We start from the raw sequence: 72,089 nt of genomic DNA, 5'->3' as shown, positions 1-72,089 counted from the left end.
TAATACATATATATTACTTTAAAAACATTAAACAAGGTCATTCCTTGTCTTAAATGTACGTTTTATGGTAAATTATGATAAAAAGTGAGAAACAATGCACTACCTATGTAGCTCGCGGCGAATGACCTCTCGTGGGCAGTCTTTAGGTCTAGCCTAGATAGGCTGAGTTTTGTAGGCCTAGCCGGTAAACATCGGTAACGTACGAATATCGTATGCTAGTTATATACCTAGCCTGACGTTGTATAGTTGCTGCATTAATTGTCTTTTTATATTTTCCAGACTCCGTTGATACAAAATGGGGAAAACCTGGTATTTTCGGTGAAAATTTATGAGTCTTCCATTTGTTTTGGCCTCACGATCAATCAAAAAGTGGGTGAATCAATCCGCACGCAATGCATTTTGGGATTTATAGCGGGCCGCTAAAATTACTAGAATCAACTTATTTTTCACATTTTTAACCATTTAAAGACAAAAAAGTTACCATATAATATTTATTTTTACATTAATTGTAGTTTGTGACCTTAAATTAGATCTAAAAAACGTAGGGAAGGGGGTCTTTTTAACTTTACTGTAGTGTTAAGATTAAATGAAAAGTATTGTAGGTACAGAAAGTGTACTTGGTTGATGAGAATAATGCAATTAGCAAGTAAAGATACACAATGATTTACAATAACGTAACTTGGATAAATGCAAGCGGTCCGTAGATATATAGGATAAATACTATTAGTACTTACCCTAAATTAGGTATAATTATGTATGTAAACCCTGTTCTCGTCTCTGACTGCTACCTTCTTTGTACCTATAAGCATTCAGCTTCATGTGTAAACAGTATGAGTATGCGTTTCCTGCAATAGAACTCAAACAATGGCAGTTGTTGGTTTGTCGAAGTAAGGACTAGGTTTGTCCAAGTAAGGACCAGATTATGTCATGCTTTTACATACCTTGCAATCTTGTGCTTCCAGCAATAGCTGGGTAATTATGTATACCATGAAATTGAAAAAATTGAGCACCATTACATGAAATTTTCCCACACGAATCCAGCATTTCCGTTCTCTGGACGAGGTGCACGCTGTTTTGCACTTTGACCTGCATTCTCCGGTTGATTCTGAAATATTTACATGAAAATGTTAATGGAAAAATGTAATATTTTAATCAGAATTTATAAATTACGTAACTGATTACACAATGGAATGGCATTATCAGTACACGTTAAGAAAAAGGAGGTAGAAGAGTAAGAAAGTCCTTTGACAAATTTCCTTTCGAGTGAAAGTCAAGTATGCATATACTGTATAATATCTATACATTGATTTTATTTGACAGAATGCAAAATAGAGTTCCCCAAAATGAAAATATAATAAAAATTGAAATACAGAAAAAAAAAAAAAAACATCTTTTAAAATGAATAATAAAAATGTTCATATTAATTATTGAAACTGTTTATATCTTTTCTTTTTTTTTTTTTTTGGTTTCATTCATTATGATTTTTACATATATACAGTATTCGGTTTGTAACATGCTATTTAATGTTAAATCTTACTGAACCTACCTGTAACTCAACGCAATCAAAGATCAGGCTTGTACCAATTATAAACGTCCATTCTCACACATACTTATCAACAGCTTCATGACTAAGAGAAGATGGTTCAATGACAAATGGCATCACCCCGATGTTGTTGTCAGCAAGAACAAGATCAGTCATTTACAGCGGAACTCGAAATTTGGAAAAAGACTCCATAATCCCAATTCTTCCAGATGAAGAAATTGGCAATCTGTGTGCAGTCTCTCTGACCATCCCTCGTCATGAACACCGTGCAAAGAAGTATGGCCTTCGTTGTTGCTCCATTGACTTTCAACGTCACAATCTCCCCACTGACATGGTACAGCACCATCTCAGAGCCTACCACAGTGTTGTCTTGTAGGATGACATCTCTGGAGCTCTCAATTTCAATACCTGCTGGCCACGATATATCCTCAGCATTGTAGCGGTCTTGATATGTACCAGGAAAGACAGAACAGCAGATTAATCTAAAATGTAAGTTACTATATAAGGGAAAGAGAAGTATTTTGGCATTGCTTACCTGCTCCAACTGTGTGGTGAATTACATTATCCTGAATTGTTAGTCCTGAAGTACCAAACATCCCGATAGCAGGACTGAAGCCATTATGAAATGTATACAACCGCTGGACCTTCTACAGTAACTCCTCCAATATCCAAGAAAGCAACCTAAGGGAACATTATACTTACCCGTTGATTAAGTTAATTAACAATTGGGATGAAATATTTTACAGTACTTTGTACTTAATTTATTATTAACATTAAAACATATTTTAGTGTAAATTAAAAATAATTTTATTTTATAGTTGTTTATTTATAATTTAATTTAGCATTTACTTAAACTATAGGCTTAATATAATTAAGTTAAGTTATCTTGCCCAGTGGGCTAGTCACAACAAAACCAAAAATCAAGCCCTGCTGAAATGGAAGCCTTATAATTCTTTTTTGCACTTTTTTTTATAAAAAGAAGAATTATCTGCAATTGCGCCATTGGCTGCAACAGTATTTTTAATTAATGATTTATGGTTTTTTTCAAATAACTACTGCATATATCACAATATATCACTTTTTAACAATTAGCCAGTAAATCATGGTCTGGTGTTAACATTCTGAATTTTCCACTGATGCAGTGATGCCTGAATTTCACTACACTGCATAAAATATTAGTAAGCCTATTATAAGATTACCTTTTCCTTCAAATAGAATACAGTAAATGTCCATCTGGGTCTTGTCTTCTAATATGTGATGCTTCAAAACACATATCCAGTCGTCTTCTGTTGGTCATTTTGAGATTTTTTTCTTCTGAAGAAACAATAACAATTCTACTAATTTTTTAATTAATTATTAATTATTAGGTCGTACAGACAGTGACCCAACAACTTTATGTCTTGTCTGAAGAATCACTCAAGAACACAGACAAGTCAGCACAGATCTCGAATTATAAAATATTGCTTATTGAATCGATCAAAAGATGTGTACGGCGTAACAGTTAGCGTTATTTAAATATTCCTTGTTTTTAACTATATAAATATTGACTTTTTGGAACTGAAGTTGATTTATAAAAAGCATATAGGCCTATTTACATCGTATTTGTTACATATAACCCTGAATAGTCTTTGGTTTGGTGTTTAATATAGGACATGCGGATAGATTGTACTGTATTTATTAGGTATTGGTATATAGGCTAGGCCAATACTAGGATGATAGGTCCCAGCATGTAGGCTAGCCTGCTGGGCCTAAACAAAATAAACCTTAAACCAAAATTACATTTCCTAGTTTTTAGAATGAAAGCTGTCAACAGAAAAACCAATTGATATCTAAGCTAGGCCTAATTGAATATAGGGTCTTCGGCCTAGGCTAGCTTGATACTAGACTAACGATATAGCCTTTATAGTAATAATACTAGCCTAGCTAGGCCTTATAGGCCTAACCCATTCCCATAAAAGAAAGAAGAAGAAAACAGATCTGTCATATAGGCCTAGCTAGCCTAACTAGGCCTAGAGCTATAATAGACTATAGGCCTAGCTAGTAGGCCTAGGGTACGGGTGCTGGTCAACCCGTACCCAAACCAACCCGTACCCATGCCAACTCGTACCCAACTTGGCTAACCCGTACCCAAATAATTGGTCAACTCGTACCCACTTTGGCTAACCCGTACCCAAACCAACCCGTACCCATGCCAACTCGTACCTAAATATTTGGCTTACTCGTACCCAAGTTTTTGGCTTACTCGTACCCATTATTTGGCTTGCCCGTACCCATTTTTGGCTTACTCGTACCCATTATTTGGCGTACCCAATTTGAATAATTACTTGTAATGGTTTGATCGGCGCAAAACTAGTGGTATGCTTTTGCCGTATGAATATTTTTATATTTAAATTGTTTTTTTATTTTACAGGTCTCGGTGAAATGTGTGCTAATAAAAATGACCATTGATTTGATTGTAGACTTCGTTTAATTAGGCATATATTTGTTAACATTTATTTAAATGTAGTATTATAGTTTTATAAACGTATGTTTGATGTGTCTTTTTTATTTACGTAAGAGAACATTAATTAATAAAAAAATATTTTAACTGTTGTATAGTTAGTATTACAATTCAATTAAGCCCAGGTAAAGTACCAACAACGTATAATACTTATCAATTTTTATTCTTTTATTTTATTCTCATTATCTTCCCTGATTACCTTCGATCAAGTAATTATTATTTCTATTGTATTGGTATATTTAAAATTGGTTGAATTAACAACGCCCTGTTTTAAGCAAAAAGCCTGCTGGGCTATGGGTTCGAATTACTCGTAGATTTCGTGCTACGTGTTTTTGCTGACCGGGATTAACCTTTTATTATAAAAAAAACACGCATTTATAGGGCGGCCCGGCGTCAAAGAGACGACTCAGTAATGACGTATGATCGTTTTCCATATATTTTATTTATTAATAATTCAGTGAAATGATCATATACACGTATTGTCGTAATGTAAGGCAATTAAACATTTTGGCAGATTTTCTTCTATAACAGCTACGTGTTTTTGCTGAATGGGGATTCCTCTTTAATATAAAAAAAACCGCATTTGTACGGGTCCATTTGTAGTGTGTCCAAAAATAGACAACGCAATGTGGCGTATGATCGTTTTCTATTTATTTTTTTTTTCTTAAATAATTCAGTAAAATTATCTGTTTGTTTACGGTGATTAAACATTTTTGGTAGATGTTTGCTCATTAACTTACAGCTACGTGTTTTTGCTGACGAGGGATTCCCTTTTTAAAAAAAAATACGCATTCTATAATGTGTCAAATAAGACAAATGAATGAACTACGATCGCTTTTCCATGGCAACGGATGTCGTCTTATTTACTAAAATAATATAAACGTTCTGAAGGCCTACCTACACGTGTCTGAGTACTTACGTATCTTTCAGTGATAAGATGATTTTTTTAAGGTTTAGTAGTATTTATTTCGGTTTTTAGTCATAATAATACAGTAATAATCATTATAAAATGAAAACGTAATAACAGCAAATGTCGTCGTTTGTAATTAAATGTTAAATTATTGGAGGTTACCTTTTATTAACTCTCACATCCGTCATTGTATACTAGATAAACGGCAATAATCATAATATACTACTAAATGCTCATAGCAGCAATGAGGCTGGTATCCACTTAAATAGTTTCGTGATTTTAAAATACGAGTGACTACTTAAAAATGTATTAAATATTTTCGAAATGTTAAAACAGTTTAATATTTTCCAAAACTTGCAAAACAAAACAACAAAAACCATTCGTTTTAAAACGATTTTCAAAAAGCACATTACTTCATTATCTGTAAAATAAAATGAAAATACAAATTATGTATAAAAGATATTCATGTTTACTTTTAATAATTCAAGTTTTCATCATCACAGGCTAGTGGGTATTTCAATTTCCGTGTACTACTATTCGTAGAGAATAATAGATTAATAAACTCATCAATGAAAAAAAAAAATAGAATGCAGCACAGCCGACCACTGACATCTGACAGAGCCATATAAAACAGCGCCCTCAAGTATTAACTTGACCAAATACGACGTACGCAAATACGATGAAAGCTGTGCTTTTTTCGTACGAGTCTGTACATATTATTATACTTTTTAGGTCAATAGTTTTTGCCATTTATTAATATCGAACATATGATTGGTATCTAAAAATGTAATAAAACTGGGTTTAAATGTAATATAAATATACTTTAAATAGCATTAAACTTGGGTACGGGCCAGCCAATGATGGGTACGGGTCAGCCAAAATTTTGGGTACGAGTAAGCCAAAATTTGGGTACGAGTTGGCATGGGTACGGGTTGACCTGTATTCCTAGAGCTAATACTAGGCCTAGGCCTATTATTATGATTATGCCTAGGCCTATTCTATTGTTGCATCCACTTTTACCTTAAAAAAACCAATTTGTATCCAAAGCTAATTTGATACGAAGACATCCTTCCACATTCCAATAAAAAAACTACTAGCTAGGGGCCTAGGCCTAGCTAAGTATAAAAAGTGTATTGCTATACAATACAATACAACGGATAGGCCAGCTAGGCCTAGGCTAGGCCCACAATTTTTGAGACTCGTCAACTTATTGTTTCGGAATGCAGATATTTTTTGCCCCGTCGATATAAAATATTTTCCCGTAGAAGTAATTATTAGTTTATTACTAATTTTTCTGTTAAGGTAGTATAAGTATAGGATTTGGTAAATCATTTAATACAAATAAATATAAGTAGAACCACCAGAACTATTTCCGCTATACAGCCCTATTTAAAAATGGCCTGGTCTAAATTAACATTCTACCTACTAGGGAACGTAGGTTGGCCGAGGCACTCTGCTTGACTTTCTAGGCCCCCCACACTACAAGTCCTAGGCCTACCCGTTAGGCCAATTTCTCTCGCGTTGTGGTAATAAGGATACGCAGCTAAAGTGAATTTCCTCCGCTACACTGAACCACGAGCTAAGCCTACATATTTAGGCTACCGATACTCGTCAATTTATTTTTTATGGCATCAATGCTACACATTTTGCCCATTGATAATACATTTTCTCGTACTAAAAGTACTTATTAATTTAATTCATTATGTCTATACTTTATTTATTTAGATATTTAGTTTCCGTTTCTTATTGAATAAACTGCAAATAAATAAAGCTATTGTATTTCTAAAGGTTCCTTTAGCAAAATGGAATCATCTTTCCTATAGTATATAAGAACACAAAAATATTTAGGATCTCGCTATTTATCTGGGCGATGTAGTCTGTGGGGTTAAAGAATACTCGAGCGGAAGAATACAACACATAATAACCATATCTATTACCAGTAAAACAGCGTCCTCTCTTATTATTTCGCGTAGGTTTCAAATAACGGGGAAAAAAAGTTAAGTAATATCTAATTAATGACTAATAATTACATTACATTTTAATATTTAATAGCATAAGTGTGTTCCACTCATAAAAGAGTATTAATAATTCCAAAATTGTAATACAGTATATCGAAAAGTTAGATTTTTATTAGTGATAGAAATTTAGTATTATTTGGATAAAATAAAACTGTAAAAACATCATTCAAAAACCATAGTGGAAAAATACTTAACCAACTTCAATTTTGTTCAAATTTGGTACAATAATTTTTAGATGATTTGGACATTTTTTATTTTTCAAAATTTGATGCCTATGGTTCTACTATACATTTACAACATTTTTTTTACTAAAAGTGCGCCTAAGTTATTTTTTTTTTAAAAACTTGATACTAGTATTTTTCTTTTACATTATAACATTTGGGTAGTAAATTTTTCTTCTCATAAGCTATTATAGTGTAGGCCTACATTTATATTATAGTAGAACCCCTCGTTTAATTGGGGACAGCTCTTTTTACTATTTCGCCTTAACGTCTGTTTTTTTAACATTCGCCATTTACATTGCAAATTATAAATGGTATTATTATTTTTTAGTGGATTTAGAATAGCTAGAACATGTGTGATAGTAGTTTTGACTACACTATATCAGGGAAGAGTGAGATTAAAGCAGTCGTGAATTAAAATTTCAATAAAATTTGTCAACAAATATAATTTTACTATTTCGCCTTAACGTCTGTTTTTTTAACATTCGCCATTTAGGCCTATAGGCCTACATCGCATTATAAATGGTATTATAATTTATACTGGATTTGGAATAGCTAGAACAGTGTGTAGTTTAAACTATACTATATCACGGGAATGAACGTGAATTAAAATGTCCATAACATTTGTCAACAAATATAATTTTGCGATTTCGCCTTAACGTCTGTGTTTTTTTTTACATTCGCCATTTGCATTATAAATGGTATTATTTTTATAATGGATTTGGAATAGCTAGAACATGTGTGTAGATCTTTTCCAGATGGATTTCTTTTCGAGATTTCTTTCAAACTAAATGAGGGGATCTGCTAGGTTCCCGCCCGGAGTGGCGTGTTGACCGCAATGAATAACAATACCATCTTCCCCACTACACCTGCACCAACTCATTTGCATAATAACGCACGGCATACCAACTGATCAATATTTGTATAGGAGTAGCAATCAATGGGTTGGTTGGATGGCTGCTGTTGTTCATCATTTAATTCATTGTATCAGTTGTTTTGATTTCTCATGATCAATTATTCACTTAATTCATTTCATTTATTCATGATCAAACACAGTAAAATGTAGTACATGGTTTGGAATAATGTTCGTTTGTTCAAAGTTAATAATTCACACAGAAATTGTGAAATTATTTATTACAATAATGCATATGTATTTAAATAAATAGAGAGAATACACTAGCCAGGCTAGGCATCGGCATCTTTACACATTTCTATTTATTTGTTCCTAATTTTCTGACATAACTTAGGTGTTCTTAAAATTGAGGGCGCCAAACATAAAATTTACGAGATCGGAAAGAGGCGGGAAGCCAAAAAAAAAAATGATGGTGTGCTCCCTTGCCTCTAGCACGGTAAGGCTCTCTCACAGCCTTGGGGGTACCACACATCAGATGCTTTGATGTTATTGCCTCATAATGTGTGGTGGAAAGGGGGACGTTTAAATCTGTGAACCCCAAACACAGAAGCTCGCATAGCTTTAACTCTTTTCCACCGACCGGCATGGGGTTTGAACCCACGATAATCGTGTTCCACGACGCTCTACCAACTGAGCTATCGGGCCCTCTGGTTAATAGCAAGGTTAAAACTAGATTCGTTTCCTCAAAATTACGTCATGAATATGCAAATTTATGACGTAACGATTAGAATGACGTAATATGAAGCGCGTATAAGACTATACTATTGTCACCTTTTATTACTCGTGTACATTGTGGCATAACGGGTAGTGCTCTAGTAACTATCGTTTGGAATGAATTCTCTCAGCTCTACTGGCTGGGGTTCGAATCTCTACGGATTTCGTTTTTTTTAAATAAATATAAAATGCTTTTCTTTTATTTTGAAAGAGAGATATTTAGAGAGTCAGGTTAATTTAGGATAATATAATGTAAAAGATTAACAACATCAAAATTCAACAGTGTGGCGCGTTGACCGCCGCGAGTGACTAACAATTGAATGTCAGAAAAAAAGGAATTATAGTTCTCTTCGTTACGTGTTTAGAAAAGAATTTATATCTCATCGTTTGTACAGGTGTAGTGGGAAAGATGGTATTCCAACCGTTTTAAACCAAAATATCGGCTAAATATATTCTTTTTTGCGTTTCAACATATATGTTAATGATTCCAATTACGATACAAACTTTTTTTTTATTTTGTAGGTAAAATGGCAGATATAACCCTTTTTGTCTTTCCCCTTAACGTTTTCATACCACAATCGCTGTGCTAAGGGGAGTTTATTATTACCCTTAAGGCCATTTTACACTAATAAGTCCTAGACTCGGGTACCCCGAGTAAAAAGAGGGAAGTAAAATCAACCGATTGACCTGGCCCTATCTAAGTTTATTTTCTGTCAATCCTTAAGGCTACAATTTATATAAAACAAAATAATTAAACGGTTAAATTCTGTTTCACCAAATTTATAAATAATCTAGGTCCTAGAGGCATGTCTTTTAATTTGTTGTCGGTGTCTTCTATTCTAGGCCTAGAAGGCCTAGCCTAGGTCTAAGTGATGCGGCCTTTGCCGCCTGGCTGGGCGTGAGGTGAGTTGGTACCAATTTTAAAAACTAGTTGCATAGGCCTAGTCAGCTAAGCTAAAAGGTTAGGCCTAGCCTATTATAGTCGCCGCATAGTACTGTATATCGCTATTAATTAGGGCCAAAATTAAATAACTAGCCTAGGGGCCTAGCTAGGCCTATTTAGCTTTCTTAGGCTAGGCCCTAGCCTAAGCCTAGCTAGGTAGGCCTAGGCTAGGCCCTAGCCTAAGCCTAGCTAGGTAGGCCTAGAATAGGCCTAGTAGATATTCGCCCAGGATTCGCGTATGGGTGTTAAACGGATGATCGGGCCCACTTTTGTATGCGCACCAAACAAAAGGAGGCCTCCAAATAGCCATAAATAAACACAGAACTAAATGGCCATTAAACTAGTTTAGTATCTAGTCAAGTATCAGCCGCGCAATGTTTTTATGAATATAGTAAATATTAATTAATTATTAAACAGCCGATAAATACTAATCAATGTGTCTTAATACAAAACAAATTTTACTAATCTAACATCTAGTTTTAATGATTAATTATAATAATTAATCGTCACAGCTGTTTCAACTAGTGTTAAGATATTAGAAAAAGTCAAGCGCCCTCAGTGTTAGCAGACGAGGCTCCCCGAGTCGCGCAAACATATAATTTTTGTTTACAAACCATTATTTCGCGAACGCCAAATTAAATTTCGCTATCGTGAGTTTTTATGTAGTAAAAACATTTTTTACAAAACCAAACGATTAAAAAAAGTGTATGTTCAATTAAAAAATAAATATTTTATTGTTTCTTTACTATAAATTAATAAATAAACGACGATACTGTCCATTTTAATGAAATAATCTCCCGCACATAAACCAGGAAGTCGAGATAAACTGTGTAATGAAATAGTAAACAATCGTAAGTAGAAAATATCATTGTATTCTTTACTTATTTTTTGGATATAATTCATTTTTTAAGAAAAAGAACGAACTAGAATATAGTCCATCATTATTATATAAACAAAATAATACAAGTTTTGTTAATATAGCCTGGTTCAGTTTTTAGTAAAACTCGCATATTTTGCAACCCCTTTATACATTGTTATTGTTATCGGCGAGAAAACGGTTTGGCGATAGGCTTAGAACGTGCGTTGACGCCCGCGATGAGCGTGACAGTAATGTGGGCCTAGAATGAAGCTAGGCCCAAACATAGAAAATTCGTAATAGTTAAACCTTTTATTACCCTAATCCTAAATTTAATCATTATAACTGTTACCAAATAATTAATGGCATGTGTTTATAATAATAATTATTGCTTTCCTGGTGCATTTTTAGGCTAGCTGGTGTGACTGAGTGACAGTCCTACAGCCTAGGCTAGGCCTTAATATTAATACATTTGTATAATAATGGTTTAATATTTTGGCTATTATTAGCTCTCTTGTTTGGATTTGTTTGGACACAAAACTGAAGTACTGTAGATTTAAAAATTGATTTATTTTTAAAGGAAAGTACAGTTGCATCTATTGTTTTTTAGACCATGGCAGTGAAAAAAAAAGAAGCAAAACAATATCGCACAGTTAGTTTGTTAGGCCATACCTGGTAGACATTGAATAAAACAGGGTAGGTAAATAATCATAACCACCTCTTTAGAAAGTTTAATACACACTCCAAACAATGAAATGTGTGTTTGTACTTCCATATTAAAGAACAATGTTAGTATAAAATAAATGTCAAAACAAACAATTGTTACAGTAATTTATAAATATACCTCTTTTCTTTATTAAATATTTCCTCAATCAACTATTTTTCCAGGTGTCAATATGTTATAATATTCAAAATGCGACAGGATGCTGACATCTTGACTGGTAAATTCAAATGTTGTTTCAACTTTACATTGACATTACATATTAACTCAATTGGTCAAGTTGCTCTTTAAATACACATTGTCCCTTTGAGCATATAATTTCATAATTGTTTATCCTATTTATATGCATAATAAAGCAAACCTTTGGCTGGAACTTATTTTCCTATGGATTATCCATATATTATCATTATCTCCTACAAGAAATAGTTAACATTTTTTAAATATAATAATTTTGATGCTCATTTTTGATGCAGATTGAAATTTATTTGGTTGACCAATATTGTTTAATCTCAGGTGATCATCTAGCAGACTTTGAGAAAATCAGAAGCTGCAGCACATCGACATGCTACAATGATTAAAATCCAGTCTTTAGAAGAGAATCTTGAGCATTTAAGAAATTAACTCTAAGTGTCACTTGTAACAAAACAGCATAGTAAGATTGCAGAGACTGGCCACAGAATAAATCTAAAAGAACAAGAGGTCAAAGACTTGGTCAGTCCTACATTATACACCTTTAAAATTATGTCTAAAACATGCAATACTATAAAAATTAATGCCATATTTCTTTTATATATTTTATATAGCGAACTACTATGAACCAAGAGATTTGAAACTCTATGTACAAAAATGGACGAGGTATTTAGAAAAAATAAATTCCTCCGACAGCAGTACCACGGAAAGAGTTTTGTGGGAAATCATGAAGTCACATTTGACGTTTATTTCACCTGAGATCCAGCATGAAGTAACTAGGCCGGTAACTAAGTGCAGAAAAGTTTGAGGAAATAGGAATAGTTTGCTATTTCTCAGTTAATTGTTACAGTATTGCATATATTATGTACAGTATACTGTATGAATAGTAGTGTTTTTTTGTTGTTATTGCTAGAACAATGATTTTGTAAATATTTAACAAATGGTATATGAATTGAATTTTTTGGAAGTTATTTTATTTTAATTTGGTTTATATATTATTGATTGATAACGGAAATTGATGTTATTTACTGATTTAGATTGTGATTGCATATCAAAATAATAAATAATAATTAATATACAATACAAATATGAAAGAAATATGCATTTATAATTAAATATCTAATGTCACAGTACTCTATAGCTTCTTTCTATTAATATATTACAGATCTTTGACTAAGACATGCTAGGTAGGCTGCTAGGCATTTAACCTGCTGATGATGTAGCCTATAGCCTATATATAGTATAGGCCTAGCTAGGCCTGTAGCCTGGACTACTCTGTACTCCCCTCCCAGTATGAATGATTATTAAAATAGCTTAGGCCTATGCTAGGCCTAATTTTTAATTAGGACCAGGAACAAGTAATTAATCAGCTTTACAGGTCTACTGTCACTCAGGCCCCCGAATAGACATGTTTACGTGTTAAAAATAAACAGCCATTAGTCTTACACAGCTGGTTTTAACCACGCAAAGGGGCCTGGGCATAGCCTATTATAAGCTAGCATAGGAAAAAATCCAACCAGGCTATATGAATACGAACCTTCTTAAAACATTCAAGGATAACTAAAGTATCCAACTAAATCAAAGAATTCAACAGAAAAAATTATTTTTAAACTGGTATGGAAAACAACATTTATACCTACTTTTTAAATGTATCACTTGAGAAAAAACTGGCGTTGGGTGTACAATTTTGGTTAACTTTCAATTACATTACCTCTTAAAATCCACGTGATAAAACGACGACAACATGTTTTTCACCTTCACCCAGGGTTGTTCTAATGAATATTCATTATTTTTCTGACTTTCGCGGTCTTTATTTGTTTTTATTGGCTATTAAAATACAGTCCTTTTATGCTTGATTGCTTCCGGGTTCCTCGTGTGGTTTGTATACAATATGTTTTCGGAATCACTACTCCATAAAACGCTATGAAACGTTGGGGGCGCTACACTTAATTCATATTTCTGGAACAGCTGTGTCGTATATTTCTTTTGTTTACGTCTTTTCTTATTTCTGCATATCATTATTATACATGATACCCCAAACAACAAAGGCTCATCTCATAAACACAATATTTCCCGTTTTTTTAATTGTACTTCTTCATTTCTTATGCACTTGGAGTTTATAACTTGATACAGAAACCATAATCCTGTTATCGATAAAATGAATATTAATTATTAATATTGGTAATGGTAACTAATAATAAATAAACTAATTTCCAACATTCAAAAAACCACAATTTGCAGAATAAAACCAAAACGGAAACAAAACAACTTTATTTATAAAAATCACACATACTTATTGGCACATGTAAAATAAATAAAAAAAAAAAATGTACTGGCATAACTGACGGCCGCAATAACTGGTGGCTGAAATGATCCCAAAAGAGTTATGTTGTCTGGTACTCGTTGTGTTAACATTAATAATGTCTTTTTCCTTTTCATATAGGCCTAGTGTCTGATGTGTTGATGGAGTAAATGTTCTTGGGCAGCTGGTTGCAGTTTTTCTCATTTTCTATGGCTATATTGTTCTTAGTTGATGTCATATTCTAAATATGTAATTTGTATTGTCATGACGTTGAAAATATTTAAATAACAATTGTCCATGTGGTTTTTAACATCTTTAGATTCATCAGAGATTCATCTGATGTCCAAATCCAGTAAAAGTATTGGATTATTTTATTGATGATTTGTTCTACTGTACAATCATGTAAGAATTAGAAATCTGGCTACTCGCTCAAAGCTGCTACAGTAATGTACTGTGTTAGGAATACTATTAATTGAATCTAACATACACTGGATAGTTCCTAATTTCAGTCTGTTACAGTATTAATTTTAAGAATTTTATTAAGGAACATACTACACTAATTGTGCTTCATATTTTCATATTCATACCGGTAATTTTTTTTAAAACATTTGACGTTTTTAACATGTATGAAATCTATCTCCAGCAGGATCAATTACAGGACAATTGTTCTTGTCTTATATGTGATGATTTTTATGTATAAATAAATGATCATAATGTAAAGAAAAATAAATTAGAAACATCGACATTCTAGCTGAAATACTTTGAAATATTTAATCATAACATAAAATCATAACTTAATAAATTACACTTTAATATTGTGAACATTTCCAAATTGATCAGCTTGTATTATACCATGTACCGTCAATTCTAATAGTAACCCACACTCTAATAGTAACCCCCCTTCTAGTAGTAACCCAACTTATAAGTCAATCTATAATAATAACCCACTACTACTACTACTAACCCATGGGGGAGGTTATTATTAGAGTCACAAAAACTATTGAAAAAATGACATTAAGACTGGTCGTTTATTATGCAGCAATATTTTGAAAATAAGGAGATAATGCATGTTGATCTCGGGAGGACTGAGTGTTTTTGAGTTTATAAAATAAAGTTCAAACAAATTTATTTATTCGTACTGTTTTATTATTTTTCTATGATTTGCTGACCGGAAAAGTTGGGGTGGGTTACTATTTTCAGGTGCCTAATTTAAGATTAGTAATAATAACCCACTACTCCAATAGTAATCCCCTTTCCCTCCCCCCCCCCACTTCTAATAGTAACCCACCCTAAAAAACAATCAAAAAATAATAACCCAGGGTTACAATTAGAAGATTTACGGAATCAATTAGTTTAAACTAATTAATACATGCTATAGACTATTGTAGCCCAAATATCAAATTACACTTTTAATATTGCAAACATTTCCAAATTGATCAACTTGTAGTATATAACCATGTATTAATTAGTTTAAACTAATTAATCCATGCTATAATCTATAGACTATTGTAGCCCAAATATCAAATTACACTATTATTTATAATAATAACAGCAACCGGGAATCCACAAAATGTTAGGATTCAGCCAAGTAGCCTTTTTTGCAATTAAAATCTCATTACACGGAATCGCTTCGATGTTATAGAACACACTTCTCGTAGGCGTGTTGAATATGCGTGTAATAGCGTGTTGTATAAACGCGCCCATAGTTGCAACAGCCTGACAAATTGATATGGTAACACTATTAAAAACAAGTATATCAATCAGAACGTTAACATACGTTATGTTATATCTATTTTCAAATCTTTTAAAATCAAAAACTCATCAGCATCATTTTTTCATTCTTAACTTTCATCCTTATAATTATCCAATTTTGAATTGAGAATCCAGGATTTGATGTCAACAATTTCGCTACCTCTTTCTTGCCTGCAAAATGAGAAAAACAAAAATGCAATTATTCTATCATCTCTTACAGATGTATTTGTCCTAAATTTGTCCTATTTTGATGTCACATAACAGCTATCCACTTGGAATCGAGAAATTGAATATTTGCGACCAACAACCGGCCCATATTTTATAACTACTGTAGTACTGTACTTGTTAAAAAATAACACTATATTGATCTCTTTCCCTTTAATGTTCAACAATATTCCAATTAAAATGCTTAAATACAGAAGTATAGGCCTACAGGTACATATGACAACCTCAGACATCCATTCTGGTACAAAACCTGGTATTTTCGGTGAAAATTTATGAGTCTTCCATTTGTTTTGGCCTCACGATCAATCAAAAAGTGGGTGAATCAATCCGCACGCAATGCATTTTGGGATTTATAGCGGGCCGCTAAAATTACTAGAATCAACTTATTTTTCACATTTTTAACCATTTAAAGACAAAAAAGTTACCATATAATATTTATTTTTACATTAATTGTAGTTTGTGACCTTAAATTAGATCTAAAAAACGTAGGGAAGGGGGTCTTTTTAACTTTACTGTAGTGTTAAGATTAAATGAAAAGTATTGTAGGTACAGAAAGTGTACTTGGTTGATGAGAATAATGCAATTAGCAAGTAAAGATACACAATGATTTACAATAACGTAACTTGGATAAATGCAAGCGGTCCGTAGATATATAGGATAAATACTATTAGTACTTACCCTAAATTAGGTATAATTATGTATGTAAACCCTGTTCTCGTCTCTGACTGCTACCTTCTTTGTACCTATAAGCATTCAGCTTCATGTGTAAACAGTATGAGTATGCGTTTCCTGCAATAGAACTCAAACAATGGCAGTTGTTGGTTTGTCGAAGTAAGGACTAGGTTTGTCCAAGTAAGGACCAGATTATGTCATGCTTTTACATACCTTGCAATCTTGTGCTTCCAGCAATAGCTGGGTAATTATGTATACCATGAAATTGAAAAAATTGAGCACCATTACATGAAATTTTCCCACACGAATCCAGCATTTCCGTTCTCTGGACGAGGTGCACGCTGTTTTGCACTTTGACCTGCATTCTCCGGTTGATTCTGAAATATTTACATGAAAATGTTAATGGAAAAATGTAATATTTTAATCAGAATTTATAAATTACGTAACTGATTACACAATGGAATGGCATTATCAGTACACGTTAAGAAAAAGGAGGTAGAAGAGTAAGAAAGTCCTTTGACAAATTTCCTTTCGAGTGAAAGTCAAGTATGCATATACTGTATAATATCTATACATTGATTTTATTTGACAGAATGCAAAATAGAGTTCCCCAAAATGAAAATATAATAAAAATTGAAATACAGAAAAAAAAAAAAAAACATCTTTTAAAATGAATAATAAAAATGTTCATATTAATTATTGAAACTGTTTATATCTTTTCTTTTCTTTTTTTTTTGGTTTCATTCATTATGATTTTTACATATATACAGTATTCGGTTTGTAACATGCTATTTAATGTTAAATCTTACTGAACCTACCTGTAACTCAACGCAATCAAAGATCAGGCTTGTACCAATTATAAACGTCCATTCTCACACATACTTATCAACAGCTTCATGACTAAGAGAAGATGGTTCAATGACAAATGGCATCACCCCGATGTTGTTGTCAGCAAGAACAAGATCAGTCATTTACAGCGGAACTCGAAATTTGGAAAAAGACTCCATAATCCCAATTCTTCCAGATGAAGAAATTGGCAATCTGTGTGCAGTCTCTCTGACCATCCCTCGTCATGAACACCGTGCAAAGAAGTATGGCCTTCGTTGTTGCTCCATTGACTTTCAACGTCACAATCTCCCCACTGACATGGTACAGCACCATCTCAGAGCCTACCACAGTGTTGTCTTGTAGGATGACATCTCTGGAGCTCTCAATTTCAATACCTGCTGGCCACGATATATCCTCAGCATTGTAGCGGTCTTGATATGTACCAGGAAAGACAGAACAGCAGATTAATCTAAAATGTAAGTTACTATATAAGGGAAAGAGAAGTATTTTGGCATTGCTTACCTGCTCCAACTGTGTGGTGAATTACATTATCCTGAATTGTTAGTCCTGAAGTACCAAACATCCCGATAGCAGGACTGAAGCCATTATGAAATGTATACAACCGCTGGACCTTCTACAGTAACTCCTCCAATATCCAAGAAAGCAACCTAAGGGAACATTATACTTACCCGTTGATTAAGTTAATTAACAATTGGGATGAAATATTTTACAGTACTTTGTACTTAATTTATTATTAACATTAAAACATATTTTAGTGTAAATTAAAAATAATTTTATTTTATAGTTGTTTATTTATAATTTAATTTAGCATTTACTTAAACTATAGGCTTAATATAATTAAGTTAAGTTATCTTGCCCAGTGGGCTAGTCACAACAAAACCAAAAATCAAGCCCTGCTGAAATGGAAGCCTTATAATTCTTTTTTGCACTTTTTTTTATAAAAAGAAGAATTATCTGCAATTGCGCCATTGGCTGCAACAGTATTTTTAATTAATGATTTATGGTTTTTTTCAAATAACTACTGCATATATCACAATATATCACTTTTTAACAATTAGCCAGTAAATCATGGTCTGGTGTTAACATTCTGAATTTTCCACTGATGCAGTGATGCCTGAATTTCACTACACTGCATAAAATATTAGTAAGCCTATTATAAGATTACCTTTTCCTTCAAATAGAATACAGTAAATGTCCATCTGGGTCTTGTCTTCTAATATGTGATGCTTCAAAACACATATCCAGTCGTCTTCTGTTGGTCATTTTGAGATTTTTTTCTTCTGAAGAAACAATAACAATTCTACTAATTTTTTAATTAATTATTAATTATTAGGTCGTACAGACAGTGACCCAACAACTTTATGTCTTGTCTGAAGAATCACTCAAGAACACAGACAAGTCAGCACAGATCTCGAATTATAAAATATTGCTTATTGAATCGATCAAAAGATGTGTACGGCGTAACAGTTAGCGTTATTTAAATATTCCTTGTTTTTAACTATATAAATATTGACTTTTTGGAACTGAAGTTGATTTATAAAAAGCATATAGGCCTATTTACATCGTATTTGTTACATATAACCCTGAATAGTCTTTGGTTTGGTGTTTAATATAGGACATGCGGATAGATTGTACTGTATTTATTAGGTATTGGTATATAGGCTAGGCCAATACTAGGATGATAGGTCCCAGCATGTAGGCTAGCCTGCTGGGCCTAAACAAAATAAACCTTAAACCAAAATTACATTTCCTAGTTTTTAGAATGAAAGCTGTCAACAGAAAAACCAATTGATATCTAAGCTAGGCCTAATTGAATATAGGGTCTTCGGCCTAGGCTAGCTTGATACTAGACTAACGATATAGCCTTTATAGTAATAATACTAGCCTAGCTAGGCCTTATAGGCCTAACCCATTCCCATAAAAGAAAGAAGAAGAAAACAGATCTGTCATATAGGCCTAGCTAGCCTAACTAGGCCTAGAGCTATAATAGACTATAGGCCTAGCTAGTAGGCCTAGGGTACGGGTGCTGGTCAACCCGTACCCAAACCAACCCGTACCCATGCCAACTCGTACCCAACTTGGCTAACCCGTACCCAAATAATTGGTCAACTCGTACCCACTTTGGCTAACCCGTACCCAAACCAACCCGTACCCATGCCAACTCGTACCTAAATATTTGGCTTACTCGTACCCAAGTTTTTGGCTTACTCGTACCCATTATTTGGCTTGCCCGTACCCATTTTTGGCTTACTCGTACCCATTATTTGGCGTACCCAATTTGAATAATTACTTGTAATGGTTTGATCGGCGCAAAACTAGTGGTATGCTTTTGCCGTATGAATATTTTTATATTTAAATTGTTTTTTTATTTTACAGGTCTCGGTGAAATGTGTGCTAATAAAAATGACCATTGATTTGATTGTAGACTTCGTTTAATTAGGCATATATTTGTTAACATTTATTTAAATGTAGTATTATAGTTTTATAAACGTATGTTTGATGTGTCTTTTTTATTTACGTAAGAGAACATTAATTAATAAAAAAATATTTTAACTGTTGTATAGTTAGTATTACAATTCAATTAAGCCCAGGTAAAGTACCAACAACGTATAATACTTATCAATTTTTATTCTTTTATTTTATTCTCATTATCTTCCCTGATTACCTTCGATCAAGTAATTATTATTTCTATTGTATTGGTATATTTAAAATTGGTTGAATTAACAACGCCCTGTTTTAAGCAAAAAGCCTGCTGGGCTATGGGTTCGAATTACTCGTAGATTTCGTGCTACGTGTTTTTGCTGACCGGGATTAACCTTTTATTATAAAAAAAACACGCATTTATAGGGCGGCCCGGCGTCAAAGAGACGACTCAGTAATGACGTATGATCGTTTTCCATATATTTTATTTATTAATAATTCAGTGAAATGATCATATACACGTATTGTCGTAATGTAAGGCAATTAAACATTTTGGCAGATTTTCTTCTATAACAGCTACGTGTTTTTGCTGAATGGGGATTCCTCTTTAATATAAAAAAAACCGCATTTGTACGGGTCCATTTGTAGTGTGTCCAAAAATAGACAACGCAATGTGGCGTATGATCGTTTTCTATTTATTTTTTTTTTCTTAAATAATTCAGTAAAATTATCTGTTTGTTTACGGTGATTAAACATTTTTGGTAGATGTTTGCTCATTAACTTACAGCTACGTGTTTTTGCTGACGAGGGATTCCCTTTTTAAAAAAAAATACGCATTCTATAATGTGTCAAATAAGACAAATGAATGAACTACGATCGCTTTTCCATGGCAACGGATGTCGTCTTATTTACTAAAATAATATAAACGTTCTGAAGGCCTACCTACACGTGTCTGAGTACTTACGTATCTTTCAGTGATAAGATGATTTTTTTAAGGTTTAGTAGTATTTATTTCGGTTTTTAGTCATAATAATACAGTAATAATCATTATAAAATGAAAACGTAATAACAGCAAATGTCGTCGTTTGTAATTAAATGTTAAATTATTGGAGGTTACCTTTTATTAACTCTCACATCCGTCATTGTATACTAGATAAACGGCAATAATCATAATATACTACTAAATGCTCATAGCAGCAATGAGGCTGGTATCCACTTAAATAGTTTCGTGATTTTAAAATACGAGTGACTACTTAAAAATGTATTAAATATTTTCGAAATGTTAAAACAGTTTAATATTTTCCAAAACTTGCAAAACAAAACAACAAAAACCATTCGTTTTAAAACGATTTTCAAAAAGCACATTACTTCATTATCTGTAAAATAAAATGAAAATACAAATTATGTATAAAAGATATTCATGTTTACTTTTAATAATTCAAGTTTTCATCATCACAGGCTAGTGGGTATTTCAATTTCCGTGTACTACTATTCGTAGAGAATAATAGATTAATAAACTCATAAATGAAAAAAAAAAATAGAATGCAGCACAGCCGACCACTGACATCTGACAGAGCCATATAAAACAGCGCCCTCAAGTATTAACTTGACCAAATACGACGTACGCAAATACGATGAAAGCTGTGCTTTTTTCGTACGAGTCTGTACATATTATTATACTTTTTAGGTCAATAGTTTTCTGGGGCGGATCCAGACATTTTTGAGAGGGGGGGTCCGCCGATAAAAAGGGCACATCAGATATTGAGTATTTGAGCCACAGCCCCCCCATGGTGGGGGTTGTGGCGAAGCGAATTTTGTTACAGGACACACTTAGATGGCCGGAAATGGCACTCTCGCACGCAAAATCCATGATAAATGGCACCTTTCTAGTTCGCCGGAAATGACACTTATTAGCAGGGTATAACGATGCAAAATTAAAAGTTGTTATTTTTCAACCAATTTAAACATTATCTGTTGGTATTTTGTTTCAATATTCCAATAAAGAAAGAATTACGAAAATCTGACTTGTAGTTTTCGAAATATAGGGTCTAAAACATTGCCGAAAATGATCGTTTTTAGCCACGAACGTTGTAAACAAATTGCGCCATTTTTCGCTAAAATAATTACATATAATTACGTTTTATAGTAATTTCTTTTATATATCAACATTGGAAATATCAATAAAATATGTTATTAAATGTTTATAAAATATATAGAGTTGTTTATTTAACGGAATTCGTACAAATTCATTGCTCTAAATTTGTGTAGTACCGTTCAGTACAGAGAGATCACGTGACTTCTTGGTACACGCGAGAGAAAACATTCCGCTGTGGGTGATTCGCGTCCACCAATCAAATAGCCAGAATCCAAAATCATTCAACCGTGAGCTCTGCCGATCGCGGGAAAGCTCAGCTTTGATTGGCTTACGATGACATCATATCACAAAATGGTGGTTTTGTAGTTAAGCCTCACGTAATTTTCACAAATATTGTTTCAAAAATGAAATAAATGAACCTTCTTTATGGTATGTGTGATTTTTCTTTAAAAGATTTGAATAATAAAGGCTTCATATCGAGAAAAAAACAATTTTTTTGGCACTTATAATAAATATTTCTCAGAGAAAAAAGCACATGGCTTCAACTTGTAGAACTATATTATCTTGGCATAGGAAGACAAACAAATCCCAGGTCATGAGAGGCTCAACTACAAAAACAAGGTTGAATAGTGTAATTTCGATGATTTTTGAGTAAACAATCTACCGCGTATGGTCGTACGCGCTAGATAGTACGATATTTTAACTACATTTTTTACATGTTTGGTTGGATGTAATGGAAATAAAAAATAGTTGATCTGATGGAATGATATGTAAATAAACAAATACTCAAAAGAATTATGTTTACAGTTCAATTATTTTCAGAATAATAATACATAAAAATGTGTTTACCAATGGACAAATAATCGAGTCAATGACATAGCGCGCATGGTAACGTACGCGGAGTTGAATCGTAAAAGGTTTACATGCGCCCTCTGTAGTATGTGAAACGATCTATTTTTAGAAGTTTAAGTAGAGATCATCACGCGTCACCACCTCTCACGATGCTCTTTGATCGGCCGCCGTAACTTAACATCGCGCTCATTGTGATAAATTTCTGTTTTTATTTTTGGGGTTAGTGTAGCCTACTCTGTGCATACTAATATACACACAAATATGTCACACAAATAAAATATTGAACCTCTAAAAAGAGGGCACCCTTAAAATTTAGGGGGGGTCCGGACCCCGTGGACCCCCCCCTCTGGATCCGCCCCAGGTTTTTGCCATTTATTAATATCGAACATATGATTGGTATCTAAAAATGTAATAAAACTGGGTTTAAATGTAATATAAATATACTTTAAATAGCATTAAACTTGGGTACGGGCCAGCCAATGATGGGTACGGGTCAGCCAAAATTTTGGGTACGAGTAAGCCAAAATTTGGGTACGAGTTGGTGGGTACGAGTTGGCATGGGTACGGGTTGACCTGTATTCCTAGAGCTAATACTAGGCCTAGGCCTATTATTATGATTATGCCTAGGCCTATTCTATTGTTGCATCCACTTTTACCTTAAAAAAACCAATTTGTATCCAAAGCTAATTTGATACGAAGACATCCTTCCACATTCCAATAAAAAAACTACTAGCTAGGGGCCTAGGCCTAGCTAAGTATAAAAAGTGTATTGCTATACAATACAATACAACGGATAGGCCAGCTAGGCCTAGGCTAGGCCCACAATTTTTGAGACTCGTCAACTTATTGTTTCGGAATGCAGATATTTTTTGCCCCGTCGATATAAAATATTTTCCCGTAGAAGTAATTATTAGTTTATTACTAATTTTTCTGTTAAGGTAGTATAAGTATAGGATTTGGTAAATCATTTAATACAAATAAATATAAGTAGAACCACCAGAACTATTTCCGCTATACAGCCCTATTTAAAAATGGCCTGGTCTAAATTAACATTCTACCTACTAGGGAACGTAGGTTGGCCGAGGCACTCTGCTTGACTTTCTAGGCCCCCCACACTACAAGTCCTAGGCCTACCCGTTAGGCCAATTTCTCTCGCGTTGTGGTAATAAGGATACGCAGCTAAAGTGAATTTCCTCCGCTACACTGAACCACGAGCTAAGCCTACATATTTAGGCTACCGATACTCGTCAATTTATTTTTTATGGCATCAATGCTACACATTTTGCCCATTGATAATACATTTTCTCGTACTAAAAGTACTTATTAATTTAATTCATTATGTCTATACTTTATTTATTTAGATATTTAGTTTCCGTTTCTTGTTGAATAAACTGCAAATAAATAAAGCTATTGTATTTCTAAAGGTTCCTTTAGCAAAATGGAATCATCTTTCCTATAGTATATAAGAACACAAAAATATTTAGGATCTCGCTATTTATCTGGGCGATGTAGTCTGTGGGGTTAAAGAATACTCGAGCGGAAGAATACAACACATAATAACCATATCTATTACCAGTAAAACAGCGTCCTCTCTTATTATTTCGCGTAGGTTTCAAATAACGGGGAAAAAAAGTTAAGTAATATCTAATTAATGACTAATAATTACATTACATTTTAATATTTAATAGCATAAGTGTGTTCCACTCATAAAAGAGTATTAATAATTCCAAAATTGTAATACAGTATATCGAAAAGTTAGATTTTTATTAGTGATAGAAATTTAGTATTATTTGGATAAAATAAAACTGTAAAAACATCATTCAAAAACCATAGTGGAAAAATACTTAACCAACTTCAATTTTGTTCAAATTTGGTACAATAATTTTTAGATGATTTGGACATTTTTTATTTTTCAAAATATGATGCCTATGGTTCTACTATACATTTACAACATTTTTTTTACTAAAAGTGCGCCTAAGTTATTTTTTTTTTAAAAACTTGATACTAGTATTTTTCTTTTACATTATAACATTTGGGTAGTAAATTTTTCTTCTCATAAGCTATTATAGTGTAGGCCTACATTTATATTATAGTAGAACCCCTCGTTTAATTGGGGACAGCTCTTTTTACTATTTCGCCTTAACGTCTGTTTTTTTAACATTCGCCATTTACATTGCAAATTATAAATGGTATTATTATTTTTTAGTGGATTTAGAATAGCTAGAACATGTGTGATAGTAGTTTTGACTACACTATATCAGGGAAGAGTGAGATTAAAGCAGTCGTGAATTAAAATTTCAATAAAATTTGTCAACAAATATAATTTTACTATTTCGCCTTAACGTCTGTTTTTTTAACATTCGCCATTTAGGCCTATAGGCCTACATCGCATTATAAATGGTATTATAATTTATACTGGATTTGGAATAGCTAGAACAGTGTGTAGTTTAAACTATACTATATCACGGGAATGAACGTGAATTAAAATGTCCATAACATTTGTCAACAAATATAATTTTGCGATTTCGCCTTAACGTCTGTGTTTTTTTTTACATTCGCCATTTGCATTATAAATGGTATTATTTTTATAATGGATTTGGAATAGCTAGAACATGTGTGTAGATCTTTTCCAGATGGATTTCTTTTCGAGATTTCTTTCAAACTAAATGAGGGGATCTGCTAGGTTCCCGCCCGGAGTGGCGTGTTGACCGCAATGAATAACAATACCATCTTCCCCACTACACCTGCACCAACTCATTTGCATAATAACGCACGGCATACCAACTGATCAATATTTGTATAGGAGTAGCAATCAATGGGTTGGTTGGATGGCTGCTGTTGTTCATCATTTAATTCATTGTATCAGTTGTTTTGATTTCTCATGATCAATTATTCACTTAATTCATTTCATTTATTCATGATCAAACACAGTAAAATGTAGTACATGGTTTGGAATAATGTTCGTTTGTTCAAAGTTAATAATTCACACAGAAATTGTGAAATTATTTATTACAATAATGCATATGTATTTAAATAAATAGAGAGAATACACTAGCCAGGCTAGGCATCGGCATCTTTACACATTTCTATTTATTTGTTCCTAATTTTCTGACATAACTTAGGTGTTCTTAAAATTGAGGGCGCCAAACATAAAATTTACGAGATCGGAAAGAGGCGGGAAGCCAAAAAAAAAAATGATGGTGTGCTCCCTTGCCTCTAGCACGGTAAGGCTCTCTCACAGCCTTGGGGGTACCACACATCAGATGCTTTGATGTTATTGCCTCATAATGTGTGGTGGAAAGGGGGACGTTTAAATCTGTGAACCCCAAACACAGAAGCTCGCATAGCTTTAACTCTTTTCCACCGACCGGCATGGGGTTTGAACCCACGATAATCGTGTTCCACGACGCTCTACCAACTGAGCTATCGGGCCCTCTGGTTAATAGCAAGGTTAAAACTAGATTCGTTTCCTCAAAATTACGTCATGAATATGCAAATTTATGACGTAACGATTAGAATGACGTAATATGAAGCGCGTATAAGACTATACTATTGTCACCTTTTATTACTCGTGTACATTGTGGCATAACGGGTAGTGCTCTAGTAACTATCGTTTGGAATGAATTCTCTCAGCTCTACTGGCTGGGGTTCGAATCTCTACGGATTTCGTTTTTTTTAAATAAATATAAAATGCTTTTCTTTTATTTTGAAAGAGAGATATTTAGAGAGTCAGGTTAATTTAGGATAATATAATGTAAAAGATTAACAACATCAAAATTCAACAGTGTGGCGCGTTGACCGCCGCGAGTGACTAACAATTGAATGTCAGAAAAAAAGGAATTATAGTTCTCTTCGTTACGTGTTTAGAAAAGAATTTATATCTCATCGTTGGTGGTATGTCGGCGTTGTTATGCAAATGGGTTTGTACAGGTGTAGTGGGAAAGATGGTATTCCAACCGTTTTAAACCAAAATATCGGCTAAATATATTCTTTTTTGCGTTTCAACATATATGTTAATGATTCCAATTACGATACAAACTTTTTTTTAATTTTGTAGGTAAAATGGCAGATATAACCCTTTTTGTCTTTCCCCTTAACGTTTTCATACCACAATCGCTGTGCTAAGGGGAGTTTATTATTACCCTTAAGGCCATTTTACACTAATAAGTCCTAGACTCGGGTACCCCGAGTAAAAAGAGGGAAGTAAAATCAACCGATTGACCCGGCCCTATCTAAGTTTATTTTCTGTCAATCCTTAAGGCTACAATTTATATAAAACAAAATAATTAAACGGTTAAATTCTGTTTCACCAAATTTATAAATAATCTAGGTCCTAGAGGCATGTCTTTTAATTTGTTGTCGGTGTCTTCTATTCTAGGCCTAGAAGGCCTAGCCTAGGTCTAAGTGATGCGGCCTTTGCCGCCTGGCTGGGCGTGAGGTGAGTTGGTACCAATTTTAAAAACTAGTTGCATAGGCCTAGTCAGCTAAGCTAAAAGGTTAGGCCTAGCCTATTATAGTCGCCGCATAGTACTGTATATCGCTATTAATTAGGGCCAAAATTAAATAACTAGCCTAGGGGCCTAGCTAGGCCTATTTAGCTTTCTTAGGCTAGGCCCTAGCCTAAGCCTAGCTAGGTAGGCCTAGGCTAGGCCCTAGCCTAAGCCTAGCTAGGTAGGCCTAGAATAGGCCTAGTAGATATTCGCCCAGGATTCGCGTATGGGTGTTAAACGGATGATCGGGCCCACTTTTGTATGCGCACCAAACAAAAGGAGGCCTCCAAATAGCCATAAATAAACACAGAACTAAATGGCCATTAAACTAGTTTAGTATCTAGTCAAGTATCAGCCGCGCAATGTTTTTATGAATATAGTAAATATTAATTAATTATTAAACAGCCGATAAATACTAATCAATGTGTCTTAATACAAAACAAATTTTACTAATCTAACATCTAGTTTTAATGATTAATTATAATAATTAATCGTATATTTCTTTTGTTTACGTCTTTTCTTATTTCTGCATATCATTATTATACATGATACCCCAAACAACAAAGGCTCATCTCATAAACACAATATTTCCCGTTTTTTTAATTGTACTTCTTCATTTCTTATGCACTTGGAGTTTATAACTTGATACAGAAACCATAATCCTGTTATCGATAAAATGAATATTAATTATTAATATTGGTAATGGTAACTAATAATAAATAAACTAATTTCCAACATTCAAAAAACCACAATTTGCAGAATAAAACCAAAACGGAAACAAAACAACTTTATTTATAAAAATCACACATACTTATTGGCACATGTAAAATAAAAAAAAAAAAAAAATGTACTGGCATAACTGACGGCCGCAATAACTGGTGGCTGAAATGATCCCAAAAGAGTTATGTTGTCTGGTACTCGTTGTGTTAACATTAATAATGTCTTTTTCCTTTTCATATAGGCCTAGTGTCTGATGTGTTGATGGAGTAAATGTTCTTGGGCAGCTGGTTGCAGTTTTTCTCATTTTCTATGGCTATATTGTTCTTAGTTGATGTCATATTCTAAATATGTAATTTGTATTGTCATGACGTTGAAAATATTTAAATAACAATTGTCCATGTGGTTTTTAACATCTTTAGATTCATCAGAGATTCATCTGATGTCCAAATCCAGTAAAAGTATTGGATTATTTTATTGATGATTTGTTCTACTGTACAATCATGTAAGAATTAGAAATCTGGCTACTCGCTCAAAGCTGCTACAGTAATGTACTGTGTTAGGAATACTATTAATTGAATCTAACATACACTGGATAGTTCCTAATTTCAGTCTGTTACAGTATTAATTTTAAGAATTTTATTAAGGAACATACTACACTAATTGTGCTTCATATTTTCATATTCATACCGGTAATTTTTTTTAAAACATTTGACGTTTTTAACATGTATGAAATCTATCTCCAGCAGGATCAATTACAGGACAATTGTTCTTGTCTTATATGTGATGATTTTTATGTATAAATAAATGATCATAATGTAAAGAAAAATAAATTAGAAACATCGACATTCTAGCTGAAATACTTTGAAATATTTAATCATAACATAAAATCATAACTTAATAAATTACACTTTAATATTGTGAACATTTCCAAATTGATCAGCTTGTATTATACCATGTACCGTCAATTCTAATAGTAACCCACACTCTAATAGTAACCCCCCTTCTAGTAGTAACCCAACTTATAAGTCAATCTATAATAATAACCCACTACTACTACTACTAACCCATGGGGGAGGTTATTATTAGAGTCACAAAAACTATTGAAAAAATGACATTAAGACTGGTCGTTTATTATGCAGCAATATTTTGAAAATAAGGAGATAATGCATGTTGATCTCGGGAGGACTGAGTGTTTTTGAGTTTATAAAATAAAGTTCAAACAAATTTATTTATTCGTACTGTTTTATTATTTTTCTATGATTTGCTGACCGGAAAAGTTGGGGTGGGTTACTATTTTCAGGTGCCTAATTTAAGATTAGTAATAATAACCCACTACTCCAATAGTAATCCCCTTTCCCTCCCCCCCCCCCACTTCTAATAGTAACCCACCCTAAAAAACAATCAAAAAATAATAACCCAGGGTTACAATTAGAAGATTTACGGAATCAATTAGTTTAAACTAATTAATACATGCTATAGACTATTGTAGCCCAAATATCAAATTACACTTTTAATATTGCAAACATTTCCAAATTGATCAACTTGTAGTATATAACCATGTATTAATTAGTTTAAACTAATTAATCCATGCTATAATCTATAGACTATTGTAGCCCAAATATCAAATTACACTATTATTTATAATAATAACAGCAACCGGGAATCCACAAAATGTTAGGATTCAGCCAAGTAGCCTTTTTTGCAATTAAAATCTCATTACACGGAATCGCTTCGATGTTATAGAACACACTTCTCGTAGGCGTGTTGAATATGCGTGTAATAGCGTGTTGTATAAACGCGCCCATAGTTGCAACAGCCTGACAAATTGATATGGTAACACTATTAAAAACAAGTATATCAATCAGAACGTTAACATACGTTATGTTATATCTATTTTCAAATCTTTTAAAATCAAAAACTCATCAGCATCATTTTTTCATTCTTAACTTTCATCCTTATAATTATCCAATTTTGAATTGAGAATCCAGGATTTGATGTCAACAATTTCGCTACCTCTTTCTTGCCTGCAAAATGAGAAAAACAAAAATGCAATTATTCTATCATCTCTTACAGATGTATTTGTCCTAAATTTGTCCTATTTTGATGTCACATAACAGCTATCCACTTGGAATCGAGAAATTGAATATTTGCGACCAACAACCGGCCCATATTTTATAACTACTGTAGTACTGTACTTGTTAAAAAATAACACTATATTGATCTCTTTCCCTTTAATGTTCAACAATATTCCAATTAAAATGCTTAAATACAGAAGTATAGGCCTACAGGTACATATGACAACCTCAGACATCCATTCTATATTAGACTGGGTTCCAGCCCGTAAATTTTGGCACATATGGCGTTTTATACGTATAATATAATACTCAGATTTACGCACTGGGGAAATATGTGAAGAAATCGATTTGCATGCCCGCAAACATCCGATAAGAATGACGTAGGTTATCATACCATATGTGCCAAATTATTTATCTTTACTATTTACGGGCTGGAACCCAGTCTAATCATATATATGCACTGCTCTTTAACCAATTGAATGCTCTTTGGCATGTGAAGAACGAACCTTTTTAAATATAAACTTACCTGTGAGATCGTCATGGTTGTATAGGTCATCTCCTATAGTAGTAAACAAAAACAATTTATAACATTAATATTTTATACATTTTCGTTCTTGATACATTGTACATTTGTGTTTTCAAATGTTTTGCTGCTAATATTGTAGTAGACTTACCTGATGTTGTGGCAATTTCTAGTTGTCCATAACTATCAGCATCATCTGCTGATAAACAACAATAAAATGTTAAGAATGTAATGTTTACGAAAATCTAATTTGTGTCTGATAAGTGCCATTTCCGGCATCTACAGTTGCACAACTCTTAAACATTTCTTATGACACAGGGACAGATTGGAATGGAAAATGGGACATGGATTAATTAATTTTAACACTAAAAAAGAACTTCATAGAAAGAGTCAATCTTAATTTCACCTCACCTCAGCACCAGCTGGTATAGATTTTTATTAGTAATGTTTTATAAGCTTACCTGTGATGTTTTCTTCTTCTTTAAAAGTTTCATCTGCTGATCAATAATAAATGAAAAGTTAACAATTTAATATATTCCTAATATCTATCTGTACATTAAGTACTTTGATTGCACTGATTGCATTGAAGAACTTAAGATCTACCATAAAATTTTTTCCCATGTTTAGAACCAACAAATATATGGTCTTGATTTTATGGCACTCTGGAATTGTCTCTTCTATTAGCAAAAGAAGTATTCTTATTTTACATACTTTGTTTATAAACTATATTAAAGCTTACCTGTAAAAGTATTCATTTCTACTTCTAGGCTTCTGGGTTATCTCCTATAGAAAAACACAATAAAATAATTAATTAAAAAAAATTAAGTTTTCTTATTCTTCTTACCTGTACAAGTGTTGCCACTTGTTAATTTGACAAAATTTGCTGATTTTTCAATTACCTACTGGCAGAACAGGTAAGTAAAAGATATGTACTGTGTGGGTAATAAGCTGTACGGACTATATAAAAGGCAGGAAATATTTTGAGATAATCTAGGTTTTGGCGAGATTCTGGTTTTTAAGGTGTTTATGCTTTGTGAGAGTGAAGTTTGCATTGTACCAGCAACAATGCCTATTTTTTTTTTAAAAGATGTGCCGTGTTTAAAACGTTTTCACCCGCAACTACAGCAATTACATTATAATTCTTCAAGGTTGATATGTCCTTGGCTATTGCCTGTTCTTGTGGCCTCGAAGTCTCTGCTGCCTGCTTTTTATTTTGGGCATATACCGCATCACATGCTTGTGCATATCTAGCACTTTCCTGATCTCCTGTGATTTGTGATCATTATCTGTTATTAAAAACAATCCACTTAATATGTTCCCTTATAGAAGTATTTTAACACAACTTGTTATTAAGTTGCAAAATACTGAAATTAAAGACTGCCTGAACCCAAAACAAGTAAGTGCCAGACAAAAAGCCTAAGGAAAAGCCTAGAATATTTTATTTATCCTTGTTTGACCAATGTTTGACCAATATTTATCCAATTGTTCTGGAGGTTGTCTTTAATTTGAGGTGATTTATACAGCCGATGAAATCAAATTTGAAAGTAGTCTGTAATTGGATTTTTATGGGAGTGTCGACTTGTAGGTACTTTTGGCTAGTCTTCAACATAAGTTGCTCTTAGAGTGGATACGATAGTCTACAATTGAAGATGCTTTTAAAATTGGGGTAGGGGGAAGTATTAATAGAAGGTAGTGGGTTAAATAGAGGGAGACCTGCATTGAATATTTGAAATGGACTGTAGTCTTCAAAAAGAAGTTGCTCTTAGATTGGATACGTCACTAGTCTACAATTGATGGTGATTTTTGAATTATAATGCAGTATTAAATAGAAGATGGATGGTTAATTAGAGAGAGAACTGCATTGACAATTTGAAAATGACTTATAATTAATTAAAAAATCACCAACCTTGGAATCCAGATGTTCTGCAATATCCGTTGTAAAATCTTCAATTAGATTAAACTGAACATTAAATTTTGTATCAAACCTATGGTGTATTACCAAAGCTTGATAGCCTACAGTATATTGGAGTTTAGAAAGAATTGTGTTAAAACCTACACTGGTATCCAATATAGAGATGCAAGGCTGAACCTCAAATGGATGGTTCTCCATAGCATCAGCCGTAAACGTATACTCATTGTGCTTTGGGTCACTAGATGCCTCTTCTTCAGCTTGCTTCTCAGAATACCAATTAGTTATGTTGGTTTGTAATGATATAGGAATTATGGTTATGTTTGTTGCACGCCACACATGAGAATACAATTTAAGACTTTGGACAAGACGATACAAGCCAGTTCTATACTACAGTAACTCTACAGAAAACTCTACTTCAACTCATTACTTCTTAAATTGTGACTTACGTTGCATTGCCTGTACTTGGACCTCCTGTTGTATTTGTTGCTCTCACACCCCTTGTTGGGTCTTCAGTTGGGGGAGAAGGATCGGTCATTGCTAATAACCTCAACTTCAAGACTCTCGTACAAAGTACCGGTTTGTGCTGCATTAACAATTTCTGCTTGAAGGTTAACTAACTTATCATGTTCAAGGGTTGAATTGCCTGTAAGGAAAAAATATTAATTATTGTTTAGATATTAAAAGAATAGGTAATTAAATAAAATTCAACTCATTTCTAAACATATGAAACTGAAAAAAGAAGAAATCTGGATAGATTATGTGATACTTTAATATGGTTAAAGAAAGCTATTTACTTATTATATATACCAAACTGGCAAGATTGTTAACAAGATCTTCTTCATAGAAAACATCAACAGGAGCCACACCAAAGTCAACCATTATAACCGGTGTAGTGATGATGTCAATTGGGTCACTACCACGTATAAGTATCCAAAGAGTCTGCCAATCGCGATCAAAATAGTTCTCGCCATAAATGCTGGAGTCAGGAGTTGGCATGAACTGAACGTTTGGATCTTCTGGAACCCATATTTCTCTTTCTATTAATGGCAATGATGTCGAAAAAGTTGACAATTTTAAATATCTTCATGGAAACAGCATGTTGAACAAGTAGCTTCTAGAGTATCACAACGTATCGGTATTATTCGTAGATTAAGATATTATATTCCAAATTTTGCTTTAAGACTACTTGCTAATGCAATAGTATTACCTTGTTTTGATTACTGTAGTAATGTTTGGTCAAATTGTAACTTAGAACTTGTTAATCATCTTCAAGTACTTCAAAATAGAGTAGCTAGAATCATTCTTTATGCTGATATGTACACCCCTATAACAGAATTGATGTCCTCACTAAAATGGAAGAGTGTCCATGACAGATGGGAAAATGATTTATTAATTATGCTATTTAAATGCCTACAGGGTTTAGCACCATCTTATTTAACAAATCTATTCAAATTTATGGACACTTTTCACACAAAAAATACAAGAAGTCAATCAACAAAAACTCTAAATGTTCCAGCATGGAACAATATTTATGGAAAGAGAATGTTTAATTATAGAGCATCAACCTTATGGAATAATCTTCCTGTACATATCCGTAAAAATTATGAGACACTTAGTCAAGTTGAATTTAAAAATCTTGTATAACTTCTATTGTACATAGTTTTAATATAGCTTTTACTTTTATTTTTCTTGTATTTTTTTTCCAAATCTGGACCTCTTGGGAGACCAGTACTTGTGTATTGAAAGAGCTATTCCAGAATAAAGAAAGATTTGTATTGTATTGTATTGTATTGTATATGAACATATCTCCATCCAGCTGCCCGTTATTTGACATGACATAGTGACCTTGATGGTACACATCTAAGCGTTGAGGATTGGCATACCAGATGCCGACAACTATTTTCTGATCTGGAGCTGTGTTCAGGAAATGAAGTCATAACGTTTGAGGATTCGTTGAACTCTCATATACATCTCATAAGTCTCTCCAATTGCAACGATAGACATAAATGTGCTGATGCGCTCTTGACATGTGTACCCATGACACCAGCCGTGATCTTTAGTCCATTGATCAAATCAACATAACCGTTAGACCCAATGACGATTGGTGAAGACGTCGTAATTCTGTGTCAGGATCAAGACTTTCAATAATCAACATAGCGTAATCATAGTCATAGCATTCAAAAGCCTGCCAAGATTCATGCCATATGCAGTCTTCTGTACCAATGATACCTTAATGAAAAGAGCAGATTATATAAAAGATCACAGCTACAACACAGTGATTTTCCTACTCCTCAAAAAAGGGATGCCACAATAAAATTGCGCGCCCAGTCTCGGTGAATGGACTGGTCTTGTTTCAAGAGTGCAACTTTAATAGGAGGAAAGATTTAGGGAAGAATCACAGTTTACAAAAGCTAAAATTCAACATTAAAGCAGACAACCAACCTTTATGTGGACATTTTTCATCATAAGGAATTTTAAGTCCACGTCTCGGATCTCTATCCCACTCGTATGGAGAATCAGGAATAACATAACCAGGCCGTGATCCTCCTAGAATTCCACCATCTTCATCTCTGATCATTGCTTTCTTAAATGCATCACAATCCATCTCCACGCAATCAGAAAGATTAACTTTACTGTTAAGATTAAATGAAAAGTGTAATGTATTGAACTTGATTAATATTACTTGCTACCAATTATTTAAACTTCCTTCACCTGTTACCATATATATTATGTTAACCCACTTCTATATAACCCTGGCTACTTAATGGTCACTAATGGCTAAAGTAGACCCTCTGCTTAGACCACTAAACATTCCACCTTGACAGATTAATTACCCATTACCGATATTGTTATTATAATATATAGTAAATGTAGAATAAAGAATAAACACTTCAGTGCTAGCTTTCAACTATAACAGAACTTGTCTCTCTCTCACTTATTTGTATTGTAAATCGGTACATTACACTACAGTGGCGACGAGAATGGCCCTTATTGGCAAAATTGAAGAATTTATTGAAGGAAGGGAAGATTGGTCACAGTTTGTTGAGCGTTTAGACTTTAGACTAGAGTCTGAGGAAGAAGAAGAACAACAGGAAACTGATTGGCGGTACGTTGTCAATAACCAGAGGCTCTACGCAATAACCAACACGATATTCTACCAACAACAGCAATCTAACTGGATTTCACACTGTATTCGGAGACAGAACTATGATCCCTGCGAAGTTCTTACATTTTATGACCAAAAAAGTAAATTGATAGGAAGACCGAGCCCAAGTATACTTCAGAGAAATATAAACGCTAGTCAACTAGACCGAGAAGACTATATAAGGAAGTGCTTCCAGCATCTTTTATAGAAGACAATAACTACTATGTCCAGTAGTCATTAAGTTGATTAAGTTATGTCTTGATGTTTAATTTTAATTTTAAATGTAAATAGGTTGGGTAATCATCAGGAATAGTCCTGAACAGGGAGATGAGCGCCCCTGCCCACCGATGAGTTTCGGGATCCCTTTGACCCGGAGGGAGAGTACCCGTCAGGGTTACAGTTCCCAGGTTTTTAGTTGTTTTTAAAATTAATTAGTGTTCCATGACCTTCTCATCAAAATTAACGTCTCTCATAAAATTAAGAAAAGTTGTGCTATGTCAACATAATGTCAATGACGGCGAAATGTCCCCAATATTGGGGATAGCTATGAAAACAAATAAGTAAGTAAGTAACTTGTATTTCAAGGCAAAAGAAATTACTACAGAGGAGAAGAAACAAGCAACACTGTTAACAGTTATTGGCCCATCATCTTATAAGCTTTTACGAAATTTGGTTACACCAGAAAAACCCAAGGATAAAACATTCGATGAGCTGGTAACAGCTATGAATGGGCATCACAGTCCAGTGCCTAGTGAAATTGTACAGCGATACAAATTCAACTCACGCTTTCGACGTGATAATGAAACAGTGCCTGAATTTATGGCATCGCTTCGATCGATGGCAGAATTCTGTAACTTTGGAGCCTCGCTCAATACAATGTTACGAGATCGTCTAGTTTTTGGCGTCCGTAATCACGGAATTTGGTCTTTTGGCAGAAAAAGCACTGACACTGGAAAAAGCTGTTGAAATTGCAACTAGCATCGAAACTGCAACAAGAAATGTAAGAGATCTGGCGCAGCCAACCTCTGCAGCTGCAGTTGAAAATGTAAACAAAATTGCTTACAAAAAGAAGTCAAAATTTACGGAATTGTTCAAAAAATGTCCAAAATTTCCACTTTTTAAACTTCAAGAATTATGCTATAATATTGCCATTTATGCACATATATTATGGTAACATCATCTTATAAAGCCATAGTAACTAGTTGTGTAAAAAAATAAAAAGGTCTAAATTTTGACATTTTTCGAAAAAATCACTGCGGGGGACCAAAGGAATTTTTTAGAAAAATTGCCAAATTTTCTTCTTTTTAAAATTCAATAAGTATGCTATAATATTGCAATTTATGCACATATATTGTGTTAACATCATCTTATGGAGACATAAAAACTAGTTAAGTCAAAAAATAGAAGGGTAAGTATTTGGCCATTTTTCGAAAATTTCACTGCTGGGGACCGAAGGAATTTTTCGAAAATTTGCAAAATGTTCACTTTTTAATATCCAATAATTATGCTATTATATGTATATATATTGTGTTAACATCATCTTATAGAGCCATAGTAACTAGTTATGTAAACAAATAAAAGGGTCGAAATTTTGCCATTTTTCGAAAATTTCAATGCGGGGGAAAAAAGGAATTATTTCGAAAAATGGCAAAAATGTCCACTTTTTAAAATTCGATAATTATGCTATAATATTGCAATTTATGCACATATATTGTGTTAACATAATCTTATGAAGCCATAAAAACTAGTTATGTCAAATACAAATAAGAAGTCGAAACCATGTTTTCGCTGTGGAAAGAATAACCATTTGCCAGACAAATGTTATTTTAAGCAAACAACTTGCCATTATTGTAACAAGGTAGGACACATTCAATCTGTTTGTCTTAGCAAAAAGAAGGGGAAGCCCCAAACAGTTAAAAATGTTGTGGCAGATGAGCCAAGCGATGAACCAAGCAACATAGCTACAGAAATGTATGAAGAATTATTTGGAATAAAGACCACGTCTAGTCCTCCACCTATGAAAGTTAAGATACTGTTAGATGGTTTGGATACTGAAATGGAAATTGACACAGGAGCCTCGGTATCAATAATGTCGCAGACGAAATTTAGGCAATTATGGCCTGAAAGAAAACTTGAACCATCGTCAGTTAAGCTACGTACGTACACTGGACAAATAATGGATGTTTTGGGTAAAATTAATGCTGAAGTTACATACCAGAGTACTACTACAATATTACCGTTAACGATTGTGCGAACAGATGGACCTACCCTAATTGGTCGAGACTGGCTTCAGTTTATAAAGTTGGACTGGCAACAAATCAAGGTAATAAACCAATTAGATTTAAGTTCACTGCTTGGTAAATACCAAGAAATATTTAAAGATGAACTAGGTACCCTTAAGGGTACTGAAGCAAAAATGTATGTTGATAAAGAGACAATGCCAAAATTTTGCAAAGCCAGAAATGTTCCGTATGCTTTGCGACAGAAAGTAGATGACTAACTTGATCGCTTACAACGAGAAGGCATTATTGAACCTATACAGTTTTCAGACTGGGCTGCACCAATAGTTCCGGTACTTAAGGCAGATAAATCTACCATTAGGATCTGTGGTGACTACAAAATTACTGTAAATAAAGCAGCCAAAGTTGATCAGTATCCTTTGCCCCGAAGAAAAATTTACTAAATTGGACATATGTCAAAAGCGTACCAACAATTACTCTTGGATAAAGATTCTCGAAAATATGTTGTAATCAACACTCAAAAGGGACTTTACAATATACACGGTTGCCGTTTGAAGTCTCTTCAGCACCAGCGATTTTCCAGCTTGTCATGGAAGGACTATTACAAGGAATTAAAGGTGTTACAGTATACCTGGACGATATATTAATTACGACAGGAAAGAAAGATTTTGAGCATTTCGAAACTCTTGAAACCGTCCTAAAGCGACTGGCAGATGCTGGACTTCGTCTAAAAAAGAGTAAGTGTGTTTTTATGGTTAAATCTGTTGGTTATTTGGGACACCTGATCGACAAAGAGGGATTGCATCCCACAAACGCCAAAGTGAGAGCAATTAAAGATGCTCCAGCGTCTCAAAACTTGACAGAACTGAGAGCTTATTTGGGATTATTATCTTATTATGAAGTTTTTACCAAACTTATCCAACACACTTAATTGCTCTGTTATATGCCTTACTTAGTAAGGATAAAGCTTGGAACTGGACAAATTTAGAACAATCTACTTTTGATAAATCAAAGGAATTGCTACTTTCCTGCAGAGTACTTGCACATTATGATCCAAAAAAGGAAATAATATTATCGTGTGATGCATCTCAATATGGAATTGGGGCGGTACAGAAAGACCAATCGCATTTGCATCTAGAACACTTGCAGAAGCGGAAAAAAAGTATTCGCAAATTGAGAAAGAAGGTTTGGCATGCGTTTTCGGAGTAACGCGATTTCAGTCTTACATTTATGGTAGACATTTCACATTGGTAACAGACCATAAGCCATTGCTGGGTCTTATTAATGAGGACAGACTTGTGCCTAGCCAAGCATCAGCTAGAATCCAACGTTGGGCACTGAAATTAGGTACATACAAATATACATTAAAATTCAAACTGACAAAGTCCCATGCCAATGCGGATGCCTTAAGCAGATTACCATTGCCAGGAAAACCAGAATCAATTCCACAACCTGCCGAAACTGTTCTATTGATGGAGCCAATGAACCAATCTCCAGTTTCCACAGCAGATATTAAAGGTTGGACGGTTAAAGATCCAACACTTTCTCGAGTTCTTTACTACATTAAAAAGGGTTGGCCCAATACTAATCCAAAAATTGAAAACTTGCAACCATATTGGATGGATCTGACAAAGAGAACTCTCTACACAAGATGGATGTATTTTGTGGGGAAATAGAATTGTTGTTCCACAGCCTGGTAGAAAACAGTTGCTACAAGCACTACATGACGGTCATACTGGAATTGTCAGAATGAAAAGTTTTGCTCAGGATTCGTTATGGTGGCTTATATGGACAAAGACATATCAAAGCAGTGCGATACATGCCAATCCAATCAAACTTTACCACCTAAAGCACCATTGCACCCATGGAATTGGCCAAATAGACCATGGTCACGATTACATATCGACTATGCTGGACCATTTATTGGAAAAATGTTTTTAATACGATGCATACTCAAAATGGCTTGAGGTAATTCCGGTAAATTCCTCAACGACAAATACCACAGTGGATAAGCTCAGGCTTATATTTGCATCGCATGGATTGCCAGATAAAATAGTATCCGACAATGGAACATGTTTCACCAGTGATGAATTTCATACATTCGTAAAGCGAAATGGAATAAGACATTCTTTAACAGCCCCATATCACCCATCATCGAATGGTCTTGCGGAACGTGCTGTACGCACATTTAAAGAAACAATGAAACGTATGAAAGATGGATATATCGAAACAAAAGTAGCAAGATTCTTATGTTGTAATTTGTATGTTCTTGTTATCAGTTTCTTCTTTTTAGGACCCAAGTGGAAATAAGTTTTTAACTTTTCTTGGCATTCCTTGTAATCAAGGCCTGTTTTTTCCGTGCAATTGTTTTTCTATTTTCTATGTATTATATTTTATTGTTTTTTAACCTTGATTACCAAATAAAGTTAAAAAAAAAAACAATTCAAGATTCCTATTTAAATATAGAAATACACCTCATAGCACAACTGGCAAAACACCAGCAGAATTACTGAATGGCCGAAAATTGAAAACGCATTTTGATCTTTTACACCCTTATCAAGCAGATCGTGTTATCACTCAACTTGAAAAACAGAAATTAGCCCATGATCGTCATGCAAAGAACGCACTTTTGTAGAAGGAGAGTAGGTGTATATAAAGAACTTTAAAGGACAAAATCTGAAATGGTTACCCGGAACAATAATATTAAAATCCGGTCGCATCTCATTCAAGATAAAACTAGAAGATGGACGAGTTTGTCGTCGTCATGCCGACCATATCAGGAAGCGTTATAGGCCTGTTCAAACTCATTAATCCAAATCTGAACAGTGGAAACATCACAATCGACTGTCGAAGCACAGTCTATTACTGCTCAGCGAAGAGTATACCTTACTCGCGATAGAAAACCGCCGGAAAGATATGGACATTTTTAATAACTGAAATATAGAAACTTTTATGGACATTATTACTGGACAATTTAAAATGTTGATCTTATATTTTACTTTATACAGTGCATTATACCATATACATTTAAAGTGTTATTAAACCATAACTTAGTACAGTGCTGCTTTGATTCAATTATAAATAAATAGCTTAGAATTGTTTATAATAGAAGGGAGGGAATGTAATGTATTGAACTTGATTAATATTACTTGCTACCAATTATTTATACTTCCTTCACCTGTTACCATATATATTATGTTAACCCACTTCTATATAACCCTGGCTACTTAATGGTCACTAATGGCTAAAGTAGACCCCTCTGCTGAGACCACTAAACATTCCACCTTGACAGATTAATTACCCATTACCGATATTGTTATTATATATAGTAGATGTAGAATAAAGAATAAACACTTCAGTGCTAGCTTTCAACTATAACAGAACTTGTCTCTCTCTCACTTATTTGTATTGTAAATCGGTACATTACAAAAAGTATTGTAGGTAAGTGTACTAGGTTGATGAAAATAATGCAACTAGCAAGTAAGGATACACAATGATTACATTTACGTAACTTGGATAAATGCAAGTGGTCCGTAGATATATAGGATAAATACTATTAGTACTTACCCTAAATTAGGTATATGTATGTAAACCCTGTTCTTGTCTCTGACTGTTACCTTCTTTGTACAGTACCTACAGCGGACATTGGGTGGATACCATCATCATTTGATGGATTGGTCATAGTAGCGTAATGATCTTTCTTACACGCAGTATCAAAATGAGCGAATGTGACATCTATTGATAAGAAAGAGCAAAATACCTTTATTTGTAAATGAATAAGTATGTTGAAACATATTCATTTGGTAAGTTTCACCAAAAATGTATTCCGATATTAAAGACATATTTTATGATAAAACAGTACTAAGGGACAACCTCAACATTACAGTGGTGATAACTTGGATACAATGGCAATTTTATGTTATCCAAATAAGCATTCAGCTTCATGTGTAAACAGTATGAGTATACGTTTCCTGCAATAGAACTCAACTGGTTTGTCCAAGTAAGGACTAGGTTTGTCCAAGTAAGGACCAGATTATGTCATGCTTTTACATACCTTGCAATCTTGTGCTTCCAGCAATAGCTGGGTAATTATGTATACCATGAAATGGAAAAAATGGAGCACCATTATCACCAGACATGAAATTTGCCCTTACGTATCCAGCATTTCCATTGTCTGGACCACAAGGTGCACACTGTTTTGCACTTTGACCTGCATTCTCCGGTTGATTCTGAAATATTTACATGAAAATGGGAAAATGTAATATTTTAATCAGAATTTATAAATTACGTGTCTGATTACACAATGGAATGGCATTATCAGTACACGTTAAGAAAAAGAAGGTAGAAGAGTAAGAAAGTCCTTTGACAAATTTCCTTATGAAAGTCAAGTATGCATATATAATATCTATACATTGATTTTATTTGACAGAATGCAAAATATAGTTCCCCAAACTGACAAAATAATAACATTTGAAAAACAGAATTAAAATCTTTTAAAATGAATAATAAAAATGTTCATATTTATTGAAAATGTTTATATCTTTTTTTTGTGTCTTTTTTGGGTTTCCCACTTTTATTTCATCGTCATTAACATTGTTCCATTCATTATGATTTTTACATTTATACATTATCTAATCTAATTCATCATAATTGCTTAATTACAGTATTCGGTTTGTAACATGCTACAAATGTTTATATTCTTACTGAACCTACCTGTAACTCATCGCAATCAAAGAACAGGCTTGTACCAATTATAAACGATGACTACATTCTCACACATACTTATCAACAGCTTCATGACTAAGAGAAGATGGCCCAATGACAAATGGCATCACCCCGATGTTGTTGTCTAAAATCTAAAATGTAAGTTACTATATAAGGAAAAGAGAAGTATTTTGGTATTGCTTACCTGCTCCAACTGTGTGGTGAATTACATTATCCTGAATTGCATCCCGATAGCAGGACTGAAGCCATTATGAAATGTATATTCACGTACAAACGATGGACTTTCTACAGTAACTTCTCCAATATCCAAGAAAGCAACTGAATAATGTGGCTCATAAAAATCTGAAACAAATAAATAAGTGTCACTATCGAATGAATAAGTGCCAGACAAAAACCTCAGGGAAAAAAAAGTTACAATTACAGAACTAACACTTTCCAATGTAAGAATGTTCCTTTATAGAAGTATTTTAACACAACCTGTGTTATTATAATGTATTATTCTGGTCCTCAAGCTTTACTGGAAACTGAGGAAATTCGGATTAGGCCCTCCACGGACCCTCGACAGCCAGCAGTGCAGCGCCTACCAGATCAGCACACCGGGAGACAATCCCCTACTTTTTTCAAACAGTGTACCACGTTCTTTAATGTGCACTGTTAAGTACACAGGACCAACGGCTTTACATCTCATCCGAAGAATAAGGCAATGAGAGTAAAGCATCCTGCCTAAGGAACCATGGTGGTCTATTTATAATTATTTTCTCTCAATCTAATAACAATCATTGCCATGATTCAATAAATTGTTTATTAATTAAAAATATAAAAATCATCACCATTAATGACCAGAAATAATGAGTGATAGAGCTGATAATGTTAGTTTTCCCAACGATTATATAATCTTAAATTTCCAAAGAAGGAAAGAAGGCAAATAAAGAGAATGCTAGAAGTTTGGACTGGCAAACAGTTTAGTGTACACATAAACAGTAGTTACTGGCACTGTATACTTCAACACAAAGAATAAATATTCTAAATATTTATTTCTTAGGCTTAATACTTACAATAGTTGATTAGATCCACTGCTAGCACTCTTCTTCCTTAGATTCATTCGCATAGTCTGACATTTTAACTTAAGGTACCTTCTCTGTGGGTGCTCAAATGAAAACTGTCAATGGATGTCAAAGGTTGAAAAAGCAATGCGTTGCTCAATTTCTAAACAATGACCCTGTTGTACACACATTTGACTGGATATTTGTTTAATTAATGTACAGTATGTATGCATGTATGAACATGCTCGCCTGCATCTTAAATTGAGAGGATCTGTGTGTGTAGCATCCAATAAGAATTTAGTGAAGTTCGAGAAGCTGGGAAGAGCAACCCTGTGTTGATCTGGGCCTCCATGGATAAATTGAACTTATTATACCTATTCATGGTAACAGTAACGTTTGTTGCTCTTAGAGTGGATACGGTAGTCTACAATTGAAGATGCTTTTAAAATTGGGGTAGGGGGAAGTATTAATAGAAGGTAGTGGGTTAAATAGAGGGAGACCTGCATTGAAAATTTGAAATGGACTGTAGTCTTCAAAAAGAAGTTGCTCTTAGATTGGATACACTAGTCTACAATTGATGGTGATTTTAGTTATTATAATGCAGTATTAAATAGAAGATGGATGGTTAATTAGAGAGAAAAACTGCATTGACAATTTGAAAATGACTTATAATTAATTAAAAAATCACCAACCTTGGAATCCAGATGTTCTGCAATATCCATTGTAAAATCTTCAATTAGATTAAACTGAACATCAAATTTCTCAACAACTTTTAGTGTTGATCTGCGATTGATATGTGGAAAACACCCTCAATGACAGAAAACTCTGTTGAGTTGATACCTTCTAGCGTGGATGAGTTGGAATAAACAATGCTGAATTTAAAGAAGTAACCACTTCCTGACAGATTAATGGCAAGTTGCTGCATTAATTGTCTTTTTATATTTGCCAGACTCCGTTGATACAAAATGGGGAAAACCTGGTATTTTCGGTGAAAATTTATGAGTCTTCCATTTGTTTTGGCCTCACGATCAATCAAAAAGTGGGTGAATTACAGAAGAAAAACAAAAATATCAATCCGCACGCAATGCATTTTGGGATTTATAGCGGGCCGCTAAAATTACTAGAATCAACTTATTTTTCACATTTTTAACCATTTAAAGACAAAAAAGTTACCATATAATATTTATTTTTACATTAATTGTAGTTTGTGACCTTAAATTAGATCTAAAAGACGTAGGGAAGGGGGTCTTTTTAACTTTACTGTAGTGTTAAGATTAAATGAAAAGTATTGTAGGTACAGAAAGTGTACTTGGTTGATGAGAATAATGCAATTAGCAAGTAAAGATACACAATGATTTACAATAACGTAACTTGGATAAATGCAAGCGGTCCGTAGATATATAGGATAAATACTATTAGTACTTACCCTAAATTAGGTATAATTATGTATGTAAACCCTGTTCTCGTCTCTGACTGCTACCTTCTTTGTACCTATAAGCATTCAGCTTCATGTGTAAACAGTATGAGTATGCGTTTCCTGCAATAGAACTCAAACAATGGCAGTTGTTGGTTTGTCGAAGTAAGGACTAGGTTTGTCCAAGTAAGGACCAGATTATGTCATGCTTTTACATACCTTGCAATCTTGTGCTTCCAGCAATAGCTGGGTAATTATGTATACCATGAAATTGAAAAAATTGAGCACCATTACATGAAATTTTCCCACACGAATCCAGCATTTCCGTTCTCTGGACGAGGTGCACGCTGTTTTGCACTTTGACCTGCATTCTCCGGTTGATTCTGAAATATTTACATGAAAATGTTAATGGAAAAATGTAATATTTTAATCAGAATTTATAAATTACGTAACTGATTACACAATGGAATGGCATTATCAGTACACGTTAAGAAAAAGGAGGTAGAAGAGTAAGAAAGTCCTTTGACAAATTTCCTTTCGAGTGAAAGTCAAGTATGCATATACTGTATAATATCTATACATTGATTTTATTTGACAGAATGCAAAATAGAGTTCCCCAAAATGAAAATATAATAAAAATTGAAATACAGAAAAAAAAAAAAAAACATCTTTTAAAATGAATAATAAAAATGTTCATATTTATTGAAACTGTTTATATCTTTTCTTTTTTTTTTTGTTTGGTTTCCCACTTTCATTCATTATGATTTTTACATATATACAGTATTCGGTTTGTAACATGCTATTTAATGTTAAATCTTACTGAACCTACCTGTAACTCATCGCAATCAAAGATCAGGCTTGTACCAATTATAAACGTCCATTCTCACACATACTTATCAACAGCTTCATGACTAAGAGAAGATGGTTCAATGACAAATGGCATCACCCCGATGTTGTTGTCAGCAAGAACAAGATCAGTCATTTACAGCGGAACTCGAAATTTGGAAAAAGACTCCATAATCCCAATTCTTCCAGATGAAGAAATTGGCAATCTGTGTGCAGTCTCTCTGACCATCCCTCGTCATGAACACCGTGCAAAGAAGTATGGCCTTCGTTGTTGCTCCATTGACTTTCAACGTCACAATCTCCCCACTGACATGGTACAGCACCATCTCAGAGCCTACCACAGTGTTGTCTTGTAGGATGACATCTCTGGAGCTCTCAATTTCAATACCTGCTGGCCACGATATATCCTCAGCATTGTAGCGGTCTTGATATGTACCAGGAAAGACAGAACAGCAGATTAATCTAAAATGTAAGTTACTATATAAGGGAAAGAGAAGTATTTTGGCATTGCTTACCTGCTCCAACTGTGTGGTGAATTACATTATCCTGAATTGTTAGTCCTGAAGTACCAAACATCCCGATAGCAGGACTGAAGCCATTATGAAATGTATACAACCGCTGGACCTTCTACAGTAACTCCTCCAATATCCAAGAAAGCAACCTAAGGGAACATTATACTTACCCGTTGATTAAGTTAATTAACAATTGGGATGAAATATTTTACAGTACTTTGTACTTAATTTATTATTAACATTAAAACATATTTTAGTGTAAATTAAAAATAATTTTATTTTATAGTTGTTTATTTATAATTTAATTTAGCATTTACTTAAACTATAGGCTTAATATAATTAAGTTAAGTTATCTTGCCCAGTGGGCTAGTCACAACAAAACCAAAAATCAAGCCCTGCTGAAATGGAAGCCTTATAATTCTTTTTTGCACTTTTTTTTATAAAAAGAAGAATTATCTGCAATTGCGCCATTGGCTGCAACAGTATTTTTAATTAATGATTTATGGTTTTTTTCAAATAACTACTGCATATATCACAATATATCACTTTTTAACAATTAGCCAGTAAATCATGGTCTGGTGTTAACATTCTGAATTTTCCACTGATGCAGTGATGCCTGAATTTCACTACACTGCATAAAATATTAGTAAGCCTATTATAAGATTACCTTTTCCTTCAAATAGAATACAGTAAATGTCCATCTGGGTCTTGTCTTCTAATATGTGATGCTTCAAAACACATATCCAGTCGTCTTCTGTTGGTCATTTTGAGATTTTTTTCTTCTGAAGAAACAATAACAATTCTACTAATTTTTTAATTAATTATTAATTATTAGGTCGTACAGACAGTGACCCAACAACTTTATGTCTTGTCTGAAGAATCACTCAAGAACACAGACAAGTCAGCACAGATCTCGAATTATAAAATATTGCTTATTGAATCGATCAAAAGATGTGTACGGCGTAACAGTTAGCGTTATTTAAATATTCCTTGTTTTTAACTATATAAATATTGACTTTTTGGAACTGAAGTTGATTTATAAAAAGCATATAGGCCTATTTACATCGTATTTGTTACATATAACCCTGAATAGTCTTTGGTTTGGTGTTTAATATAGGACATGCGGATAGATTGTACTGTATTTATTAGGTATTGGTATATAGGCTAGGCCAATACTAGGATGATAGGTCCCAGCATGTAGGCTAGCCTGCTGGGCCTAAAAAAAATAAACCTTAAACCAAAATTACATTTCCTAGTTTTTAGAATGAAAGCTGTCAACAGAAAAACCAATTGATATCTAAGCTAGGCCTAATTGAATATAGGGTCTTCGGCCTAGGCTAGCTTGATACTAGACTAACGATATAGCCTTTATAGTAATAATACTAGCCTAGCTAGGCCTTATAGGCCTAACCCATTCCCATAAAAGAAAGAAGAAGAAAACAGATCTGTCATATAGGCCTAGCTAGCCTAACTAGGCCTAGAGCTATAATAGACTATAGGCCTAGCTAGTAGGCCTAGGGTACGGGTGCTGGTCAACCCGTACCCAAACCAACCCGTACCCATGCCAACTCGTACCCAACTTGGCTAACCCGTACCCAAATAATTGGTCAACTCGTACCCACTTTGGCTAACCCGTACCCAAACCAACCCGTACCCATGCCAACTCGTACCTAAATATTTGGCTTACTCGTACCCATTATTTGGCTTGCCCGTACCCATTTTTGGCTTACTCGTACCCATTATTTGGCCTACTCGTACCCAATTTGAATAATTACTTGTAATGGTTTGATCGGCGCAAAACTAGTGGTATGCTTTTGCCGTATGAATATTTTTATATTTAAATTGTTTTTTTATTTTACAGGTCTCGGTGAAATGTGTGCTAATAAAAATGACCATTGATTTGATTGTAGACTTCGTTTAATTAGGCATATATTTGTTAACATTTATTTAAATGTAGTATTATAGTTTTATAAACGTATGTTTGATGTGTCTTTTTTATTTACGTAAGAGAACATTAATTAATAAAAAAATATTTTAACTGTTGTATAGTTAGTATTACAATTCAATTAAGCCCAGGTAAAGTACCAACAACGTATAATACTTATCAATTTTTATTCTTTTATTTTATTCTCATTATCTTCCCTGATTACCTTCGATCAAGTAATTATTATTTCTATTGTATTGGTATATTTAAAATTGGTTGAATTAACAACGCCCTGTTTTAAGCAAAAAGCCTGCTGGGCTATGGGTTCGAATTACTCGTAGATTTCGTGCTACGTGTTTTTGCTGACCGGGATTAACCTTTTATTATAAAAAAAACACGCATTTATAGGGCGGCCCGGCGTCAAAGAGACGACTCAGTAATGACGTATGATCGTTTTCCATATATTTTATTTATTAATAATTCAGTGAAATGATCATATACACGTACTGTCGTACTGTAAGGCAATTAAACATTTTGGCAGATTTTCTTCTATAACAGCTACGTGTTTTTGCTGAATGGGGATTCCTCTTTAATATAAAAAAAACCGCATTTGTACGGGTCCATTTGTAGTGTGTCCAAAAATAGACAACGCAATGTGGCGTATGATCGTTTTCTATTTATTTTTTTTTTCTTAAATAATTCAGTAAAATTATCTGTTTGTTTACGGTGATTAAACATTTTTGGTAGATGTTTGCTCAATAACTTACAGCTACGTGTTTTTGCTGACGAGGGATTCCCTTTTTAAAAAAAAATACGCATTCTATAATGTGTCAAATAAGACAAATGAATGAACTACGATCGCTTTTCCATGGCAACGGATGTCGTCTTATTTACTAAAATAATATAAACGTTCTGAAGGCCTACCTACACGTGTCTGAGTACTTACGTATCTTTCAGCGATAAGATGATTTTTTTAAGGTTTAGTAGTATTTATTTCGGTTTTTAGTCATAATAATACAGTAATAATCATTATAAAATGAAAACGTAATAACAGCAAATGTCGTCGTTTGTAATTAAATGTTAAATTATTGGAGGTTACCTTTTATTAACTCTCACATCCGTCATTGTATACTAGATAAACGGCAATAATCATAATATACTACTAAATGCTCATAGCAGCAATGAGGCTGGTATCCACTTAAATAGTTTCGTGATTTTAAAATACGAGTGACTACTTAAAAATGTATTAAATATTTTCGAAATGTTAAAACAGTTTAATATTTTCCAAAACTTGCAAAACAAAACAACAAAAACCATTCGTTTTAAAACGATTTTCAAAAAGCACATTACTTCATTATCTGTAAAATAAAATGAAAATACAAATTATGTATAAAAGATATTCATGTTTACTTTTAATAATTCAAGTTTTCATCATCACAGGCTAGTGGGTATTTCAATTTCCGTGTACTACTATTCGTAGAGAATAATAGATTAATAAACTCATAAATGAAAAAAAAAAATAGAATGCAGCACAGCCGACCACTGACATCTGACAGAGCCATATAAAACAGCGCCCTCAAGTATTAACTTGACCAAATACGACGTACGCAAATACGATGAAAGCTGTGCTTTTTTCGTACGAGTCTGTACATATTATTATACTTTTTAGGTCAATAGTTTTTGCCATTATAATATCGAACATATGATTGGTATCTAAAAATGTAATAAAACTGGGTTTAAATGTAATATAAATATACTTTAAATAGCATTAAACTTGGGTACGGGCCAGCCAATGATGGGTACGGGTCAGCCAATGATGGGTACGGGTCAGCCAAAATTTTGGGTACGAGTAAGCCAAAATTTGGGTACGAGTTGGTGGGTACGAGTTGGCATGGGTACGGGTTGACCTGTATTCCTAGAGCTAATACTAGGCCTAGGCCTATTATTATGATTATGCCTAGGCCTAGGCCTATTCTATTGTTGCATCCACTTTACCTTAAAAAAACCAATTTGTATCCAAAGCTAATTTGATACGAAGACATCCTTCCACATTCCAATAAAAAAACTACTAGCTAGGGGCCTAGGCCTAGCTAAGTATAAAAAGTGTATTGCTATACAATACAATACAACGGATAGGCCAGCTAGGCCTAGGCTAGGCCCACAATTTTTGAGACTCGTCAACTTATTGTTTCGGAATGCAGATATTTTTTGCCCCGTCGATATAAAATATTTTCCCGTAGAAGTAATTATTAGTTTATTACTAATTTTTCTGTTAAGGTAGTATAAGTATAGGATTTGGTAAATCATTTAATACAAATAAATATAAGTAGAACCACCAGAACTATTTCCGCTATACAGCCCTATTTAAAAATGGCCTGGTCTAAATTAACATTCTACCTACTAGGGAACGTAGGTTGGCCGAGGCACTCTGCTTGACTTTCTAGGCCCCCCACACTACAAGTCCTAGGCCTACCCGTTAGGCCAATTTCTCTCGCGTTGTGGTAATAAGGATACGCAGCTAAAGTGAATTTCCTCCGCTACACTGAACCACGAGCTAAGCCTACATATTTAGGCTACCGATACTCGTCAATTTATATTTTATGGCATCAATGCTACACATTTTGCCCATTGATAATACATTTTCTCGTACTAAAAGTACTTATTAATTTAATTCATTATGTCTATACTTTATTTATTTAGATATTTAGTTTCCGTTTCTTGTTGAATAAACTGCAAATAAATAAAGCTATTGTATTTCTAAAGGTTCCTTTAGCAAAATGGAATCATCTTTCCTATAGTATATAAGAACACAAAAATATTTAGGATCTCGCTATTTATCTGGGCGATGTAGTCTGTGGGGTTAAAGAATACTCGAGCGGAAGAATACAACACATAATAGCCATATCTATTACCAGTAAAACAGCGTCCTCTCTTATTATTTCGCGTAGGTTTCAAATAACGGGGAAAAAAAGTTAAGTAATATCTAATTAATGACTAATAATTACATTACATTTTAATATTTAATAGCATAAGTGTGTTCCACTCATAAAAGAGTATTAATAATTCCAAAATTGTAATACAGTATATCGAAAAGTTAGATTTTTATTAGTGATAGAAATTTAGTATTATTTGGATAAAATAAAACTGTAAAAATATCATTCAAAAACCATCGTGGAAAAATACTTAACCAACTTCAATTTTGTTCAAATTTGGTACAATAATTCTATATGCATTTATTTATCTTTAGTATAAAAATTGGGTAATTTACTAGAATTTTAGATGATTTGGACATTTTTTATTTTTCAAAATATGATGCCTATGGTTCTACTGTACATTTACAACATTTTTTTTACTAAAAGTGCGCCTAAGTTATTTTTTTTTTTAAAACTTGATACTAGTATTTTTCTTTTACATTATAACATTTGGGTAGTAAATTTTTCTTCTCATAAGCTATTATAGTGTAGGCCTACATTTATATTATAGTAGAACCCCTCGTTTAATTGGGGACAGCTCTTTTTACTATTTCGCCTTAACGTCTGTTTTTTTAACATTCGCCATTTACATTGCAAATTATAAATGGTATTATTATTTTTTAGTGGATTTAGAATAGCTAGAACATGTGTGATAGTAGTTTTGACTACACTATATCAGGGAAGAGTGAGATTAAAGCAGTCGTGAATTAAAATTTCAATAAAATTTGTCAACAAATATAATTTTACTATTTCGCCTTAACGTCTGTTTTTTTAACATTCGCCATTTAGGCCTATAGGCCTAGGCCTACATCGCATTATAAATGGTATTATAATTTATACTGGATTTGGAATAGCTAGAACAGTGTGTAGTTTAAACTATACTATATCACGGGAATGAACGTGAATTAAAATGTCCATAACATTTGTCAACAAATATAATTTTGCGATTTCGCCTTAACGTCTGTGTTTTTTTTTACATTCGCCATTTGCATTATAAATGGTATTATTTTTATAATGGATTTGGAATAGCTAGAACATGTGTGTAGATCTTTTCCAGATGGATTTCTTTTCGAGATTTCTTTCAAACTAAATGAGGGGATCTGCTAGGTTCCCGCCCGGAGTGGCGTGTTGACCGCAATGAATAACAATACCATCTTCCCCACTACACCTGCACCAACTCATTTGCATAATAACGCACGGCATACCAACTGATCAATATTTGTATAGGAGTAGCAATCAATGGGTTGGTTGGATGGCTGCTGTTGTTCATCATTTAATTCATTGTATCAGTTGTTTTGATTTCTCATGATCAATTATTCACTTAATTCATTTCATTTATTCATGATCAAACACAGTAAAATGTAGTACATGGTTTGGAATAATGTTCGTTTGTTCAAAGTTAATAATTCACACAGAAATTGTGAAATTATTTATTACAATAATGCATATGTATTTAAATAAATAGAGAGAATACACTAGCCAGGCTAGGCATCGGCATCTTTACACATTTCTATTTATCTGTTCCTAATTTTCTGACATAACTTAGGTGTTCTTAAAATTGAGGGCGCCAAACATAAAATTTACGAGATCGGAAAGAGGCGGGAAGCCAAAAAAAAAATGATGGTGTGCTCCCTTGCCTCTAGCACGGTAAGGCTCTCTCACAGCCTTGGGGGTACCACACATCAGATGCTTTGATGTTATTGCCTCATAATGTGTGGTGGAAAGGGGGACGTTTAAATCTGTGAACCCCAAACACAGAAGCTCGCATAGCTTTAACTCTTTTCCACCGACCGGCATGGGGTTTGAACCCACGATAATCGTGTTCCACGACGCTCTACCAACTGAGCTATCCGGCCCTCTGGTTAATAGCAAGGTTAAAACTAGATTCGTTTCCTCAAAATTACGTCATGAATATGCAAATTTATGACGTAACGATTAGAATGACGTAATATGAAGCGCGTATAAGACTATACTATTGTCACCTTTATTACTCGTGTACATTGTGGCATAACGGGTAGTGCTCTAGTAACTATCGTTTGGATTGAATTCTCTCAGCTCTACTGGCTGGGGTTCGAATCTCTACGGATTTCTTTTTTTTTAAATAAATATAAAATGCTTTTCTTTTATTTTGAAAGAGAGATATTTAGAGAGTCAGGTTAATTTAGGATAATATAATGTAAAAGATTAACAACATCAAAATTCAACAGTGTGGCGCGTTGACCGCCGCGAGTGACTAACAATTGAATGTCAGAAAAAAAGGAATTATAGTTCTCTTCGTTACGTGTTTAGAAAAGAATTTATATCTCATCGTTGGTGGTATGTCGGCGTTGCAAATGGGTTTGTACAGGTGTAGTGGGAAAGATGGTATTCCAACCGTTTTAAACCAAAATATCGGCTAAATATATTCTTTTTTGCGTTTCAACATATATGTTAATGATTCCAATTACGATACAAACTTTTTTTTCATTTTGTAGGTAAAATGGCAGATATAACCCTTTTTGTCTTTCCCCTTAACGTTTTCATACCACAATCGCTGTGCTAAGGGGAGTTTATTATTACCCTTAAGGCCATTTTACACTAATAAGTCCTAGACTCGGGTACCCCGAGTAAAAAGAGGGAAGTAAAATCAACCGATTGACCCCTATCTAAGTTTATTTTCTGTCAATCCTTAAGGCTACAATTTATATAAAACAAAATAATTAAACGGTTAAATTCTGTTTCACCAAATTTATAAATAATCTAGGTCCTAGAGGCATGTCTTTTAATTTGTTGTCGGTGTCTTCTATTCTAGGCCTAGAAGGCCTAGCCTAGGTCTAAGTGATGCGGCCTTTGCCGCCTGGCTGGGCGTGAGGTGAGTTGGTACCAATTTTAAAAACTAGTTGCATAGGCCTAGTCAGCTAAGCTAAAAGGTTAGGCCTAGCCTATTATAGTCGCCGCATAGTACTGTATATCGCTATTAATTAGGGCCAAAATTAAATAACTAGCCTAGGGGCCTAGCTAGGCCTATTTAGCTTATCTTTCTTAGGCTAGGCCCTAGCCTAAGCCTAGCTAGGTAGGCCTAGGCTAGGCCCTAGCCTAAGCCTAGCTAGGTAGGCCTAGAATAGGCCTAGTAGATATTCGCCCAGGATTCGCGTATGGGTGTTAAACGGATGATCGGGCCCACTTTTGTATGCGCACCAAACAAAAGGAGGCCTCCAAATAGCCATAAATAAACACAGAACTAAATGGCCATTAAACTAGTTTAGTATCTAGTCAAGTATCAGCCGCGCAATGTTTTTATGAATATAGTAAATATTAATTAATTATTAAACAGCCGATAAATACTAATCAATGTGTCTTAATACAAAACAAATTTTACTAATCTAACATCTAGTTTTAATGATTAATTATAATAATTAATCGTATATTTCTTTTGTTTACGTCTTTTCTTATTTCTGCATATCATTATTATACATGATACCCCAAACAACAAAGGCTCATCTCATAAACACAATATTTCCCATTTTTTTAATTGTACATCTTCATTTCTTATGCACTTGGAGTTTATAACTTGATACAGAAACCATAATCCTGTTATCGATAAAATGAATATTAATTATTAATATTGGTAATGGTAACTAATAATAAATAAACTAATTTCCAACATTCAAAAAACCACAATTTGCAGAATAAAACCAAAACGGAAACAAAACAACTTTATTTATAAAAATCACACATACTTATTGGCACATGTAAAATAAATAAAAAAAAAAAATGTACTGGCATAACTGACGGCCGCAATAACTGGTGGCTGAAATGATCCCAAAAGAGTTATGTTGTCTGGTACTCGTTGTGTTAACATTAATAATGTCTTTTTCCTTTTCATATAGGCCTAGTGTCTGATGTGTTGATGGAGTAAATGTTCTTGGGCAGCTGGTTGCAGTTTTTCTCATTTTCTATGGCTATATTGTTCTTAGTTGATGTCATATTCTAAATATGTAATTTGTATTGTCATGACGTTGAAAATATTTAAATAACAATTGTCCATGTGGTTTTTAACATCTTTAGATTCATCAGAGATTCATCTGATGTCCAAATCCAGTAAAAGTATTGGATTATTTTATTGATGATTTGTTCTACTGTACAATCATGTAAGAATTAGAAATCTGGCTACTCGCTCAAAGCTGCTACAGTAATGTACTGTGTTAGGAATACTATTAATTGAATCTAACATACACTGGATAGTTCCTAATTTCAGTCTGTTACAGTATTAATTTAAAGAATTTTATTAAGGAACATACTACACTAATTGTGCTTCATATTTTCATATTCATACCGGTAATTTTTTTAAAAACATTTGACGTTTTTAACATGTATGAAATCTATCTCCAGCAGGATCAATTACAGGACAATTGTTCTTGTCTTATATGTGATGATTTTTATGTATAAATAAATGATCATAATGTAAAGAAAAATAAATTAGAAACATTGACATTCTAGCTGAAATACTTTGAAATATTTAATCACTGAATAACTTAATAAATTACACTTTAATATTGTGAACATTTCCAAATTGATCAGCTTGTATTATACCATGTACCGTCAATTCTAATAGTAACCCACACTCTAATAGTAACCCCCCTTCTAGTAGTAACCCAACTTATAAGTCAATCTATAATAATAACCCACTACTACTACTGTTATTATTAGAGTCACAAAAACTATTGAAAAAATGACATTAAGACTGGTCGTTTATTATGCAGCAATATTTTGAAAATAAGGAGATAATGCATGTTGATCTCGGGAGGACTGAGTGTTTTTGAGTTTATAAAATAAAGTTCAAACAAATTTATTTATTCGTACTGTTTTATTATTTTTCTATGATTTGCTGACCGGAAAAGTTGGGGTGGGTTACTATTTTCAGGTGCCTAATTTAAGATTAGTAATAATAACCCACTACTCCAATAGTAATCCCCTTCCCCCCCCCCCACTTCTAATAGTAACCCACCCTAAAAAACAATCAAAAAATAATAACCCAGGGTTACAATTAGAAGATTTACGGAATCAATTAGTTTAAACTAATTAATACATGCTATAGACTATTGTAGCCCAAATATCAAATTACACTTTTAATATTGCAAACATTTCCAAATTGATCAACTTGTAGTATATAACCATGTATTAATTAGTTTAAACTAATTAATCCATGCTATAATCTATAGACTATTGTAGCCCAAATATCAAATTACACTATTATTTATAATAATAACAGCAACCGGGAATCCACAAAATGTTAGGATTCAGCCAAGTAGCCTTTTTTGCAATTAAAATCTCATTACACGGAATCGCTTCGATGTTATAGAACACACTTCTCGTAGGCGTGTTGAATATGCGTGTAATAGCGTGTTGTATAAACGCGCCCATAGTTGCAACAGCCTGACAAATTGATATGGTAACACTATTAAAAACAAGTATATCAATCAGAACGTTAACATACGTTATGTTATATCTATTTTCAAATCTTTTAAAATCAAAAACTCATCAGCATCATTTTTTCATTCTTAACTTTCATCCTTATAATTATCCAATTTTGAATTGAGAATCCAGGATTTGATGTCAACAATTTCGCTACCTCTTTCTTGCCTGCAAAATGAGAAAAACAAAAATGCAATTATTCTATCATCTCTTACAGATGTATTTGTCCTAAATTTGTCCTATTTTGATGTCACATAACAGCTATCCACTTGGAATCGAGAAATTGAATATTTGCGACCAACAACCGGCCCATATTTTATAACTACTGTAGTACTGTACTTGTTAAAAAATAACACTATATTGATCTCTTTCCCTTTAATGTTCAACAATATTCCAATTAAAATGCTTAAATACAGAAGTATAGGCCTACAGATACATATGACAACCTCAGACATCCATTCTATATTAGACTGGGTTCCAGCCCGTAAATTTTGGCACATATGGCGTTTTATACGTATAATATAATACTCAGATTTACGCACTGGGGAAATATGTGAAGAAATCGATTTGCATGCCCGCAAACATCCGATAAGAATGACGTAGGTTATCATACCATATGTGCCAAATTATTTATCTTTACTATTTACGGGCTGGAACCCAGTCTAATCATATATATGCACTGCTCTTTAACCAATTGAATGCTCTTTGGCATGTGAAGAACGAACCTTTTTAAATATAAACTTACCTGTGAGATCGTCATGGTTGTATAGGTCATCTCCTATAGTAGTAAACAAAAACAATTTATAACATTAATATTTTATACATTTTCGTTCTTGATACATTGTACATTTGTGTTTTCAAATGTTTTGCTGCTAATATTGTAGTAGACTTACCTGATGTTGTGGCAATTTCTAGTTGTCCATAACTATCAGCATCATCTGCTGATAAACAACAATAAAATGTTAAGAATGTAATGTTTACGAAAATCTAATTTGTGTCTGATAAGTGCCATTTCCGGCATCTACAGTTGCACAACTCTTAAACATTTCTTATGACACAGGGACAGATTGGAATGGAAAATGGGACATGGATTAATTAATTTTAACACTAAAAAAGAACTTCATAGAAAGAGTCAATCTTAATTTCACCTCACCTCAGCAGGTATAGATTTTTATTAGTAATGTTTTATAAGCTTACCTGTGATGTTTTCTTCTTCTTTAAAAGTTTCATCTGCTGATCAATAATAAATGAAAAGTTAACAATTTAATATATTCCTAATATCTATCTGTACATTAAGTACTTTGATTGCACTGATTGCATTGAAGAACTTAAGATCTACCATAACATTTTTTCCCATGTTTAGAACCAACAAATATATGGTCTTGATTTTATGGCACTCTGGAATTGTCTCTTCTATTAGCAAAAGAAGTATTCTTATTTTACATACTTTGTTTATAAACTATATTAAAGCTTACCTGTAAAAGTATTCATTTCTACTTCTAGGCTTCTGGGTTATCTCCTATAGAAAAACACAATAAAATAATTAATTAAAAAAAATTAAGTTTTCTTATTCTTCTTACCTGTACAAGTGTTGCCACTTGTTAATTTGACAAAATTTGCTGATTTTTCAATTACCTACTGGCAGAACAGGTAAGTAAAAGATATGTACTGTGTGGGTAATAAGCTGTACGGACTATATAAAGGGCAGGAAATATTTTGAGATAATCTAGGTTTTGGCGAGATTCTGGTTTTTAAGGTGTTTATGCTTTGTGAGAGTGAAGTTTGCATTGTACCAGCAACAATGCCTATTTTTTTTTTAAAAGATGTGCCGTGTTTAAAACGTTTTCACCCGCAACTACAGCAATTACATTATAATTCTTCAAGGTTGATATGTCCTTGGCTATTGGCTGTTCTTGTGGCCTCGAAGTCTCTGCTGCCTGCTTTTTATTTTGGGCATATACCGCATCACATGCTTGTGCATATCTAGCACTTTCCTGATCTCCTGTGATTTGTGATCATTATCTGTTATTAAAAACAATCCACTTAATATGTTCCCTTATAGAAGTATTTTAACACAACTTGTTATTAAGTTGCAAAATACTGAAATTAAAGACTGCCTGAACCCAAAACAAGTAAGTGCCAGACAAAAAGCCTAAGGAAAAGCCTAGAATATTTTATTTATCCTTGTTTGACCAATGTTTGACCAATATTTATCCAATTGTTCTGGAGGTTGTCTTTAATTTGAGGTGATTTATACAGCCGATGAAATCAAATTTGAAAGTAGTCTGTAATTGGATTTTTATGGGAGTGTCGACTTGTAGGTACTTTTGGCTAGTCTTCAACATAAGTTGCTCTTAGAGTGGATACGATAGTCTACAATTGAAGATGCTTTTAAAATTGGGGTAGGGGGAAGTATTAATAGAAGGTAGTGGGTTAAATAGAGGGAGACCTGCATTGAATATTTGAAATGGACTGTAGTCTTCAAAAAGAAGTTGCTCTTAGATTGGATACGTCACTAGTCTACAATTGATGGTGATTTTTGAATTATAATGCAGTATTAAATAGAAGATGGATGGTTAATTAGAGAGAGAACTGCATTGACAATTTGAAAATGACTTATAATTAATTAAAAAATCACCAACCTTGGAATCCAGATGTTCTGCAATATCCGTTGTAAAATCTTCAATTAGATTAAACTGAACATTAAATTTCTCCAAAACTTTTACTGTTGATCTGCGATTGATATGTGGAAAACACCCTCAATGACAGAAAACTCTGTTGAGTTGATACCTTCTAGCGTGGATGAGTTGGAATAAACAATGCTGAATTCAAAGAAGTAACCACTTCCCGACAGATTAATGGCAAGATCAGTGAAGTTGGCCCAGTCATGGATTATATCTACAGTGTTGTTGCTGACGAGCTCTGCATCAGATACTCCTGGGCATTTTCCATGGATGTGAAGAATGTCCCAGATTTTGCACAATTTCAGCCTGAAAAAATCAAAAAATCATTGAATAATTCCTTTTTTTCGTAGAATATTTGTATCAAACCTATGGTGTATTACCAAAGCTTGATAGCCTACAGTATATTGGAGTTTAGAAAGAATTGTGTTAAAACCTACACTGGTATCCAATATAGAGATGCAAGGCTGAACCTCAAATGGATGGTTCTCCATAGCATCAGCCGTAAACGTATACTCATTGTGCTTTGGGTCACTAGATGCCTCTTCTTCAGCTTGCTTCTCAGAATACCTGTGAACCAATTAGTTATGTTGGTTTGTAATGATATAGGCATTATGGTTATGTTTGTTGCACGCCACACATGAGAATACAATTTAAGACTTTGGACAAGACGATACAAGCCAGTTCTATACTACAGTAACTCTACAGAAAACTCTACTTCAACTCATTACTTCTTAAATTGTGACTTACGTTGCATTGCCTGTACTTGGACCTCCTGTTGTATTTGTTGCTCTCACACCCCTTGTTGGGTCTTCAGTTGGGGGAGAAGGATCGGTCATTGCTAATAACCTCAACTTCAAGACTCTCGTACAAAGTACCGGTTTGTGCTGCATTAACAATTTCTGCTTGAAGGTTAACTAACTTATCATGTTCAAGGGTTGAATTGCCTGTAAGGAAAAAATATTAATTATTGTTTAGATATTAAAAGAATAGGTAATTAAATAAAATTCAACTCATTTCTAAACATATGAAACTGAAAAAAGAAGAAATCTGGATAGATTATGTGATACTTTAATATGGTTAAAGAAAGCTATTTACTTATTATATATACCAAACTGGCAAGATTGTTAACAAGATCTTCTTCATAGAAAACATCAACAGGAGCCACACCAAAGTCAACCATTATAACCGGTGTAGTGATGATGTCAATTGGGTCACTACCACGTATAAGTATCCAAAGAGTCTGCCAATCGCGATCAAAATAGTTCTCGCCATAAATGCTGGAGTCAGGAGTTGGCATGAACTGAACGTTTGGATCTTCTGGAACCCATATTTCTCTTTCTATTAATGGCAATGATGTCGAAAAAGTTGACAATTTTAAATATCTTCATGGAAACAGCATGTTGAACAAGTAGCTTCTAGAGTATCACAACGTATCGGTATTATTCGTAGATTAAGATATTATATTCCAAATTTTGCTTTAAGACTACTTGCTAATGCAATAGTATTACCTTGTTTTGATTACTGTAGTAATGTTTGGTCAAATTGTAACTTAGAACTTGTTAATCGTCTTCAAGTACTTCAAAATAGAGTAGCTAGAATCATTCTTTATGCTGATATGTACACCCCTATAACAGAATTGATGTCCTCACTAAAATGGAAGAGTGTCCATGACAGATGGGAAAATGATTTATTAATTATGCTATTTAAATGCCTACAGGGTTTAGCACCATCTTATTTAACAAATCTATTCAAATTTATGGACACTTTTCACACAAAAAATACAAGAAGTCAATCAACAAAAACTCTAAATGTTCCAGCATGGAACAATATTTATGGAAAGAGAATGTTTAATTATAGAGCATCAACCTTATGGAATAATCTTCCTGTACATATCCGTAAAAATTATGAGACACTTAGTCAAGTTGAATTTAAACATCTTGTATAACTTCTATTGTACATAGTTTTAATATAGCTTTTACTTTTATTTTTCTTGTATTTTTTTTCCAAATCTGGACCTCTTGGGAGACCAGTACTTGTGTATTGAAAGAGCTATTCCAGAATAAAGAAAGATTTGTATTGTATTGTATTGTATTGTATATGAACATATCTCCATCCAGCTGCCCGTTATTTGACATGACATAGTGACCTTGATGGTACACATCTAAGCGTTGAGGATTGGCATACCAGATGCCGACAACTATTTTCTGATCTGGAGCTGTGTTCAGGAAATGAAGTCATAACGTTTGAGGATTCGTTGAACTCTCATATACATCTCATAAGTCTCTCCAATTGCAACGATAGACATAAATGTGCTGATGCGCTCTTGACATGTGTACCAATGATACCTTAATGAAAAGAGCAGATTATATAAAAGATCACAGCTACAACACAGTGATTTTCCTACTCCTCAAAAAAGGGATGCCACAATAAAATTGCGTGCCCAGTCTCGGTGAATGGACTGGTCTTGTTTCAAGAGTGCAACTTTAATAGGAGGAAAGATTTAGGGAAGAATCACAGTTTACAAAAGCTAAAATTCAACATTAAAGCAGACAACCAACCTTTATGTGGACATTTTTCATCATAAGGAATTTTAAGTCCACGTCTCGGATCTCTATCCCACTCGTATGGAGAATCAGGAATAACATAACCAGGCCGTGATCCTCCTAGAATTCCACCATCTTCATCTCTGATCATTGCTTTCTTAAATGCATCACAATCCATCTCCACGCAATCAGAAAGATTAACTTTACTGTTAAGATTAAATGAAAAGTGTAATGTATTGAACTTGATTAATATTACTTGCTACCAATTATTTAAACTTCCTTCACCTGTTACCATATATATTATGTTAACCCACTTCTATATAACCCTGGCTACTTAATGGTCACTAATGGCTAAAGTAGACCCTCTGCTTAGACCACTAAACATTCCACCTTGACAGATTAATTACCCATTACCGATATTGTTATTATAATATATAGTAAATGTAGAATAAAGAATAAACACTTCAGTGCTAGCTTTCAACTATAACAGAACTTGTCTCTCTCTCACTTATTTGTATTGTAAATCGGTACATTACACTACAGTGGCGACGAGAATGGCCCTTATTGGCAAAATTGAAGAATTTATTGAAGGAAGGGAAGATTGGTCACAGTTTGTTGAGCGTTTAGACTTTAGACTAGAGTCTGAGGAAGAAGAAGAACAACAGGAAACTGATTGGCGGTACGTTGTCAATAACCAGAGGCTCTACGCAATAACCAACACGATATTCTACCAACAACAGCAATCTAACTGGATTTCACACTGTATTCGGAGACAGAACCTATGATCCCTGCGAAGTTCTTACATTTTATGACCAAAAAAGTAAATTGATAGGAAGACCGAGCCCAAGTATACTTCAGAGAAATATAAACGCTAGTCAACTAGACCGAGAAGACTATATAAGGAAGTGCTTCCAGCATCTTTTATAGAAGACAATAACTACTATGTCCAGTAGTCATTAAGTTGATTAAGTTATGTCTTGATGTTTAATTTTAATTTTAAATGTAAATAGGTTGGGTAATCATCAGGAATAGTCCTGAACAGGGAGATGAGCGCCCCTGCCCACCGATGAGTTTCGGGATCCCTTTGACCCGGAGGGAGAGTACCCGTCAGGGTTACAGTTCCCAGGTTTTTAGTTGTTTTTAAAATTAATTAGTGTTCCATGACCTTCTCATCAAAATTAACGTCTCTCATAAAATTAAGAAAAGTTGTGCTATGTCAACATAATGTCAATGACGGCGAAATGTCCCCAATATTGGGGATAGCTATGAAAACAAATAAGTAAGTAAGTAACTTGTATTTCAAGGCAAAAGAAATTACTACAGAGGAGAAGAAACAAGCAACACTGTTAACAGTTATTGGCCCATCATCTTATAAGCTTTTACGAAATTTGGTTACACCAGAAAAACCCAAGGATAAAACATTCGATGAGCTGGTAACAGCTATGAATGGGCATCACAGTCCAGTGCCTAGTGAAATTGTACAGCGATACAAATTCAACTCACGCTTTCGACGTGATAATGAAACAGTGCCTGAATTTATGGCATCGCTTCGATCGATGGCAGAATTCTGTAACTTTGGAGCCTCGCTCAATACAATGTTACGAGATCGTCTAGTTTTTGGCGTCCGTAATCACGGAATTTGGTCTTTTGGCAGAAAAAGCACTGACACTGGAAAAAGCTGTTGAAATTGCAACTAGCATCGAAACTGCAACAAGAAATGTAAGAGATCTGGCGCAGCCAACCTCTGCAGCTGCAGTTGAAAATGTAAACAAAATTGCTTACAAAAAGAAGTCAAAATTTACGGAATTGTTCAAAAAATGTCCAAAATTTCCACTTTTTAAACTTCAAGAATTATGCTATAATATTGCCATTTATGCACATATATTATGGTAACATCATCTTATAAAGCCATAGTAACTAGTTGTGTAAAAAAATAAAAAGGTCTAAATTTTGACATTTTTCGAAAAATTCACTGCGGGGGACCAAAGGAATTTTTTAGAAAAATTGCCAAATTTTCTTCTTTTTAAAATTCAATAAGTATGCTATAATATTGCAATTTATGCACATATATTGTGTTAACATCATCTTATGGAGACATAAAAACTAGTTAAGTCAAAAAATAAAAAGGTAAGTATTTGGCCATTTTTCGAAAATTTCACTGCTGGGGACCGAAGGAATTTTTCGAAAATTTGCAAAATGTTCACTTTTTAATATCCAATAATTATGCTATTATATTGTCATTTATGTATATATATTGTGTTAACATCATCTTATAGAGCCATAGTAACTAGTTATGTAAACAAATAAAAGGGTCGAAATTTTGCCATTTTTCGAAAATTTCAATGCGGGGGAAAAAAGGAATTATTTCGAAAAATGGCAAAAATGTCCACTTTTTAAAATTCGATAATTATGCTATAATATTGCAATTTATGCACATATATTGTGTTAACATAATCTTATGAAGCCATAAAAACTAGTTATGTCAAATACAAATAAGAAGTCGAAACCATGTTTTCGCTGTGGAAAGAATAACCATTTGCCAGACAAATGTTATTTTAAGCAAACAACTTGCCATTATTGTAACAAGGTAGGACACATTCAATCTGTTTGTCTTAGCAAAAAGAAGGGGAAGCCCCAAACAGTTAAAAATGTTGTGGCAGATGAGCCAAGCGATGAACCAAGCAACATAGCTACAGAAATGTATGAAGAATTATTTGGAATAAAGACCACGTCTAGTCCTCCACCTATGAAAGTTAAGATACTGTTAGATGGTTTGGATACTGAAATGGAAATTGACACAGGAGCCTCGGTATCAATAATGTCGCAGACGAAATTTAGGCAATTATGGCCTGAAAGAAAACTTGAACCATCGTCAGTTAAGCTACGTACGTACACTGGACAAATAATGGATGTTTTGGGTAAAATTAATGCTGAAGTTACATACCAGAGTACTACTACAATATTACCGTTAACGATTGTGCGAACAGATGGACCTACCCTAATTGGTCGAGACTGGCTTCAGTTTATAAAGTTGGACTGGCAACAAATCAAGGTAATAAACCAATTAGATTTAAGTTCACTGCTTGGTAAATACCAAGAAATATTTAAAGATGAACTAGGTACCCTTAAGGGTACTGAAGCAAAAATGTATGTTGATAAAGAGACAATGCCAAAATTTTGCAAAGCCAGAAATGTTCCGTATGCTTTGCGACAGAAAGTAGATGACTAACTTGAAGGCATTATTGAACCTATATAGTTTTCAGACTGGGCTGCACCAATAGTTCCGGTACTTAAGGCAGATAAATCTACCATTAGGATCTGTGGTGACTACAAAATTACTGTAAATAAAGCAGCCAAAGTTGATCAGTATCCTTTGCCCCGAAGAAAAATTTACTAAATTGGACATATGTCAAAAGCGTACCAACAATTACTCTTGGATAAAGATTCTCGAAAATATGTTGTAATCAACACTCAAAAGGGACTTTACAATATACACGGTTGCCGTTTGAAGTCTCTTCAGCACCAGCGATTTTCCAGCTTGTCATGGAAGGACTATTACAAGGAATTAAAGGTGTTACAGTATACCTGGACGATATATTAATTACGACAGGAAAGAAAGATTTTGAGCATTTCGAAACTCTTGAAACCGTCCTAAAGCGACTGGCAGATGCTGGACTTCGTCTAAAAAAGAGTAAGTGTGTTTTTATGGTTAAATCTGTTGGTTATTTGGGACACCTGATCGACAAAGAGGGATTGCATCCCACAAACGCCAAAGTGAGAGCAATTAAAGATGCTCCAGCGTCTCAAAACTTGACAGAACTGAGAGCTTATTTGGGATTATTATCTTATTATGAAGTTTTTACCAAACTTATCCAACACACTTAATTGCTCTGTTATATGCCTTACTTAGTAAGGATAAAGCTTGGAACTGGACAAATTTAGAACAATCTACTTTTGATAAATCAAAGGAATTGCTACTTTCCTGCAGAGTACTTGCACATTATGATCCAAAAAAGGAAATAATATTATCGTGTGATGCATCTCAATATGGAATTGGGGCGGTACAGAAAGACCAATCGCATTTGCATCTAGAACACTTGCAGAAGCGGAAAAAAAGTATTCGCAAATTGAGAAAGAAGGTTTGGCATGCGTTTTCGGAGTAACGCGATTTCAGTCTTACATTTATGGTAGACATTTCACATTGGTAACAGACCATAAGCCATTGCTGGGTCTTATTAATGAGGACAGACTTGTGCCTAGCCAAGCATCAGCTAGAATCCAACGTTGGGCACTGAAATTAGGTACATACAAATATACATTAAAATTCAAACTGACAAAGTCCCATGCCAATGCGGATGCCTTAAGCAGATTACCATTGCCAGGAAAACCAGAATCAATTCCACAACCTGCCGAAACTGTTCTATTGATGGAGCCAATGAACCAATCTCCAGTTTCCACAGCAGATATTAAAGGTTGGACGGTTAAAGATCCAACACTTTCTCGAGTTCTTTACTACATTAAAAAGGGTTGGCCCAATACTAATCCAAAAATTGAAAACTTGCAACCATATTGGATGGATCTGACAAAGAGAACTCTCTACACAAGATGGATGTATTTTGTGGGGAAATAGAATTGTTGTTCCACAGCCTGGTAGAAAACAGTTGCTACAAGCACTACATGACGGTCATACTGGAATTGTCAGAATGAAAAGTTTTGCTCAGGATTCGTTATGGTGGCTTATATGGACAAAGACATATCAAAGCAGTGCGATACATGCCAATCCAATCAAACTTTACCACCTAAAGCACCATTGCACCCATGGAATTGGCCAAATAGACCATGGTCACGATTACATATCGACTATGCTGGACCATTTATTGGAAAAATGTTTTTAATACGATGCATACTCAAAATGGCTTGAGGTAATTCCGGTAAATTCCTCAACGACAAATACCACAGTGGATAAGCTCAGGCTTATATTTGCATCGCATGGATTGCCAGATAAAATAGTATCCGACAATGGAACATGTTTCACCAGTGATGAATTTCATACATTCGTAAAGCGAAATGGAATAAGACATTCTTTAACAGCCCCATATCACCCATCATCGAATGGTCTTGCGGAACGTGCTGTACGCACATTTAAAGAAACAATGAAACGTATGAAAGATGGATATATCGAAACAAAAGTAGCAAGATTCTTATGTTGTAATTTGTATGTTCTTGTTATCAGTTTCTTCTTTTTAGGACCCAAGTGGAAATAAGTTTTTAACTTTTCTTGGCATTCCTTGTAATCAAGGCCTGTTTTTTCCGTGCAATTGTTTTTCTATTTTCTATGTATTATATTTTATTGTTTTTTAACCTTGATTACCAAATAAAGTTAAAAAAAAAAACAATTCAAGATTCCTATTTAAATATAGAAATACACCTCATAGCACAACTGGCAAAACACCAGCAGAATTACTGAATGGCCGAAAATTGAAAACGCATTTTGATCTTTTACACCCTTATCAAGCAGATCGTGTTATCACTCAACTTGAAAAACAGAAATTAGCCCATGATCGTCATGCAAAGAACGCACTTTTGTAGAAGGAGAGTAGGTGTATATAAAGAACTTTAGAGGACAAAATCTGAAATGGTTACCCGGAACAATAATATTAAAATCCGGTCGCATCTCATTCAAGATAAAACTAGAAGATGGACGAGTTTGTCGTCGTCATGCCGACCATATCAGGAAGCGTTATAGGCCTGTTCAAACTCATTAATCCAAATCTGAACAGTGGAAACATCACAATCGACTGTCGAAGCACAGTCTATTACTGCTCAGCGAAGAGTATACCTTACTCGCGATAGAAAACCGCCGGAAAGATATGGACATTTTTAATAACTGAAATATAGAAACTTTTATGGACATTATTACTGGACAATTTAAAATGTTGATCTTATATTTTACTTTATACAGTGCATTATACCATATACATTTAAAGTGTTATTAAACCATAACTTAGTACAGTGCTGCTTTGATTCAATTATAAATAAATAGCTTAGAATTGTTTATAATAGAAGGGAGGGAATGTAATGTATTGAACTTGATTAATATTACTTTCTACCAATTATTTATACTTCCTTCACCTGTTACCATATATATTATGTTAACCCACTTCTATATAACCCTGGCTACTTAATGGTCACTAATGGCTAAAGTAGACCCCTCTGCTGAGACCACTAAACATTCCACCTTGACAGATTAATTACCCATTACCGATATTGTTATTATATATAGTAGATGTAGAATAAAGAATAAACACTTCAGTGCTAGCTTTCAACTATAACAGAACTTGTCTCTCTCTCACTTATTTGTATTGTAAATCGGTACATTACAAAAAGTATTGTAGGTAAGTGTACTAGGTTGATGAAAATAATGCAACTAGCAAGTAAGGATACACAATGATTACATTTACGTAACTTGGATAAATGCAAGTGGTCCGTAGATATATAGGATAAATACTATTAGTACTTACCCTAAATTAGGTATATGTATGTAAACCCTGTTCTTGTCTCTGACTGTTACCTTCTTTGTACAGTACCTACAGCGGACATTGGGTGGATACCATCATCATTTGATGGATTGGTCATAGTAGCGTAATGATCTTTCTTACACGCAGTATCAAAATGAGCGAATGTGACATCTATTGATAAGAAAGAGCAAAATACCTTTATTTGTAAATGAATAAGTATGTTGAAATATATTCATTTGGTAAGTTTCACCAAAAATGTATTCCGATATTAAAGACATATTTTATGATAAAACAGTACTAAGCGACAACCTCAACATTACAGTGGTGATAACTTGGATACAATGGCAATTTTATGTTATCCAAATAAGCATTCAGCTTCATGTGTAAACAGTATGAGTATACGTTTCCTGCAATAGAACTCAACTGGTTTGTCCAAGTAAGGATTAGGTTTGTCCAAGTAAGGACCAGATTATGTCATGCTTTTACATACCTTGCAATCTTGTGCTTCCAGCAATAGCTGGGTAATTATGTATACCATGAAATGGAAAAAATGGAGCACCATTATCACCAGACATGAAATTTGCCCTCACGTATCCAGCATTTCCATTGTCTGGACCACAAGGTGCACACTGTTTTGCACTTTGACCTGCATTCTCCGGTTGATTCTGAAATATTTACATGAAAATGGGAAAATGTAATATTTTAATCAGAATTTATAAATTACGTGTCTGATTACACAATGGAATGGCATTATCAGTACACGTTAAGAAAAAGAAGGTAGAAGAGTAAGAAAGTCCTTTGACAAATTTCCTTATGAAAGTCAAGTATGCATATATAATATCTATACATTGATTTTATTTGACAGAATGCAAAATATAGTTCCCCAAACTGACAAAATAATAACATTTGAAAAACAGAATTAAAATCTTTTAAAATGAATAATAAAAATGTTCATATTTATTGAAAATGTTTATATCTTTTTTTTGCGTCTTTTTTGGGTTTCCCACTTTTATTTCATCGTCATTAACATTGTTCCATTCATTATGATTTTTACATTTATACATTATCTAATCTAATTCATCATAATTGCTTAATTACAGTATTCGGTTTGTAACATGCTACAAATGTTTATATTCTTACTGAACCTACCTGTAACTCATCGCAATCAAAGAACAGGCTTGTACCAATTATAAACGATGACTACATTCTCACACATACTTATCAACAGCTTCATGACTAAGAGAAGATGGCCCAATGACAAATGGCATCACCCCGATGTTGTTGTCTAAAATCTAAAATGTAAGTTACTATATAAGGAAAAGAGAAGTATTTTGGTATTGCTTACCTGCTCCAACTGTGTGGTGAATTACATTATCCTGAATTGCATCCCGATAGCAGGACTGAAGCCATTATGAAATGTATATTCACGTACAAACGATGGACTTTCTACAGTAACTTCTCCAATATCCAAGAAAGCAACTGAATAATGTGGCTCATAAAAATCTGAAACAAATAAATAAGTGTCACTATCGAATGAATAAGTGCCAGACAAAAACCTCAGGGAAAAAAAAGTTACAATTACAGAACTAACACTTTCCAATGTAAGAATGTTCCTTTATAGAAGTATTTTAACACAACCTGTGTTATTATAATGTATTATTCTGGTCCTCAAGCTTTACTGGAAACTGAGGAAATTCGGATTAGGCCCTCCACGGACCCTCGACAGCCAGCAGTGCAGCGCCTACCAGATCAGCACACCGGGAGACAATCCCCTACTTTTTTCAAACAGTGTACCACGTTCTTTAATGTGCACTGTTAAGTACACAGGACCAACGGCTTTACATCTCATCCGAAGAATAAGGCAATGAGAGTAAAGCATCCTGCCTAAGGAACCATGGTGGTCTATTTATAATTATTTTCTCTCAATCTAATAACAATCATTGCCATGATTCAATAAATTGTTTATTAATTAAAAATATAAAAATCATCACCATTAATGACCAGAAATAATGAGTGATAGAGCTGATAATGTTAGTTTTCCCAACGATTATATAATCTTAAGTTTCCAAAGAAGGAAAGAAGGCAAATAAAGAGAATGCTAGAAGTTTGGACTGGCAAACAGTTTAGTGTACACATAAACAGTAGTTACTGGCACTGTATACTTCAACACAAAGAATAAATATTCTAAATATTTATTTCTTAGGCTTAATACTTACAATAGTTGATTAGATCCACTGCTAGCACTCTTCTTCCTTAGATTCATTCGCATAGTCTGACATTTTAACTTAAGGTACCTTCTCTGTGGGTGCTCAAATGAAAACTGTCAATGGATGTCAAAGGTTGAAAAAGCAATGCGTTGCTCAATTTCTAAACAATAACCCTGTTGTACACACATTTGACTGGATATTTGTTTAATTAATGTACAGTATGTATGCATGTATGAACATGCTCGCCTGCATCTTAAATTGAGAGGATCTGTGTGTGTAGCATCCAATAAGAATTTAGTGAAGTTCGAGAAGCTGGGAAGAGCAACCCTGTGTTGATCTGGGCCTCCGTGGATAAATTGAACTTATTATACCTATTCATGGTAACAGTAACGTTTGTTGCTCTTAGAGTGGATACGGTAGTCTACAATTGAAGATGCTTTTAAAATTGGGGTAGGGGGAAGTATTAATAGAAGGTAGTGGGTTAAATAGAGGGAGACCTGCATTGAAAATTTGAAATGGACTGTAGTCTTCAAAAAGAAGTCGATACACTAGTGATACACTAGTCTACAATTGATGGTGATTTTAGAATTATAATGCAGTATTAAATAGAAGATGGATGGTTAATTAGAGAGAAAAACTGCATTGACAATTTGAAAATGACTTAATAATTAATTAAAAAATCACCAACCTTGGAATCCAGATGTTCTGCAATATCCATTGTAAAATCTTCAATTAGATTAAACTGAACATCAAATTTCTCAACAACTTTTAGTGTTGATCTGCGATTGATATGTGGAAAACACCCTCAATGACAGAAAACTCTGTTGAGTTGATACCTTCTAGCGTGGATGAGTTGGAATAAACAATGCTGAATTTAAAGAAGTAACCACTTCCTGACAGATTAATGGCAAGATCAGTGAAGTTGGCCCAGCCATGGATTATATCTACAGTGTTGTTGCTGACGAGCTCTGCATCAGATACTCCTGGGCATTTTCCATGGATGTGAAGAATGTCCCAGATTTTGCACAATTTCACCCTGTAAAAATCATTGAATAATTCCTTTTTTTTCGTAGAATATTTGTATCAAACCTATGGTGTATTACCACAGCTTGATAGCCTATATTGGAGTTTAGAAAGAATTGTGTTAAATCTACACTGGTATCCAATATAGAGATGCAAGGTTGAATCTCAAATAGCATCAGCCGTTGTAAACGTATACTCATTGTGCTTGAGAATTGATAGATGATTTCTACTCCTGGGTCACTAGATGCCTCTTCTTCAGCTTGCTTCTCAGAATACCTGTGAACCAATTAGTTATGTTGTTTTGTAATGATATAGGCATTATGGTTATGTTCGTTACAAGCCACACATGAGAATACAATTTAAGACTTTGGACAAGACGATACAAGCCAGTTCTTTACTACAGTAACTCTACAGAAAACTCTA

At 33.8% G+C, this 72,089-nt stretch overlaps 2 protein-coding genes across 4 annotated transcripts; both read right to left on the bottom strand.

The window, feature by feature from the left end:
- Positions 1–32,865: 32,865 nt before the first annotated feature.
- On the bottom strand, positions 32,866–35,013 carry LOC144845622 (fibrocystin-L-like). 2 transcript variants are annotated; one of them, XM_078703055.1, is made up of 2 exons: positions 34,859–35,013; positions 32,866–33,059 (listed from the first exon to the last, which is right to left on the bottom strand). In XM_078703055.1, exons 1-2 carry the CDS (start codon positions 34,992–34,994, stop codon positions 32,926–32,928), a joined length of 270 nt encoding a protein of 89 aa, XP_078559181.1. In that variant the 5' UTR covers positions 34,995–35,013; the 3' UTR covers positions 32,866–32,925. The 2 variants fall into 2 exon arrangements, with proteins under 2 accessions (XP_078559181.1, XP_078559180.1); XM_078703054.1 differs by lacking the exon at positions 34,859–35,013 and adding an exon at positions 33,211–33,652.
- A 23,153-nt stretch (positions 35,014–58,166) lies between these two features.
- LOC144845203 (fibrocystin-L-like) lies at positions 58,167–69,059 on the bottom strand. Of its 2 annotated transcripts, XM_078702384.1 has the most exons (5): positions 68,927–69,059; positions 61,934–62,124; positions 60,123–60,319; positions 59,334–59,681; positions 58,167–58,210 (listed from the first exon to the last, which is right to left on the bottom strand). In XM_078702384.1, exons 2-3 carry the CDS (start codon positions 62,094–62,096, stop codon positions 60,186–60,188), a joined length of 297 nt encoding a protein of 98 aa, XP_078558510.1. In that variant the 5' UTR covers positions 62,097–62,124; positions 68,927–69,059; the 3' UTR covers positions 58,167–58,210; positions 59,334–59,681; positions 60,123–60,185. The 2 variants fall into 2 exon arrangements, with proteins under 2 accessions (XP_078558510.1, XP_078558509.1); XM_078702383.1 differs by lacking the exons at positions 61,934–62,124; positions 68,927–69,059 and adding an exon at positions 60,471–61,574.
- Between the last annotated feature and the right edge of the window lie 3,030 nt (positions 69,060–72,089).

Source organism: Antedon bifida, chromosome 6 (assembly GCF_963402885.1).
Source record: "Antedon bifida chromosome 6, ecAntBifi1.1, whole genome shotgun sequence".
Classification (NCBI taxonomy): domain Eukaryota; kingdom Metazoa; phylum Echinodermata; class Crinoidea; order Comatulida; family Antedonidae; genus Antedon; species Antedon bifida.
The sequence above is the reverse complement of the archived record's forward strand: the minus strand, read 5'-3'. Positions and strand labels throughout refer to the sequence as shown.

What these genes read in the sequence shown, in the direction of transcription:
- LOC144845622 (XM_078703054.1), bottom strand. Translation starts at nt 33,412, where the DNA reads ATGCCAACTCCTGACTCCAGCATTTATGGCGAGAACTATTTTGATCGC. An exon ending in CAGTTTGGTATATATAATAA is followed by an intron (nt 33,060 to 33,210) that starts GTAAATAGCTTT and finishes TTTTCCTTACAG; the next exon opens with GCAATTCAACCCTTGAACAT.
- LOC144845203 (XM_078702383.1), bottom strand. Translation starts at nt 60,672, where the DNA reads ATGCCAACTCCTGACTCCAGCATTTATGGCGAGAACTATTTTGATCGC. An exon ending in CAGTTTGGTATATATAATAA is followed by an intron (nt 60,320 to 60,470) that starts GTAAATAGCTTT and finishes TTTTCCTTACAG; the next exon opens with GCAATTCAACCCTTGAACAT.